Source organism: Balaenoptera musculus, chromosome 14 (genome assembly GCF_009873245.2).
Source record: "Balaenoptera musculus isolate JJ_BM4_2016_0621 chromosome 14, mBalMus1.pri.v3, whole genome shotgun sequence".
Lineage (NCBI taxonomy): Eukaryota > Metazoa > Chordata > Mammalia > Artiodactyla > Balaenopteridae > Balaenoptera > Balaenoptera musculus.
The window spans coordinates 86,151,143-86,221,671 of NC_045798.1; the positions used below are offsets into that span (position 1 = coordinate 86,151,143).

The 70,529-nt window shown below is 46.9% G+C and overlaps 3 protein-coding genes across 9 annotated transcripts in view; all 3 read left to right on the top strand.

The window, feature by feature from the left end:
• The window catches only part of CNDP2 (carnosine dipeptidase 2), a 17,259-nt gene extending 13,741 nt beyond the window's left edge, over positions 1-3,518 (top strand). For all 5 annotated transcript variants that reach the window (XM_036823089.1, XM_036823087.1, XM_036823088.1 and 2 more), the window contains 4 exons: positions 858-1,022; positions 1,992-2,133; positions 2,346-2,493; positions 2,883-3,518. In XM_036823089.1, the coding sequence (XP_036678984.1) occupies positions 858-1,022; positions 1,992-2,133; positions 2,346-2,493; positions 2,883-2,952 (525 nt within the window). In that variant the 3' untranslated portion in view covers positions 2,953-3,518. The remainder of the gene's footprint in view (positions 1-857; positions 1,023-1,991; positions 2,134-2,345; positions 2,494-2,882) is intronic.
• A 10,349-nt stretch (positions 3,519-13,867) lies between these two features.
• On the top strand, positions 13,868-40,827 carry CNDP1 (carnosine dipeptidase 1). Of its 3 annotated transcripts, XM_036823224.1 has the most exons (14): positions 14,005-14,082; positions 15,390-15,453; positions 15,622-15,734; positions 19,269-19,398; positions 21,974-22,123; positions 22,677-22,839; positions 23,512-23,600; positions 27,544-27,744; positions 30,135-30,219; positions 34,234-34,394; positions 35,509-35,673; positions 37,118-37,259; positions 40,357-40,504; positions 40,692-40,827. In XM_036823224.1, the coding sequence occupies exons 3-14, from the start codon at positions 15,652-15,654 to the stop codon at positions 40,756-40,758; spliced, it is 1,584 nt and encodes a 527-aa protein (XP_036679119.1). In that variant the 5' UTR covers positions 14,005-14,082; positions 15,390-15,453; positions 15,622-15,651; the 3' UTR covers positions 40,759-40,827. The 3 variants fall into 3 exon arrangements, with proteins under 3 accessions (XP_036679120.1, XP_036679119.1, XP_036679118.1); XM_036823223.1 differs by lacking the exon at positions 14,005-14,082 and having other exon boundaries at positions 14,982-15,453; XM_036823225.1 differs by lacking the exons at positions 15,390-15,453; positions 15,622-15,734 and having other exon boundaries at positions 13,868-14,082.
• Positions 40,828-47,718: 6,891 nt separating this feature from the next.
• Positions 47,719-70,529, top strand: part of ZNF407 (zinc finger protein 407) — a 417,355-nt gene continuing 394,544 nt past the window's right edge. The window contains exon 1 of the mRNA XM_036823222.1: positions 47,719-47,786. The gene's annotated coding sequence lies outside the window, so the exon portion shown is untranslated. The remainder of the gene's footprint in view (positions 47,787-70,529) is intronic.

Genomic DNA, 70,529 nt, shown 5'->3' on the forward strand with positions numbered 1-70,529 from the left:
GCCGAGACGGGGTCCTCGTGGGCGGCAGTCAGTTGGGTCCTGACGCCGTGACCAAGAGAGACTAGTCCCAGGGGAGAGACGAGTCTGGGGAAGGTTGGGCTCTGGACACATTTGTATTTCCTCCTGCCCCGCTGCCTTCCGGTAACGTTTGCCTTTACGTGAGGTGTCTGCTTAAGGGCTGTGTCTGCTCCTTCCGGCCGTCACTGGGCTCTTTGGTTCACAAACACGTCCAGAGTTACGTGCTGAGTCGCCGAGGAAGCCCAGGGGTTCGGGCGACAGCGTGTCCTCTCCTGATACGTCGCGTGCCACCGCTGGGACGAGAGGGGCATGAGAGGCGGCCGTGTCAAGTAGACGCTCGCGAGACGGGGGGCTGCCTTGTGCCCATCCCCGCAGCAGAGGCTGCCGGGCTTGTCCGTGGGCACCGGCCTAGGACGTGATGCACGGCCTGGCTTCCCCTCCTCGGGGAGCTCGCCCCACACTCGGTGTCCTGTAAGCCCAGGACCTAGGATGGCCGGGGTCATGCCTCCCTCCCCTTCCTGGTGCCCCTGGCTCTGCAACAGCCCTCATATGGGTGGGGCTGGCCAGAACGCCGTGGCTCCTGTGTGGTCAGTTTTGTTGGCCCGGGCAGTGCGGACTCACTGGGAGGCGCGGAGAGGACACGCTTGCGGCCGTCCTGGGCGCGCAGAGCCCCCTTGGGGGGCTGTTGTAGCGGCTGCCGGAGCGCCTTTGGGGCCGGCTCATCTACCGGCCCTGCCGGGTCGCTCCTGCCTTCCTGACGGTGTGTGGACCCCAGGCCGGCCGGGCTCCTCCGTGAGCAGGCGGTGCCGTCTCCGACCCACTTTGTCGTTTTTCTGCAGAAAGACATCCTGATGCACAGGTGGCGGTACCCGTCCCTCTCCCTCCACGGGATCGAAGGTGCCTTCTCTGGGTCGGGGGTCAAGACCGTGATTCCCCGCAAAGTGATCGGCAAGTTCTCCATCAGGCTCGTGCCAGACATGACTCCTGAGGTGGTCACCGAGCAGGCACGTGGGGTGCTGGGGCGTGGGCGGGGCGTGCTGCGCACCCGGGGCCTGTCAGCGGGGCTCTGGGCAGCGGGAGGGCGCGCCTCCGCCTGCACAGCCCTGTCCTCGGCTCTCGCCAGCTCAGCGGCTGCTGGAAGAAGCAGTTCAGAGCTAATCAGGGATCAAGGTCCCATAAAAGGGCATCCCGTGCGAGTGGCCTCTGTCACTGCTGAGGCGTGCTGAAATCTCATCTCTGACCTCGTCCCGAGGCTCAAGGCAGTTGCTGACTTCGGGCTGCCTGTGTTATGGTGGGAGTCCGCGGGCCTTTGGTCCCTGGTGAGCAGCAGAGGGGGAAGCGTCCAGGATTGGGGGGCAGCTTCCAGAGGGGGTGGATCCAGAGTGGGGCAGCGTCTGGTACCTGAGAGTCAGCCAGGCTTGCGGGGGAGCAGTCCCTCGTCCTCCCCCGGGGGGTTTCATGGAGAGACGGAGTCAAGACCTTCCCTGTTGGGAGGGGAAACTGAGGGCCGCTCTCCAAGCCTAGGACTGAGATGTTCTCATCACGAGGTGACCCTGGGTCAGCACCTGGCTCTGTTTTTGCTTTAGCCGTAATCGTTTTTGTAAAGCAAGTCAAGGGGCGTTTTCTTTAAACTTGATTTAAGTGTTACCGTCATATGGGATTTAAATATTAACATCATATGGGAATATCTACGTAAAGGGTGAATTGCTTGAAATTAAAACATTACCTTTTACCTTAAATAACTGAAGTTTGTTTCATGATAAAATCCCTTTTTCTGTTATCGTAGTTATGCAGATCAGTGTTTAGCAGCAGCAGATGAGACTCATTGTAGACCCATAGACTCACTGTAGACCCCTTATAGACCCGTTGTAGACGACTGTGGACTCACCCCCAGAGACTGTTGTGGAGTAGATCCCCAGCACTAGGTCAGAGGCCAGGCTTGTAAGACACTGTCTCTCCTGCCTGTGCTTCAGGTTACGAGCTACTTGACCAAGAAGTTTGCTGAACTGCACAGTCCCAACAAGTTCAAGGTGTACCTGAGCCACGGCGGGAAGCCCTGGGTATCCGACTTCAACCACCCTCATTACTTGGCTGGGAGAAGAGCCCTGAAGACAGGTCAGACGTCCTCTTTGGGGGCGGATAGGCGCTGGCGGAGCGTGGGCGTGTGGCTGTGTCGGCTCTGTCTCTGTGCGGGCTGGGCTGTGCCACCTCCGACCTTGAGAGCAGGGCTGCTGACCTGGACTTGGGGTTGCGGGCCAGTAGAGCTGTGGCGGATCCCTGGCCTCGCAGCCCTAAAGCTCAGTGTCTTTTATTCCATTCTCCCTCAGTGTTTGGTGTTGAGCCGGACTTGACCAGGGAAGGCGGCAGTATTCCTGTGACTTTGACGTTTCAGGAGGCCACAGGGAAGAATGTCATGCTGTTGCCCGTGGGGTCAGCAGATGACGGAGCCCACTCCCAGAATGAAAAGCTCAACAGGTGAGGGCAGAAAAGAGGGGCCGTCTTGGGGTGACTGGGGTGGGCCAATCAGGGACTGAGGCAAAGAAAGGCCCTGCTTGGAGGGCAGGGGGAGAGCACAGAGCCCTGGGTGTTAGGACACAAGGTGGAGACCTCGCATCCGGACAGGGAGGAGCTGTGGTCCGGGTAAGGCCCTTCACACTAAGTACCGGCTGAGAGCCACGCGTTCCGTTAGACCAGGACCAGGGCTGGTCCCTGGTGGGGCAGTCGGACTGGACTTGAGAACCAAGGCAAGCAGCACTCAGGGCCAGCACGCCAGGCCGGTGGGATGTCCGCTTCCGGAAGGAACGCAGTATTTGTGCCCGGCCCTCGGGACACCAGCCAGCGTGATGACTGTTCCTCCCTGTCAGGCACAACTACATTGAAGGCACCAAGATGCTGGCTGCATACCTGTACGAAGTGTCCCAGCTGAAGAACTGAGCACCGCCCTCCTCCCATCACCTTGCGCTCTTCCCGTCGCTCAGGAACGCGGAAGCCCGTCTCTCTCCTTTCCCTCTCGTCAGATTCTCCAGGCCTCCAGGAGTGGACGCGAGACCACCCACCTGTCTCAGGATGGAGTTAACCTATCCCGGCAGCGATAAATGTTCAGCCCTGGGGGCTTGTAAACGACCCTGGGTGACAGCTGAATTCTCAGTGGTGTCTCCAGAAAATAGCCAAGGCCTAAAAGCACAAGTTCTTCTGTAGAAAGTTCTGGTCGATGTCCACTGGGCTAAAGAGAGGCCTTGGTGCTTCCTGGTCCCACCTCTGCCCCCAGAGTCAGGGTCACACACACTTGGAACATTGAGTCGCGGGCACCTGGTGCCTCGAGGGCCATCCTTTCTGTCCTTTGCTGTCTTGGGCACATTCTGTCCTTTTCTCAAGACCTTAACTGTTACTGGTGTTCCACATCTTCTGTTTATTACGATCCCTCAAAACCTCAACCTACTGGGAGGGTTATTTGATCTCAACCTGAGTTGCTAAATAAAAAAAGCTGAGCTTCTGGAGGAGCTGCCGCCTGTGCGCCTTTCTCTGCGCAGCCGCGTGCCTGCGCGCGGTGAGGTACGCGGAGCGGGCTGGCGGGGCTGGGGCCGGGCTCAGGACGCCGGTGCCCGTCTCGCTCGTCCTCTCCTGTCCCCGCTCCCGGTGCTGCCGAGCCGCAGGAGAGCCCATCCGACCAGTTTAAACAGCACAGTCCCCCGGCCCGGCCGACGGAGGAGGCCACACTAAACTCCCCCGAAGGAACCGGGCCCTTGTTGATCACGAATGAAATCCGTGTTTTGTCTCCTTTGCTGACCCCCCTGACTCGTAGGCCGGGACTGGGATGGGGGACGGGGGTGCTGGTTACGGGGCCCTGTCACACCTGACACCTAACGGGACGGAGTGGAGCCACGCTTTCCACCCCTGGATCTCTCCTTCACTGCCCGGGTCCCCCTCCTTGCCCCTGGCGTCACCTCCACAGCGTCCTCCCGGCGTCGGGAGCTGCAGCCTCCTTGTCTCCACCCTCACCACTCATCCTGCTGGTCCTCGGGGAGGCTCACCCAGGAGAACAGTCTGGTACCAGGCACCCTGCACCCTGCGGGGCCCGAGTCCTTGGAGCTACCTGCTCAGGCTCTGTGCACTTTAGTTTCCAGTTAGGGGAAGAAGCTTTACTCAGTGCTCGTGAAATGCATTCATCCCACTGTTCTGTGGGAGGAGAGGCGTTCCCCAATTGTGAAATCCCAAACTTGCCCTGAATGGTGTTACTCCACGGCAGGAAGCTGACTGCTAACAAGAATCCCCTGCCTGGTCTTATTTAGAAAAAGAGAACTTACTGGGCTGCATTCTTGACCCAGAAGAGAGGGAGCCGAGAGGAGTCCCGGCCTGAAGGAAAGCTGAGCGTCTCCGCGCGACCAAGGGAAAATCGAAGTTGCTTTTGCTCTTGCTTTTTGGCCACGGCATCAGGAAAGGGTGGTAGACGTGTCAGGATCCTTAAACCACATGTGTTAGTGAGGCCGCTGTGACCACGACGACACAGTCTTCAAGGTGATGACAGTTTTCTCGGGCAGGCGGGGCTCCCCGGCTTCAACGTCAAGGTCGTGGCCTCTGCTCCAGCCTGCAGCCCCAGCCTGTGGGAAGGAGGGATGGGGGAAGGCAGGCTTCCTCGCTTCTGGGCACCATCCAGAGTTTGCATCTTTCTCAGGTAGTCACACAGCCACTCCTAACTGCACAAGAGGCAGGAATCATGCATGGATGACATTTCTATCGCTGCAGGAGAGGAAAGACATACTGGGGAGTCAACCTTTATGTGCCTCTGTTGCCCCGTGGTTATACCGTGACCTTTGTCCCAAGGAAAGCAGAGAAAAAAATGAGTATCTAGCATTAGAAAGAGGAAGGACTCCAGGAGCACTTTGTCATCCACTTTTCAGAGAATTTTAACATCTGCATCGGCCTCTGGGGCTCTAGGGAGTAGCTGAGTGGAGGTCAGGATGGTGTTCCCAGCCTGCCTGCCTTTTCCTTTGCACCTTTTCACATCAAAATGTGACTATGGGCCGTCTCGGGCTCACAGTGGAGCCAAGTGCAGTCTGTTCCTTTCAGGTCGACGTTGGGCATCATAAATCTGCTGTATTTAGTAGAACCCATTCCCCCACGTCGTAAGGGAATGGCCCTGAAGCGGACTGCTGTGTGAAGGTACTGTTTGCAGAACTCCTTTGACGTGTGTTCCCTGAAATGGCCTTGCAGGAGAGGCTGGTTCAATGCACAGCTTGAAAGGAACAGTCATTTAGTAGGAGCTGAAGTGCCTCAGGACAGCAGACAGTCCAGGTCAAACCCACCCAGGAGGGAACAGTGTGGACCAGGACCCAGACGTTGGATGGATTTGGTCCTGTGGCCCCAGCCGTTCATGTGGGAGAGACCAGGGACTAACCCCGCCCAGGGATAACTCTGACTCCCAGGCCTGGGGTGATTTGAAAGGTCTCTCTAAGTGCTTTGGAGACTCACAGCCTGTTAGTGGTTGAATTGCATCCCCTCAAAATCCGTATTAAAATCCTAACCCCCAGTACCTCAGAGTGGGACCGGATTTGGAGACGGGGTCTTTGCAGAGGTCATGTGGGCGGGCCCTAGTCCAGTATGACTGGTGTCCTTATGAAGGGGGACGTGTGGACAGGAATGTACCCAGGGAGAGGGCCACGTGAGGGCGAAGGCAGAGGCTGGGCCATGCGTTTGCAAGACAGGGAACATGGACAATCGCCTGCAGCCCCTGGAAGCTGAGAGAGGCCAGGCAGAGATCCCCCTGCCCTTAGGGAGGAACCAACCCTGCCAACGTCTTGATCTTGGACTTCCCGGCCCAGAACTAGGGGAGAATAGATTTCTGTTGTTTAAGCCACCCGTTCTGCCGCCCTTCACTGTGGCAGCCGGAGCAGACTGATGCCCAGCCTGTCATGCTGACACGTTCTAGGGTCACAGTGACAGCACAGGGCCGAGGTGTCACCTGCCAAAGGTAACAGCGTGTGTTCACGTGGCCTCCCTCAGGTCTGCCAGCCTTGGGCACGTGCGCCTGCTCCCTGCCAAAGGTGACACCCTCCACACACGCCAGGCAAAGCCCCTGGGCTGTCATCCACGGCCTGGGCTGGCCTCGATGGCCTTCAGTAACATCAGATGACTTCCAGGCCGCTGCCTCATCCCGTGTCTGTGCACGCGAGATGCATTGTCTCTCCCTCTGCTGGCGAGTTGAACGCATGTCTCTGAAGCAGCTTTGTTTTCCGAATGTGAATAGGTCCACTATTCCAGCCTTGTCTTCCCTCTGGGGGAGTGGGGAGGGCGCAGGCAGGCCCTTCGTGGGGGGATGTTTAATGTGACCAGCTGAGGGCCTTGGTGAGACCTCCTCTTCCACTTTCCTTCGAGGTCCGGGGGAATTGCTGAGACCACAGAACTGCCGCCCAGTGGATCCCAAAGTAGGAAGGATGGTGAGTAGACCCTCCAGCGCTCAGAGTCTAGGGGAGCAGAGTGCTAGCCTTCCGCTTGCCTGACGGTGCGTGTGCACGCCGGTGAGGCAGGTCACGGAGCGGATCCCCACCTGCACTTAGACACGTTCTCAGGTGCTCCCTTTCTCAGCCTGAGCGACGCGGCATTTGGAAGTAGTTTATCGGCACGCTTTGGGTGGCTGTACGTTCCAACAAATAATTAAATGGCATTATTTTCAAGCATCTTATACAGTGCCTGGAAGGCAGTTCCCCTCAGTGAATGCTGGGGTCCGGGGTGCTGACGCAAGGCCCAGGCAGGTGGGGTGAACTAGACGTTCAACAGCACACTTCTCCATACTCGTCTTTTCTTCCCACGGAAAGCAACATTCTTATCAAAACCACGGAGCACAACTTCCAACTGCTGAACGCAACAGTCCAGGTACCACTTAGAGGGTGATATGGAGAGCTCTACACACCCAGGTACAGTTCGCCGCCCTTTCTCACTGAACTCTGAACCCTGCTCTGCTTCCTGCTGCGCCCCCCCGCCCCGCACGCACACACACAGAACATTAGTGTGAACAGTTTTGAGGTGGAGGTCTAGGAATCTGCATTTTTAAAGCATGGAATTCAATAATTTTTAGTATATTCACAGATATATGTGACCATCACCACAGTTCATTTTAGGATGTTTTCGTCACCTCAAAAAGAAGTCCTATACTCCTTAGCGATTACTTTCCTATTCCCCTATTCCTGCCCCAACCCTAAGCAGCCACTGATCTACTTGTATCTCATTTAGGGCTCTCTATGGTGCAAGCAATGACCTATTTAATAAGAAGCATTTCTAAGGAAACAAAAATAAAGGTTAATGATTAAAACAAACTACAAATTCTGTTTTTGAGTCCAGAGGGCAGTCGGTCAAGAAAACCTCTGGCTGTTGGGCTCAAAGCATCTTTAGATGGTGGAGTGAGGGCAATTCTGGCAAATTTCCTGGTTTGTAGCTTGAATGACTCTGGGATGGTGTTGGGCATTCTGGTGAACTTTCCGAGTGGCCCACCCAGCAGCAGTCAAGCAAGTTGTCCATACGTGATTCATCATGGTGATTTCTCTGTAGTTTATATCAGCTCCAGTTTGTAGGGCTTCAGGAAAAGGGCAGCTTTAGTTCTTAGTGACTCCAAGTTAGAAGGGTAGGAGAAAATTGGAAATGTTAGTTTAAAGAGTTGTAGCCAGATATTGGAGGAAACTGGCAGAATTCAGGGTCCAGTTTACGAATAGATAACAAAACCTCAAAGAGAGTGAATAGGGCTTAGATCTGATAATGGATGTACTATAGTTTTTTATTGTAACATAATGTTCTCTCGACAGTGACCTCCATTCCTATCAAATATAATCAGAGCAGGACTAATTGGTAAACAGTCTAGTCTCATTACACTTGGCCTGATTATTTGCAGAAGTGCTGCAAGAGTAGTGTTTGATCATGTCAGCTCTTAAGTCCACTTTACTGGAACTTTCAAAAGGAATCTCAGATTAGACTTGTAAAAGCTTCTCAAGGCCAGGAAGCCAAGCCAAGTGTCACCATCAGACTTGACCTGCAATAACCAAGATTTGGGTGAATTCCCTTCTTCTTGAGGGCTCCAGTATACCTAAAGATTCCTGGGTCTGCCAGAAAGTGACCTGTCTTACTCACCTGTAAGAGTAGGAACTCTGTAACAAGGCACCAGGCTGTCTTTTCAGGAGGCTTTATTGGCTCAGTAAAGTCAAGTTTAGTTCCTTAAAACTTCCGTTCACATCTGATTCTATGCCTATCATTCTCAAATATGGCATCTCAGCCAAGGCCCTGGTAATAAACCAATGTTTTCAATTTAGTCCTGTTATACAGAGAAAAGATTCTTATTTAACTTATGCATTTGCATATATATATATATATATATATATATATATATATATATATATATATATATATATATATATATTTATATATATGAACTACAGTGTCATGAAAATAAGAGCACTCAGTAAAAGTTTATAAATACTGGAGGTATGAGGGAGAAAAACATAAATGTTTCAATTCTGTTTACAAAGATACAATTTATCAGATTACTATAAGTTACAGATAGCTTAAGAGAAAAAACGTTTTCCTTAAACCTGGAAACAAAACATTAAAGAACTAGCAATATTTCAAACAAAAAGTCACAAAAATTGCAATCATTCTCATCAGTTCATTCAGTCCCATGTAATGATTTTTGTTTTGCTAAATCTTGGGTTACAAGTTTTATGAATCCGTCAGCTTTTCCATTAGTTCTGGAAATCCTTGCTCAGTCCAGTGGCATGGTCTCAAAGTTAATTCAAGTGATGTCATCGTGGTGCTTCTTGCCTGTAGCTGATTATAAATGTTTTCAGAGAAGAATCAGAATAAAACTATAACTCCTTGTGAATGACAAAAGACTTTAAATAGCCATGGTTAAAGATATGGTGAGAGTTCATTTTAAAAAATGACTCAGTGGACAAGGAAATTTGATTATTTCTAAGGCATACAACATTTTAAGATAAAAATTGGAATTATGATGATTAATTGGACAGTAAGGACACTGACAAATTTCCAGGAATTTTTGCACAATTTTGAAATACTTATATTAGTAGCATACACCCATACAAATATAACCTGTTAAACATCGCTTTTATTTGACAATGCTTCTCATGTAACTTAACATATCAAATAAGCCTAATTAGTTTCATATCACTGTTTTTATAAGGAGAGAGAACAAATCTTTGATATTTTCTGGGGGCCCTCTGGAAAAATCCCAAAGTTGGTTCTAGGTCAAAAAAGATTTCATTTAAAATTTGACTTTGGGAGGTTCTCAAATATGTCAACAGGTTTAAGACACTTGATTCAATGTGATCACAAGTCACCATGAAACAATACTTATTTATCTCTTTTTTTTTTTTAGTTATCTCTAACTAAAGTGACTTAAAAGATTTCAAAGGCATGTTCAGAAAGTTGCATAGTTATAAAAAGACTTTAGTTCTTTTAATATTGAGAAGACTCAGTTTTCTTAAGTAATCAAAGAGCTGATTAAAACAACATGAAATACAGGAAATTATTTTGATAAGTGCAGAATCTTTGTTTTCTAGGCAGATTATTCAACAGGTGAAGAAAAATCTTTTGCAATAATCCAAGAAAACCTTGTCCTTTTAACAGAGTAAGAATGTTGAATTCTAGTTTTGCATAGGCACACTGTTGATATTAAAGATCTTTTTTTAAAAAACAAAAATCTTAGAATAAATTCATTTAGTTTTAGCCAGCTTGACCACACAACGTAAGATTTTTTTTTTCTCACTCTCTCTTCTCCAACTTTTTATACCTATTTATTTTTTTGTCCTTTATTCTCCTTAAAAAAAATGAAACAACCATTAAATAACCTATACACTAGGACAAAATTATTCTCCTTTTCCCTTAACGAAAACACATCTTCATACCTTATACTTTTTTTTTTTTTTTACCAAAATCACATTTTGCATCCTTGCATACTTTGTATATAGAGATTTTTTTCTTTACCCTTTTTATTTCTAGTAGTTTCACTTACATATAAGACTAGAATTCTTAACCCTTAGTAATTAACATCTAGTGAAAACTAGGAGGTAGGCAATCGTGAACTGTTTGTCACATACAACATTCTGTAGTAGGTGAGCAAATTTACATACATATCATGTCATAATTTCTAGGGGCATATGCTCCCTCATAGTACAGGTTATTTTCAGTTTGGCGAAAGAACATATTTACTAACAGACTCAAATACCTTTAGTCTCTCGGTAATAAGCCAAAAGTATATAAATTTAAACTTATGTTTAGAAATGTCAGTGTTTTATCTTACTTAGAAATGATCTGGATATTTAATGATCACCCATCATTTAACTTAATGTAAATTAAAGGTTTAAGTTACCAAAAAGATTTCGGAACCTATTTTTGAGCAGACGTATTTTATAAAACCTAATTCTCACTTGGGTTGCTGCGGAGGAGTTTGTTGACTGGTGCTGGGAGCCGGGCCCTTGGAGATGTCGTGGGAGAGAGAAGAGGTGGTGTGAGTCCAGCCTCGGTCCTCTGACCCCATCAGGGCAGCCAGCACAGAGCTCCTGCCTGAAGGGAAGTATGGGCACATCGTCCGTGTGGTGGAGCCCAGACAAGCTGTTATACGTTTAGTCTCACTGTCTTGGGGCAGATGGAGAAACACTGGAGCCAGGGAATTGAAGCCTAAGGACACCCCTGTCCCAGCCCAGTGCACAGGACAGTAGGTAACTCCTACACACCAGGATGCGAGGGGTTCCTGTCCCCAGAGGGGATGCGTTTCTGATGGGTCTTCATGTTGAGACTGTTTACTGAGGCTGGCACAGGGCCAGGCTATAGAGATGAATTCGTGGTAGGGTCTTCTGATCAAGATTCAGTATGAGTTCACTCTTACTCTCTGCCATCCTCTTCAAACAGCGCAATTACATGTACTTTAAATGTTTTAATTAAAAAGACATAGACTCAAAAACAGAATAAATATCCCTACTGAACAGAAATAAAACAAAACACACAGTGGTGAGTAGGGGCTGAAGCTGTGGCTTTGCTGGACTCTGGGTCCAAACGGACCATGGCACCTGGGAACGAGATGCCTGCAGGGTCACAGGGACCAAAAGCCCCCCAGGCACAGAGGGCAGCCAGAGCCAGCGCCGCTGCTCGGAACCCAGGGGTGGGGTGGGTCTCCGCGCTGAAGACACAGTGCCGCCCCCATCACACATGGGGAGTGCCAAGCCTCCAGCCTGGGACCTGGCCCCGGGCTGGGCGTCCTGCAGCACCAGGGGGAGGTAACCCCAGATTTCTAGGCACAAACCATTGCAGAGAGAAGGAGAATAAACCAATTGTCGTCGTTCAAGTTGAGCCCGCAGGTTAAATTTCTGAAGTATGCTAGAAACACTAACAATAAGAAAGATAATCCACAAAATTAACTGGGAAGTGAATTACTGCCACTGAAATGCAAACAGTAGAACATGCTTCAAAATGGATACAAAGTACGTTTAAAATCTTCAAGAGATAAATGAAGGACTAAGAATAAGAAATTATAAAACAAGTGGGCACATATGAGTCAAGAACAGATGGATAGGAAACACAACCAATTAGCAACGCTGCAAATGGAAACTAGTCACTGCAGTAACTCCGTAGAGGATGTTAATGGCAACTGGCCACAGCCGAAGAGAGAATGCATGAGCCGGACAGCAGGACTGAGGAATTCACCCAGGAAGTGGAGCGCAGAGAGAAAAGGAAAAAAAGACGGAAAAGAGAAGAGAGCTGGAGGACATATGAGAGACTGAAAGCCAGCTGTAGTAGCAGTCCTAGAAAAGAGAGTAAAGGAAGTGGTGGAGAAGTAATGTGAGCACATAGGGTAGGGGGTCCCTGGAGGAAAAGAACCAGATGCAGCTTTTTGACAGAAGAGAAGCCATTTTAGCCTAAGCCATTTTGGGATCTAAGCCTGGCCACCATGCTTGCCCTTGAACAGGTCTCCGTAATTAATGATCTTAAGGGAACGAAAGGAGGTGGGAACAAATGACTGTTATCAGGCAAGAGAAGTAAAAAGAGTGAAGATAATAAATCAGTTGTAGAGACTCCCAGTTCCGTTTCAGTGATAAAGATTAGCCTGAAGGCTCAACCCCGAGACCAACTGGAACCTCAGGGGTGATAATGTTGACCTTTTCTGACCCTCGTGACCTCAGTCAACTAAAACTTGGACTCTGGTGACCTTTGCCCCAATTCTGTGCTGAAGCCCCTTCATGAATATGCATATTCCCTTAGCTTAAAACTTTCCCAATTTTGCTGTTTGGGGGGACACTGCTTTGGGAAATATCCCTGATGTTCTCCTTACTCGCTGCAAGTGATAAATCCTTCCTTCTCCCACTCTCTGTCTTGGTTGTGTCCTTTGGCTCGACACCCACCAAGAGGTGAACCCAGTTTTCAGGTAACAGTGATATTAGAGAATTACTAGGCATTTTACAGAATAAAAAAAGACAGAAATGAGTCTTCAGTTTGAAAACAGACAGTGATGATTGAGCAAGATGTGTAAATATGTCAGTCAGACCCATCACAGTGAGGTTGAGGGCATCAGGGAACAAGAGCAAGTCTGCAGTCACTCAGGGAGGAAGGGGAGCGGCACTTGGCGAGGTGCAGGCTCTGGGCTCCGTGGGATGCAGAGGGGGGTCCCCGTGAGCCTGGAGCAGCTGGCATGGCTTTGCTGATGGAGAGCTGGGAGGCTGGAGGGGACTCCCGGCAGGCAGATCAGTGAACAGAGGTGCACATGTGGGTGTTTGGGGGTCTGCCGGGAGGGAAAAGTCTGCCCAAACTTGACATGCACTTTTTCCCTTATTCAGGTTTACAGCTGGAATAGTTTTATTAGTAGACAGATTCTGCATTTTCTACACAGTGTTGAAGTAGAACTAGTTACATTAGTGAAAATCAACTACTCTTGGTGTCCTTCAAGGCTATGCATGTAATTATTCAGTAAATACTGGCTGGACTTGGTCTTGTTCTGTGACAGGCACAGCTTAGGCTCTTGGGGACCTGGGACATAGGAAGACCAGGTCCCAGTTGTCATGCAGCTTATGTTCAAGTGAGTCAAATGATAATTATTAAATAAGCAAATAAGAGAATATTAGTGACAAGAGACTAACAGAGTGTACTGGGTCAGATAATGGCCCCAAATCCATGTCCTCCTGGAACCTCGGAATGTGACCTTACTTGGAAGGAGGACCTTTGCAGATGTAATTAGTTAAAATCAGGTCCTACTGGATGGGGTGGTCCCCAAAGCCACTGCCTAGTCCTTCTTAGAAGAGGCAGGGATATGCCCAGGAGAAGGGCAGGTAAAGACAGAGGCACAGGTGACAGGGATGCCGCTACGAGCCAAGGAACACGAGGATTGCCAGCCACGCCCGAGGGAAGAGCAGGAGGGACCCTCCCCTGGAGCCTTCGGAGGGGGTGCGGCCCTGCTGGCACCTTGAGTTCTAACTCCAGAACCGTGAGCGTTTGAACTCCTGTTGTCCTAAGCCACCCAGCCCGTGGCACTTGGTTCTGGCAGCTACAGGAGCGTAGTACACAGGGATTGAAAAGTTCCTGCCCTGTCCTTGACATGGCCCTCGTTCTTGACTATTCACGTGTTGAACTTTCGTCCCCAGCTGCACAGTAGCCTGTGGCACTGATTCAGGAGGAGGCCAAGCCTGGAATTCTTCCTTCCCTTTATCGTTGGGACCTTGCTTCCCAGTGTTGAAGGTCATAAAGCCCCATGTTTTGAAATCAAAACAAGTTTGTGCTGTGAACTTCAACTTTAGAAGATAAGATTTAAAGGCGTATCTAGGTAAAAAGCAGGCATGCTCTCTGGTGACAGTTCCGTTTGGCCCGTCCTGCCAGCACCCTGTCCTCGTCTCCCGACTCCCGGAGGCGTCGCTGCGCCTCCCCGGTCACCCTCCTGCTGCTCTGAGTCTGGGTCTCCCTGCCTCTCGGGTCCCACTGACCTCAGCCCCGCCATCCCGTTCCCCTACTCCCTCTCGTTATGCCGCCGGAACGCCCCGAGTTCACCTCTTGTGCCCTGAGATCATTCGGTCACTCCTACAGGTATTTTAGATTTATTCTGTTAACACTCTTATGCAAAAATGCCTCAAACGAGATCTAGAAGAAGGAAAAGGGGGCAGCGGCTGTGGTGCAGCCTCAGCCAGGAGCTCTGGAGGTCTCAGCCTCACCCCAGGTTTGGGCTCCAGGCCGGGCCCAGCACCGCTGATGCCCGGGGGGGACACCCTCCCCTCTTGGTGCGGGCGCCGTGGGCTCCGGTGCGGGATCAGAGCCCCAGGCTCGCCTCTGAAGGAGCTCAGCGTCCAGCTCTAAGTGGTGGCAGCGCCCTCACCGTTTCCTGCCCTCTGTCCCGACCTGGGGGACGCGGCTGCCTGTCTGGGGGAGAAGCAGCAGGGGTCTCTGGGAGCTCCGGCCCTCCTTTGCTCCGCGTATTTGCCTCTGTGCTGCCGATGTTTCCAGAAGACAGAGGCTCCAGAGGCAGTGAGCCCGGGCGGTCCCTCAGGCTGATGTCAGGAGAGGCCCAGGTCCCTGGCCAGACGGGGAGGGTAACACGGACGGAAGAGGTGGCCTCGCTTGCTGACAGGCCAGCTTCCTCCTTCCCGCGGCCTGTGCAGGCAGCCGGCTCCCCGCTGGCAAAGACCCCAGGCGGTGAAGAAACGCGCCCCCCGCCATCAGGAGCCGGTCTTTGGCCGCCTGCCGCCCCGGATGGAGCATTCCGGAGCCCCGGGCCTCGAAGGGCCAGCCGCTGTGGGAACCGACCTCGGGCCCTTCCTGGTGGCACGTGGTGGTGCTTTGTGCCTGTTTCACAGCCTGTGCCCCCTGCCCGCAGCCGGCTGTCGGCCATCGGGAGGGGCAGAGCCTGTTCTCAGCTCCACGTGCGCCCCGGGCTGGCGCCCAGGGCCTCCTCGGTCCCCGCTTCTGGTGACCTCTGCCCTCCGCGGCCCTGCGGAGCCTGTGCTGGCATCCCAGCCGCCTGTGTGCGGCGTGCGGGTCACCTCTGGGTCTGGGAGTGAGGCTCGGCCACTGACCCCTCCTCTGGGGGTCAGACTCGCCCGGCAGACCCCATGAGAGGATGGTGGACACACTGCAGTTCTTGGGACTTTCTGGGGTGTTCTGCTCCTTGAAACTGCCTCCTTGGCCCTGGCGTGAGTCCAGGCTGCCCTGTGAAAGCCACGCCCTCACCAGCCTGCAGGACTGGTTAGCCTCAGCAGGAATCGCTGGGCTCCGTTCAGAGCCGGCAAGGGAATGAACGCAAGCCGGAAAAGCCTGTGTTTTGGTTTGGAACTTTTGTTTTTAATCCTCTCATGGTGAGATAAACTAGGCTAACAAAGCATTTTTCCTGTATTATAAAGTTCATCAAAGCAGACACCAGCAGAGCGACCTCTGTAAAAGTCACACCAGACTCTAAAGGACTTGGTAAGTAGAATTCTTGGCATCCAGGTTGACGCCGGCACTAAAGTTTCTTACGGGCGGAAAAGGGCTTGGCTGATGGGCCATTGTGTGTACCCGGGGAGACACCCTTGGCCCAGGCTGTGTGCGGTGAGAGCGCTTTCATTTTCTATTCTTTATTCTGTTCAACATCAGAAACTAACCACCACCCAGACTCCTTCGGAGATGCCTGCTGTTTTCGTGGCAGGAGATAGAGAAGTGTCATCGGTTGAGGCAGCCCATGGGATCTCAAGGCCACTGTCAGCTAGGTACACAGCTCCTCTAACTGTCTCCAGTTGTTGGCTGGGGCTGGGAGAGAGCAGAGTGGCCACTGAGGCCTGCGTCCAGTGGGAGGCGAGGCTTTGAGGAAGTGAAGCTCTTTGGATTAGGGGAAGGACGGGGTGGGGGATGGTTACACCGCAGAGGTGTGGCCTGACTTTGAGAAGTCAGGAAGTCCTTACATTTAAATGTAAGTACTCAGCACAGGGGCACGTGGAACTTCAGTTCCCAGTGTGAGAACAACCAGCTGGAATTAACAGGAGCCTCTGGGGCAAAGGGGTTTCCTCTGCGAGGCCCTGCAGCCCAGGCTGGGCCGCCGGGCCCCCAGGAGGACGCTAAGACCTGGGCTTCCGTCTCTGCTCCCTGACCCTCGCCCTCACCTTGCCTTCTCCAGCAACTGCTCCTTCCTGCGAAGGCCAAGGCCAGGAATACCCTTTCTAAGTCCCCAGGGTTTTGTTGGGTGATTCGTTCAGGTCAAGCATGACTGTAACCCAAGAAAACAAACAGAAAGGTGAGGAACACAAGAGACTCAGGAGGAGACCGAAGGATGCCCAGGGGTCCCACCTGGGATCCTAAGAGCAGGATGAGCGCCCACAGCCGGTCTCTGCAGGCCTGACGGCGAATGGAGAGGGGAGACAGACAGGGGGGAAGGCTCTGGGGCTGAGGGGTGCGGTGGCGCAGGCCCTGTGGGCAGGACCGCGTCTCCAGGAACAAGCCTGATGGAAACTCAGTCCTCAGGAGGGACTCTCGGTCCTCTCAATCGAGGTTTTTCCTTCCTATCCTTTTCCTTTGGCTTCCTTTCCTCTTCACGTTTTCCTTTCATATTTCACTGGAGAGGAGCACCAAATAATTTTTCTAATTAATTAATTTTATTTATTTTGGCTGTACTGGGTCTTCGCTGCTGCGCGCGGGCTTTCTCTAGTTGCGGCGAGCGGGGGCCACTCTTCGTTGTGGTGCGTGGGCTTCTCATTGCGGTGGCTTCTCTTGTTGTGGAGCACGGGCTCTAGGTGCGTGGGCTTCAGTAGTTGTGGCACACGGACTCAGCGGTTGTGGCTCACGGGCTCTAGAGTGCAGGCTCAGTAGCTGTGGCACACGGGCTTAGTTGCTCCGCAGCATGTGGGATCTTCCTGGACCAGGGCTTGAACCCATGTCCTCTGCATTGGCAGGCGGATTCTTAACCACTGCACCATCAGGGAAGCCCCCAAACAATTTTTTAATGCAAATTGAATGAATGAAGAATAAAAATAACAGTTCAAATATTAATTTAGATGGATCGGCTGCAAAAAATTTCCTCCTCCACTTGCACAAACCTCATGGTCCTGCCACTGTGGGTCTGCAGGGGCCTTTTCCTCCTGGGTCCTCGCAGCCCCTGGCTCTAGGCTCTGCCCACGGGACTTAGCTGCCCTCAGAAGGGGAACTGGGAGCCGCGGAGGAGGACGGGGGAGATGCTTCACAGCTCACTGGCGCCATCTGCTGGGCCAAGTGCTTCGTCCACTCACGGAGGAGCGTGGCTCGCTTTGACCCTGATTTCACCCTCACCTTAGCTTCCTTTATAGACATTTCTCATACGCAGTAATATATTTGTATTGTTGAATGAGTGCTTACATTTATTATTATTATTTTTATAACTACTGTATTGCAATACAATTCATTTTCCCTACAATCCACCCGCTTACAGAGTGCATTGCAATTCAGTGGTTTTTAGTGCATTCAGAATTGCACCATGACTGCCACGATCAACTTTAGCACATTCTCATCACTGAAAATGAATCCCCAACTCATTAGCAGTCATAGCCCACTTTCCCCCAACCCTCCCAGCCCTAAGCAACCACCAATCTACTTTTGTTTCTTAGGATTTACCTATTCCGGACATTTCACATAATTGGACTGATCCAATTTGTAGTCTTTTGTTTCTGGTTTCTTTCACTTAACATGTGTTCGGGTTCTTTTGTACTGTAGCACGTGTCAATACTTCAGTTCTTTTTATGGCTGAGCAATATTCCATTGTGCTTCTGTACCACATTTTGTTCATTCAGTCGTTCATTACTGGTCATTTGGATCGTCTCCAGCTTTGGCTATTACAAATAATGCTGCTGTAAACATACAAGCACAAGTTGTTGTGTGGACGTATGCTATCATTTCTCTTGGGCACACACCTCGGAGTGGGATTGCTGGGCCGTAAGATACGCTGCGTTTAATCGTCCGAGGACCTGCCAGGCTGTCTCCAAAGCAGCCGCACCATTTTACATCCCCAGCAATAGTGCGCGAGGGTTCCAATCCCTCCACGTCCTCACCAGCTCTCGTTGTCATGTGGCATTTTGATTGTAACCATCCTGAGTGTGGTGTGAACTGTTGTCGCGTCGCGGTTAGATTTGCGTTTCCCTGGTGCTAACGATGTTGAGCATCTCTTCATGTGCTTGTTGGGATTTGTATGTTTTCTCTGGAGAAATGTCTATTCAAATCTTTTGCCCGTTTTTAATTGGGTGAATTTGTCTTTTATTATTGAGTTGTAGTAGTTCTTGATATTCTAGACCCAAGTCCTCACCTTGGCTCTGTTGGTGCCTGGAACTGGAGGCCAAGGGAAGAAGCAGCCTGAACCTAAGATGTCTCTAAAAACTAAAGTCTATTTCAAAAATGAACAGAGCCAATCCAGAAGGAAGAGTTGGTTTGGAAGAAGATAATTAGTTTAGTCTGCAACCTGGAAGTCCTACTGTCTTCTGGACCCAGTTTTTCTGCTCTGCACCCAGCCTGGAGCCTGCTGTGGGAGTCCGGAGGAGACTAGGAAGGGATCACAGGGAGAGGGAGGAGGGAGGAAATGGGGTCTTGGGCAAAGGAAGGAAGGGACCCGTCAGGGATGGAAGCAGAGAGGCCAGATTGGTGGGAGGGAAAGAGGAGAAAGCCACGGACCAGGGGCTCCCAGGCAGAGACTGTGGCCAACAGTGTCCACATGATCGCCCGTCCTGCGATGTTATTTATCACAGCGTGGCTTGTAAGTTTATTCTCAAAGTATTCTAACCTCAGGAGCTGATGGAAAGAAACCCTACAACACTGCACAGGATTTTAGTCTTTCCTTACTTTTCTAATATTACATAAAGTGGTTAATCACACAAAGAAGTCTTGTTGCTGTTCTTTCTGTTTGTTTTTTGTTTTTAATTATCTGACATTTTTCTCTCTTATAAATATTACCCTTAACACCTGGGATGTAGGGAGCCGACTTAGCTTTATAGGAAGTGAACCCATAGGAAAATTGTATCATAGGAAAAAACCAAACAACAGCATTGCTTAAATACAAGCTTGTTAACTTGGTTTCTATCTTATTAAAATTCTTTAGCATTGCAAATGAAGGGTTTGGGTGAAGATATAGCAAAAAATATATTTCCCATTCTACTACCTTGTGTTATTTTAGTTCAAAAGACTGGAATCAGCTCTGTTGGATAACATTAACTTTCTTGAAGTATTTGAAAGGTGGAAAGTCCAAAACCTGGTCCTTATTTTAAAATATCCCCCCTGTCACATGCTCACAGGCACCATCTCTCCTTCCTTGCTTTCCTGCTGCTGCTGGACGGAGGCATGTTCTCACCGTCCTCCCCGCCCACCGGGCTGCTAGAGAAAGTCTTCCAATACATCGATCTCCATCAGGATGAATTTGTACAGGTGAGAGACACGGCACACACAAAATGCTTGGATGTGCCCTTTGGGAGTCTGGGAGAATGGTTATTTGCTGGGAGATGTGGATTTTTTTTTTTTTTTTTTTTTGCCTGACAACTCCATTTAAAATGCCTGTGACTCCTCATTGACTTAGAATAATAAATGTTGGTTAGATTCAGGTAAGAGATCCCTTCCGGCCATTCCTTCCAAAAAGGGCATTCCCAGCACGTTTGATCTAGGGATGGCTGTTTAGCAATGACCACCGAGCTCCGTTGAGCTCACCTTTACTCTGGACCGTCATCAGGTGGCCCATCCTCCCTCCCCTTCAGAGACCCTCTCCACCTGCAGAACTAGCTGAAATGCATCCTCCCCGTTCCGTCACCCCCTGGCACGTCCCCCTCCTCCTGCTGGCTCTCCTGTGCCCCCGGCATGCCTGGCCCGCCTCCACCGTCCGGGAACTCCCTGAGGCCGCCCTGGACCCCGAGCCCCCGACACCGTGTCTGGCACACGATGTGTGTTCAGTGTACATTTACTGGGTCAACCAACCCAAGTCAGGAATATTACTGTGCAAACAGACGTGAATCCCCCATGATTCATACTAAAGCACAAAGCTCAGTGCCCAGGCTGCGGTGCCTAGGCTTGACCTTCATGGAAGCCTTCCTCGTGTGGGCGTGTTGACTTGCTGTAAGTGCCTGTTGGGATGTTGAGACCTGACTGGGGCTCGCAGCGCAGGCCGGAGCTCACAGCGGGGAGAGAAGAGGCGTGCGGTGGGAGCACGCGCCAACGTGGGCCTTTCAGCCCGAACGCTGCTCTGTGCGGCGTCCTCGGATACTCCCGGTGCATTACGTTTAGCGCTAACGTGGCGGCGTCCGCCCTATAAGTTCCAGTTTAAAAATGTAAAACACAATATTCCTTCAGATCAAACACATTTCTTTACAATAAAAATAGAAGTGCTACAACCAGGATAGAAATCAAACTAAAATAAGTTAGGAAGTAGAGTCCAAAATCACAGGTATGGTTTCTAATAAACACTGCGGCTGTCCCAGTGTAAGCAGCTCAGGTGCAGACCCCGGAATGGGAAGGATCGCTCTTAACGCTGAGAATCAGCAGCGGTTACGGAGCACCCGCGGGGCGAGGCTGTGGCCTGGGCCTCCGGTGTACACGTTCTCACTCCGTCCTCACCTAGAAAGACGTGTTTCCTCTTCTGTCCCCAGAGTGTGGGTTTCCTGCACAACAAGCAGGTCTCCAGTTGTCTGTGGGCCCCCCCGGTGTCCTGCGACGTGGCTCACCTCTGACACTGTCTTCCTGGAGGTAGTGTCGCCCCTACCCCAATGCCGACCTCAGACGCCAGTAGCTGGTGGTGGGTCCCCAGGTTGCCCACACTCTGCCTGACTCGGCTACAGATCAGGGCCTCTGGTGGCCCCGCCTCCGGCTCATCGTTTGCTAGAAGAGCTCGCAGAACTCAGGGACACGCTTCCACACGTTTGCCCGGGGCGGGAGCTTCTGTCCTGTGGGTTGCGGGGCGCCCCTTCCCAGCCGGAAGTTCTCTGAACCCTGAGCCTCAGGGATGTTTATGGGGGCTTCGTCACGTAGGCATCAGCGACTCTTAGCTCCATCTCCAGCCCGTCGTCCTTCCCCCGAGGTGGGGAGCTGGGGCTGGAGGCTCTGAGCGTCTGATCGCGGCTCGGTCTTTCTGGGGACCGGCCCACACGCCCAGGAGCCCCCAGAGTTCCTCGCTAGAACAAAAGTGCGCTCCTGTTCACCCGGGAAATCCCAAGGGCATTAGGAGCTCTGTGTCAGGACCCGGCGTCGAAGACCAAATATTAGAACAAGAGATGCTCCTAGTACCTTACCGCTTAGGAAATTGTAAAAGTTTTAGGAGCGCTGGCCGGGAACCGGGGAGAAAGACCGAAATGTGTACGTGTCACTGTCCCACAGCATTACATCCACCGTAACCCGCCGCGAGGGGGCCTCACGCCCCCCGGCGGCGGAGAAAGCCGAGGCTAAGAGAGCTTCAGGGGTGTCCTCGAAGTCCCCCACCTGCAGTGCGCAGAACCAGGACCAGGGACTCCGGATGTCTGCCTGCGCAGCCCTGACTTCAGACCCGGGGTTACACCCCCTCCCGGATCCTGCAGGTGCAGCGGGGGGACCTCAGAACTGAAACGCACGGGATGGTCACGGGGGCTCCTGCAGCCTAGCTGAGGCCACCGTGGGGTGGATCAGAGTGACCTGCGAGGGACGTTTGTGGGAAGCCGAGCCCTCGAGGGGTGGCTGCTCTCAGTTCTTAGAGGCCACGAGGGGGGCGGGGACCCGCGCCTTCTGTATGAGCCTGGTGGCGCCGCGGGGCCGGCCAGCCTTCAGAGGCGGCCTTCCGCCAACCGTCCCGCCCTGCGTTGACCCGACGTCGCTGGCCTCTGGGCTCCTGATCACACCTCCCGCTGTCTGCCACTTGCTGTGAGTGTCGTGTGTCTGCCAGCTCGGTCTCCAGGTCAGATGAGGGCGCCGGGGACCCGGCGAGGTGCGCCCCCAAGAGTGGACGCGGATGAGCCGCGTGCTGACCACCTGTCGCCTTTCCCCCCAGACGCTGAAGGAGTGGGTGGCGGTCGAGAGCGACTCGGTTCAGCCCGTGCTGCGCCTCCGACGAGAGCTGCTCAGAATGATGGGCCTGGCTGCAGAGCGGCTCCGGCTCCTGGGAGCCCGCGTGGACTCGGTGGACGCGGGGCTTCAGCAGGTGCTGGCATCCCCCCCGCCTCCGAGCTGCCGCCTCCCTGGGCATCAGCCAGGCTTCCCTTCGTGGCGGCAGGACGGGCTTTGCTTGCCCCGGTGCTCAGAAGCAGCACCGCGACTCCCAGTAAGGGCGAACATCGCCGCCTCATCCCACCGGAGGCTGCAGCATCGACCTCTCGTCCTGGCGGGACCGGGGGGGACGGGGGGAAGGTGGAGGGGGCGCGCGAAGGCCCCCACCTGTGCTGTTCGTGTCCTTCACGTGCTTCACGTTTCTCCCAGATGGCCCTTTCCCTTAAGTTCAAGTGCCTCTTTCTCGAAGGACCCAATCCCTCATCAGAATCAAGGCTTATTACTGCCCCTCGGGAGTAGATGGATCTTTAATCTACCCTCCCGGTGTCGCCTGCTTTAGCACTGACGAGTCTGAATAGTCTGTTTCCAGGACTGTGTCCACCTGATTGGAGCTAGTAACAGACTCCTAACGCCATCCATGTCTTTGAATTTTCTGGAAGAACCAAATGGCTTTTTTTCGAAAAAAGTTATCCGTTTTCCGTCTGCAGCTGCCTGATGGTCAGAGCCTCCCGATACCTCCCATCATCCTGGCCGAACTGGGGGATGATCCCAAGAAGCCCACTGTGTGCTTCTACGGCCACTTAGACGTGCAGCCTGCCAGACAGGAGGACGGGTGGGTCACAGACCCTCACACGCTGACGGAGGTGGACGGTCAGTGACACCTCGTGCTGGGCTCTTCTGTGGGTGAAGGACGGCTCATAGGGCTTAAGAATTCGAGATGTGACTGCCCCGGGCTCCAGGCCTTACCTGTTGTTAGGAGTGCAGAGAACGCTGCCCTCATGGTCCACCGGTTGGTCCAATGAGGCTGATTTTCTTTCAGTTGTGAAAGAAACCATGAACCTTTGTGCCCCTGGGCAAATTAAGTCCCCACGAGGAGAGTTCTTGGGTTTTGAGGAAAATAGTTGTGTAGGTCACATATTTTCTTTTTAAAAAACACCAAATGTAATTATATTTTATAAAGACAAGAAAAAGAAAGGTTAATGGAGACACACATACACCCGTTTTCATTGTCCTGCTAATTGTAAAATCTCAGAGTGAGAGGCTATATTACCTGACATTCTGCAACAAACCCGCGGGTCTTCTTCCATGAACTTGGATAAAAGGCCAAAGGGATCTGTATATTTCAAATTAGCTTATGTTTGCTGGCTAGCATACTATTTGTACATAAGAAACAATACTTTGTGATTTCAGACCAAGACGTCTGCCTAGAAAAATAGAAAGCACCATTAGAACAATTACCCGTAAAACTACCTTTAGTTTTGGCTCACTCAACTTGGCAGAGGTGTCCATGCTTTTCTGAAAATTCTTCGCCCATTTTTAAAGGAAAACTGTACGGCCGAGGAACGACAGACAACAAAGGCCCTGTTTTAGCGTGGATCAACGCTGTGAGCACATTCAGAGCCCTGGACGAGGTAGGTGCCGGCTGTGCTTGGGAGCGAGGATGATGATGGTGATGGTGATGATGATGATGATGATGGTGATGATGACGATGATGATGATGATGGTGATGATGACGATGATCATGATGATGGTGATGGTGATGATGGTGATGGTGATGATGGTGATGGTGATGGTGATGATGGTGATGGTGATGATGGTGATGGTGATGATGATGGTGATGGTGATGGTGATGATGGTGATGATGGTGATGGTGATGATGGTGGTGGTGATGATGGTGATGGTGATGATGATGGTGATGGTGATGGTGATGATGGTGATGATGGTGGTGATGGTGATGATGGTGATGGTGATGGTGATGGTGATGATGGTAATGGTGATGGTGATGGTGATGATGGTGATGGTGATGATGGTGATGGTGATGATGATGGTGATGGTGATGGTGATGATGGTGATGATGGTGATGGTGATGATGGTGGTGGTGATGATGGTGATGGTGATGATGATGGTGATGGTGATGGTGATGATGGTGATGATGGTGGTGATGGTGATGATGGTGATGGTGATGGTGATGGTGATGATGGTAATGGTGATGGTGATGGTGATGATGGTGATGGTGATGGCGATGATGGTGATGATGGTGATGATGGTGATGATGATGGTGATGGTGGTGATGGTGATGATGGTGATGGAGGCAGCTGGCTTTGAGCTGCATGGTGTCCTTTACTCTTCCCAGCAATCTGCAGAGGAATGTGTTACAATCACACGCATTTTACAGATAAAGAAAGAGAGGCTTGGGAAAGGAAGGGAACATACTCAAAGCCACCCAGCTGGTCCGGGGCAGGGTGATACCTTGATCCCGTGCTGTTGACATGCAACAATGAGACACAACAAAAAACATGATGAGCCTGTGGCTACATCACCATCTGCTGGGACTTGTCTTTTTTATCTTCAACTTACTCAGCTTGTCTTTTTTATCTGCAACCCGTCCTTCTTATCACAAAGTATGGTTTTGTTAATAGAGACAGACATACGCTTTAAGAAATATATTAGGTGCTTTGCAGATTATCAGGATAGCGATCTCTGGGGGTGACGTTCTGTCTGAATCCTTGAGTTCTTTGCATTCTTGTGGGAAGTGGTTTTAATCCGTCCAAGGAGGGGTTATGGTGGGGTGCAGCTTTGAGGGGAGGGCTACTCTCTCAGACCACCAACTAAAACTGTGTTGTTTGCTGTGCTCACGAGGATGGTTTCATCTCGCACTGCTCTTTTCTCTTCTGGTAGTGAGCGTGCTTACACTCCAAACAGGATCCAATCTAGCTATGTGGCCATGGGTGGGAGACTTAACCTCTCTGGGCTTCAGATTCTGTTCTGTAAAAGTGAGGGTGTTGATATGGGCGCCGGCCCTCTAACACTGGGTGGATTTGATGGTGTGATTCCATCCCTTTCATACAGAAATGGCTCCGCTAGTTGGTGAGCTTGAGCCTGTGCCAGGGAGACCAGGCCCAAGGATGAGACCCAGCCCATTCCAGTCTGGGCTCCACAGAGTATGGGCTCTGCAACCTGGGGGTGCAGAAGGAGTTTGTGGGGTCACCTTAAAAATGTGCAGCCTTGCTACCTTTCCCTCATCTCACTTGTGTAGCTGAATTGAATTAAGCACTCGGAACACTGGAAATTTAAGAGGAAGTGGGGCCCATTTGTTGGGTTCATGGACAGAAAGGGACGTGTCGGCAGTCACAGGGCAAACCCCTGCCAACCATCCCCACCCCGTCCCCAAAGAGGCTCTGGGAGCAGCACACTCCTTCCGAGACAGAGGGGTGCGAGGTCGGGCTGGGATGTGCCTGTCTCGGGAGGACTGGGGGGGTCCACCTCCGGGCAGCGTGTCCACTTGTCCACAAGACAAGTGGAGCGGCCCAGCTGTTGCCCGAGGTTTAGGTCCCTGATGCTGCTTCTTCCAAATCCTGTCCTTCGAGCAGGTCCTGACGTTGCGTTTTTTCTTTCCCGGAGGTGATTTCATCAGACCCCAGGGGCTTCTCTCATGAGTCTGTTGTCTCCTGAGACATAAGCGGAAGAGAGGGTTTAACTGCTCTGACTTGACTGCTTTATCTCATTGAGGAAGACAGGCTTAGTGAATCAGGACGTTTTTCTGGCTGGGCCCTGCTGACCACTGCAAGGTTGTCCTCTTGTTCATGGCACTCCCCTAAATAAGCCCTTGGTTTCTCTCTCTCTCTCTCTTTTCTTTCTTCCTTCCTCCCTCCCTCCCTCCCTCCCTCCCTCCCTTCCTTCCTTCCGTCCTTCCTCTCTGTCTCTCCCCCTCCCTCCCTCCCTCCCCACGTCCCACCTTTCTCTCTCGTTTTCTGTCCTTCTTTCTTAAGAAGAGGAAAGCAATATTTATAAGACAGGTCCTATATAAAGGTCAAAATCTGCTTTGCTTTTTAAATTTCAACTCTGAAACATATAATCGCAAACAAAACCTAAGGAATCCCCACTGCCCTTAGAAAAACCAGCTGATCTCCCTGAGGCTCACTCTCCTCATCCGTGATCTAGGAATGATCATATCTGTCTCCAGGCTTGTCGAGTAGATTCAGTGAATATGGAAAGGTTCCCTGGAGCCTGCGAGTACTAGGCCCTTTATGAGTTCTGGTTTCTTCCTTCCTCGTTCCCTTCTGCCCTCCATCCCCTCTTTCTGTCTTGCTTACAGAGCACTTAAATGTACATCACCTCACTGCATCATCTTACCAAGAGGCAGAGCAAGTATTAACAGAGAAGTGGGCTGCTGAGAGGTGAAATGGCTGGTCCTGGGTCCCTGGGTGTCAAGGGACAGAGCAGAGACCAAAGCCCAGGCTTGGCTGCCAGCCCCACGTCCTCCTCCAACACTTAATAGCTATTGACTTGTATTTTATTAATCACATTTTGCCAGAAAATTCTTAGGCTTTCCAGCTACTTCTTGGGAATTGTTTTCTAGTTAAACGTTAATAAAGCGCTTTCAAACATTAAGATTTCAGAACTTTAGCTTAACTTCCTAAGACACGTAGAAGTGTATTCAAGGAATGCATTGAAAAACTTGTCATCCCCAAATGCCCTTAAGCAGCTGAATGACTGAAGGTCACATTTTCTAATACATAATCCTCCACCCGTCCTGCTTTTGTTAATCTGGGGCTGGGCAATGCCACTCATTAGAGCTAATGAGTGTGTCTGCACTGCCTCGTCTGCATAGAATAACTTTTCACCACCCTCCCCACCCCCCCACCCCCCCCCTGCACGCGCCTTATGCTCTAGGAAAAGCCATCGGCCTCTCTTCTCCACACGGCTCTCAAAGATATGAAGTTATAAATTATACAGATACAAAAAGATCAAAACCAAATGGGGTAAAGGCACATTGTAAGAATTGTAAAGGCGCTATTCCATGTCCTAATATTAGAGAAAAACTCAAGGTCCGTTTTGCTGCAAGATCAAAGCCTTTGAATAAGTTAAAAGGCAGATTGAACTCGTAGCTGAAAAATAACAGATACTTGAAATGAAAATTATCCTGAGGCTTAAACATTAGACAGCCTTTCAAAGGAAAGAGTTCTCATTTATCATGCTCAGAATTATGAGGACAGAAAAGAGATTTGTAACTGAGTAACCTTTCTGGAAAAATTCCTTCTGGGGAGAAGGAGGAACGGGCTTCTCCGCAGGGGCCCAGTGGAACCCCATATGGTGGACGCAGCCTTTTCTTTAGGGATGCCCTGCCCAGATCCTCTGTCATCAGTATTAGGTTGATGGCTCCCTGGCCATTACCTTGAATTCTCTGTCACAACCTGAGTTAAAACTCCTTCGTTATAAACAGAGCGTTGGGGAATGTATATAATAATTCAGTGTGTTTAAGTTACATGCAAACAAATCTGGATTTTAAAAGGTGAAAGGGCAAAAAGGTGTCCACTTTTTTTGACAGCGTGGTTTGCTCCACTGTTCATTCAGGATCTGCCCGTGAACGTCAAATTTGTCATCGAGGGGATGGAGGAGGCTGGTTCTCCTGCCCTGGAGGAACTTGTCCAGAAAGAGAAGGCCGGGTTCTTCTCAAGCGTAGACTACATCGTGATTTCAGACAATCTGTGGATCAGCCGGAGGACGCCCGCGCTCACGTATGGGACGCGAGGCAACAGCTACTTCATGGTGGAGGTACTTGCCGACGGCAGCCGCCTGGAGGTGGATCCGTGCTGGGGTCCCAGAGGGGAGGAAGGAGAGCAGACACCGCCCCGGGGGCATGGCCCCGGGGATCACGGGGTCTTGGGACTGGGGGAGTTCATGAAGCCCCCAGCCATGAACACATGTGCTGTGTACGTTTTTCTGGAGAGAAGATTCAGAGGGGTTTGTGACTCACCATGTTTTAGGAACTCCAGCTGTGAAATTTGGAGGCAGGCACGGGGGCACTGGGGTAAGGAGACTGACCGCCTGATCGGGTTCTGGGGATGCTGTGAGCGGGCGTTACCTGCTCTGCCCACCACGTCTTGGACAGAAAGAGAAGGGGTGCCGGCACTGACAGGGCCGGCACCCGAGGTCTGGCTCATCCGGCCAACAGCCTTGAGCGCACCTTAATCTCGGAGCCTTAACTCTGAAGTGAGCACAGTAATCCTCCCAGGGTCGCTGTGATCACTAAAAGCGACCTCGAGTTCCGCCCTGACACGTGGTCTGCTTGCTGCTCCTTTTCTGTCAATGCGGACGAGCTGTGATGGAACCTGCACGCTAGAAGCAGAAAGTCCTCCCTCGGAGAGCAGCGGGAAGCCCCAAAGGGGAGGGGTGTGTAGGAGAGCCGGAGGGCGGGTGTGGTCCTGAGCCCGGCAAGGGCTTCCGCTCTCCCGCGGGGGTCCCACGCAGCTGCAGAAGCAGGGCAGGGTCCGAGGCGTGAAGGCCGGGGAACATCTCGCTGTCGTTGGCCTCTTTCTACTGCTGAGTCAGAAGGAAGTTTCTCTGCAGAGACATGTGCTGGAAGTGGTCTCTGTGGGGAACAGGTGGGCACGAAGAAGTGGCTGGCGGGCAGGTTAGGGTGTTTAGTCCCCTGTCCGAGCAGTGGGATATCGTTTGCAGCCGTGCTCAGGAGCCAGTGGTGGAGACTCCCCAGTGGGCAGGGTTGATCCAGGGCTTAGGCTGTGCCCGATGGTGTGATGGAGAAGGAGGCGAAGTCAGTCAAGACATCGCCCACGGAGAGGCTGAACGGATGGATGCACAGAGGCATTCAGGTTGATTGGGGAGAAAAGAAGGACAGGAGGACGAGAGGTGGGGAGGTCTTGGATGGGTCAAGGGACTGGACGTCTTGCTGTGGCCAAGAACGGGGGAGGGCAGGCTCGTGACGAGGGGGCCAGGAGGAGGGAAGCTGTGAGCAGAGGTGGGATAAAGCGGCAAAGGTTTCAGAGGTGGGGCTCTGCAACCCCACAGGGCTTCGTTAGCATCACTGCCTGATGAGATAGAGGTCTTAAGCTACGGTGACTAAATGGAAGATTCACCGGGCAGGGCTTTAAAGATGGCGCTAGAGGCAGAGAAGGGCCAGCCGGGCAGGAAAGGTGAGAGGGAATGGGTCAAAGAGAATTAAAAAACCCAGACTCATTAGAACTTGGGAACCGATTGGACGTAGTGTGCCTGGGAGAAATCCAAGATCATTTTTTTTCAAAGATTTTTTTTTGATGGGGACCATTTTTAGAGTCTTTGTTGAATTTGTTACAATATTGCTTCTGTTTTATGTTTTGGTTTCTTGGCCACGAGGCATGTGGGATCTTAGCTCCCCGACCAGGGATCGAACCTGCACCCCCTGCCCTGGAAGGCGAAGTCTTAACCACTGGACCACCAGGGAAGTCCCCAACATCATTTTAAGGGGATAGATTTATAGGACTGGCATCTCTCCTTGTTTTGGAAACGGCAAGCTAGGAGGAAGTAATTGTAGAAGATGTTCCCTTCTAGACCTCCTCAAGTTCAGAAGCTGGGAGTGCACCAAAGTGTTATGTACCATAGGCGACTAGAAGCTTTAGGTCTCGTGAGTAGGTCAAAGGTCAGACCTAGGGAAGGAGCGTTGAGAGTCTGGAGGTTGTAAAGGAAGTCCCGTGGGCCTTGAAGCTCTGTGTGTAGAGTAATCCCAGGATTAAGCTGGCGGGCGAAAAGACAGAAAAGAAGTTATCAGAGGAGACGTAAGTAGAATGGTCCTGCAGGCAGGAAAGGAACAAGGAGAAGAAAGTTTCTTGGAGAATTTTTCTGGAAGGAGCGCTGAGCAAGAGATGGCGTGAAACCAAGAGGAAGGCAGCTGCGTTACACGTCAGTCGTTAGGCCGAGGAGGGGCTGGTGGTCTGGGATTCGGCGCTGTTGGTGGCAAGGTCGGGGCTGAGGTCGGTTTCGGGGAAATCAGTGGGACCTGAAGACGTGGGGGGCAGACGCTCCACATCGTGTGACAGAAGCACGGCGGTGACAACGTCAGCGGACCCCTGAGCCCTGAGGGCCACCCGGGGCGGGTCGGCCGCCCGGTGAAAGGTGTCTCTGAGCAGCCGCGGTGGAAAGCAGCTGCCTTCCCGCTCCCTGTCTTGCAGGTGAAGTGCAGAGATCAGGATTTCCACTCGGGGACCTTTGGTGGGATCCTTAACGAACCTATGGCGGATCTGGTCGCTCTTCTTGGTAATGTCTTCTTTCGTTTCACTTTTTAAGCATCAAGGAGTCTGCTAACATAGTTCTGTTGGACTCAGCTGTCTCCCCCTTGGTTTCCAGGCCAGCCCTGAATAAGGGCGGAGCGGAGGAAGACCAAGGTCTTAGCTTCCCCCTTGGCTAAACGTTTCTTAGGCTTGTTACGTCCACGTTGTTTCTCTTCATGGACTGACACCCTTCCTCAGTCCACCCCCTTTCCTTTCACCGGGTGTTGTGACACATCTGGCTGTACTTGAGGGTAGTGGCAGAGAGACCTTTCTGGAGAAGCATCCAGAGTTGGTGCCCAATCTACCCACGCCTCTTGGCTTCCTTCCTGTGAGTCCCCGCGGTCCCACGTGGCTCAGCGACGCCAGTGAGTTTGCCAGCTTGCCCACCTGACTCACCTGGAGCTCTTGCCTACATTCGGACAGCCCAGCTTCCGGGTGGATCCCGGAATGGAAGGAGGCTTCATCTCCAGGGCCTCGCTTGCACAGTCCTGGCAGGGACACTGCGCGTTCATAGTCACAATTTGGTTCTTTTTAAAAAAGAGGTTTTCAGGTTACATAAGCCTCAGACCTCGCAATACCTGGATCTTTCTCACCGTTAAAGAACAAAGAATATTTGTTCTTTAACGGTAGTTGCATTACGGTTTTTACCTTATGAGCCATGGAGCATTTGGTGAAGCAGATAAACAAACCAGAAATGATCACGTACATCCTAAGACGTTCTTCCAGCAGGTCTGCTGATTAGCTGTGTCCCACAGCCAGGTGTGATGTCCCAAGGGCGACTTTATGCAAATTTTACAACATGCCCCTTTTGGGCAAACTGCCAAAAAGCACTCCCTCTTTGGGGATCAATTAGGAAAAATCTCTCTTTTTTCCATATTGACACAGCTCTGCCTTAGCCACGCCCTCCCGAAGCCCCGTGGCCTTGGCGCCTACGGGGCGACCTGTTGGGAGGTTGCCTCTGGGTCTTCAGTATCACCTTTATTCTAGAGCTTCCTGCTCCTTCATTGTCCAACTAAATCCATCTGTCTATCTGTCTACCTATCTATCTCTCTATCCATCCATCCATCCATCCATCTATCTATCCTCTCCATCATCTATTTATCTGTCATCTACCTATTTGATTTATCATCTATCATCTGTCTATTCTTTATGGCCTTCTAGTTTTCCTAAAATACAACTCTTGGACAATATTTTCCATGCTTGACACTTTTAGACAGAAAACAACAAGCCATTTTTCTTTAAAGTGTTTAAATTGTTTCCAAAGAATTCAGATAGCATGCAAGTTAACATTCTTTTGCCGGGGGTGGGGAGAGAGATAAAATAATCTCTAGTTTACCGGAACTCATTTTCTCCTCCCTGGGAATGGCATCACCACTTCTTTGGGACTGCATCTCGATTCTCCCCTGAGCGTGATTGCCGCACGGCATCCTGGTAGACTGATGGTTTCACCCAGGCATAGAATCCCATTTAGCCCCGCAAGCGCATATTGCTCTGCTAGGAAAAGTCAGACCGGGCTCATGCGCAGAATGAAAAGCACATGGTTTCACTTTCTTTGATTTTTGAAACAAATCAAATAATCACTCCTCCAGCCCACGCTGGGAAGGCTGCCTCCATCCTGAGAAAACAGCGATTTAAAGCCACTTCGAGGGCTGGGCCCTGGGGCAGTTCTGCTGGCGAGAGTGAGCTGCTCAGATCACAGGCTCATTTGCTTAGGACGTCTGTTTGAATCACCCCTGCCCCCGTTACGGGGTGATGTCTGGCAACACCAGCGAAACCGGCACCCTAACACGGACACTGAGCGTCCCGGCTGCTGGAGTAGCTCAGGTCTCTCCTGTTGTTCACCTTGACGTTTCAAACACACACCTCTGTTCTCACCACCGAGCCTCGGCTGGCTCAGGGCTCGTCTGCCCACGTGGGCCCACAGCTGACTCTTCACCTGTGTCTTTCCGGCTGGATTAGGAGCAGGGTCTGCTCCCATTCACCTCTGCGGCTCTGTCCTTGCAGATGAGCCCGGCAGCAGAAGCTTAGGGGTGCGTACTAAAGGGAAGACTCAGTGATGTGTCACTGGCGGGGCTTTTACGTTTTGCTTTCGTGAGGGTGACAGGGTGACCTGTGACTCAGGGACAGCCAGTCCCGGTCATCTGGTGCCCAACTTAGTTTTTGACTTGAAGTTTCCTAATGAGTTTGTATCATGTATTTGATATATGATACACTTTATTGGGCTAAATGAGGGCAATTCATAACTCAGGACCCGCAGGGAGGCCGATACGCACACAGCACCTGCAAGTACTGTCCCCGGAGTGCGGTTAGAGTTTTGTTCAGAGTTTATAATGAATGTATATTATATAATATAGTCTTTAATTTGTTCTTTATAATGAATATTTATTCTTTAATGGTAGTTGCGTTGCGGTTTTTACCTTACGAGCTATGGAGCATTTGGTGAAGCAGATGAACGAACCAGAAATGATCACGTACATCCTAAGACGTTCTTCCAGCAGGTCCGCTGATTGACGTTATGCGTCGAGTTGGGTGTCGGCGGTGTCATCCTGCTGTTCTGTGTGTGTTACACCCCGTGAAGAGGGTCCCTGTCTGCTTCCCACAGGGTCATGTTCATCTTATTACTTAGAAGGCTCGGAGAAGTGCTGGGGGAGCTGGAGGGGGGCCGAGGGGGCTGAGGCTGAGAACCAGGCGGGGAAGCTTCTCCTCGTGCTTTGCTGCCTTGACGTCCTCACGCCTCAGGGCTTCGCCGTCTGTGATCGGCTCAAAGCGCCGGGAAGCCCCTTACGTTCCACACGACTGCCACCCTGCGGATTTTGGTGGGATGTTTACTTTGTCTTTAGTTCTGTCTACACAGGCCGAAGCACCTGCCGTCCACTCATGGGGTCACGCTTGTTATTCAGCCCCGTGTGGTCAGAGACGTGCCCTCGTGCTGGAAGGCGGGGTCTTCAGTGCGGGTGGGTGCCCTGCGTTCATGTGGCGTCCAGAACATGGCAGGTGTCGCACAGCCAGGTGTGACGCCCTGGGTCTCACAGGGCCCTCCGCCCCGTGCTTTGCGGTTGTCGACTTTAACAGAAAGATTTGAAAATACAGTGCTTCACAGTAATTTTCTGACACTGTCAGGTTATAATCACATGAAGCATGTGGCACATATTTTTATGAAGTGCCTTCACTTGAATAAAAGGCCCGATCTGGACTAAAGATGAATTTAGCTGCCTTGGAGACATTTCCGTCATTTTATTTTTAGTCTACTTTCTGGTTGCATTGGGCCTTTACTGTAAGTCCTTTCTCAAGACAGCAAGCCGTGTTTACCCAATCTCAGCATCTGCTTCTTTTATAGATGCTCATTGACGATTTTTCACTCATTGCTGTTAATCCCCAAACTTTTTCACAAATAACATAGCAGTGTATCTGCTTCGCCACTATGAAAGCTTTCATGGTTATGACGTGTAGCTCGTAGACTAGACCTCAAGGCTGTTACGTTTTTGATTAAAGATGAGTATTTATTATATTATTGTGGTGTGTGTAGGAGAGAGGTTGAGAAGGAACGATGACTTTCAGTTTCTCAGGTTTGTACGTATATTCACATACATATATATTAAAAATTTTTTTCTAATGAACACATTACTTTTTAACTCAGGATAAGATAAAACTAAAAAAGGAACCTTGTTTATGATGTAAGAGTGTAGCTGAGAACTTGCATGGAACACAGGTAAGTCACTCCAAATGTAACTGACTGCAGAGCCGTGTGTTTCCATCCCTCTGTCGACGAGGTGGACATTAAAACGGGTCTGACGCAGGCCGAGCCTTCCTGGTGACCGGCTGCTTCCTCCCACCGTCACATCTGGGACGTGAGCTACTGACAAGTGGCTCTGCTGTAGGGCCCAGGGCCGGTCGCAGGCCCGCTGCAGCCCCAGGAGGGTCCCTGAGGCTCTGCTCCAGGGCCAGGACCCCACGCACCCGTAGCTTCCACCTGCCTTTGTCTCCTGTGTGTCTCTCATAGGCAGCCTGGTGGACTCTTCTGGCCGAATTCTGATCCCTGGAATCTATGACCACGTGGCTCCTGTTACAGAGGAGGAGAAGAGAACATACGAAGCCATCAATCTGGACCTCGAGGAGTACCGGAAGAGCAGCCAGGTTAAGAAGTTTCTGTTTGACACCAAGGTAGGTCACACGTTGACGGGTAACCTGGAAGAGGAGCGATGAAAACCCCTATTTCCCCAGTGCCTAGTTTGCTACGTGCTGCTGTTCCGCACATCTCAGAGCTGAGAGCACATGCTAATCAGGGGCAGGTTTCCCTTCACGAAACCTCGTGGTGCTCGTGGTCTAGATCAACTGGTCCTTTTCTTGGGGTCCGTCTGGCACTGGCCTCAGGCGCCTAACCACAGGGCAGTGATTCACTTCACAGCCGTGCGTTTCCAAACTGGCTTATGAGGCTCAACCTCACGCCAGCCCTCAGCCAGTGAGCTGGGCTTCCTATTTGTTTAAAGGTTGAGAATAGTCTGAGATCATTTCAGCTCCAAGACCCCTAATTATTCATTTTTTAAAAGACAAAACCAAGAGCTTTACGGGCTAATGTGTAAATTGCTACGTTGCTGTTTGAGTGTAGTAAGTAAACCCAGAGCCCAAAGCTTTGGCTACTGGTAAATTTAGATTTCGTTCTTTTCGCTTCTACTTCTCCTCCTCCTTAAAATAACAACAACAACAACAAAAACCAAACCAAACAAACAAACAAAACCCTTGCCTGCTGTGGTGTTTGGTAGCTCTGGCTGGCTCCTGGGCAGACGCTCCAGGAGAGGGAAAAATGCCGAATACAAGTGGGGAGTTTACTATTATGAAGTATGTCTCTTGCCTCAGACTAGCTCTCTGGTGGCCACTGACTCAAATGTCTGTAGATTTCTTTGAAACCTTCTGGAAAATAAAATGCATTTAGCATATAAATTGCCGTCACGGCAATGACGGGATAGAAATTTACAATTGAACCCCAGTTTTGGAAAGGGCCCCTTTGCCATCTATTAACTGCAAACTTCAGAGCTGGCGTGGTGAGGGGCTCTTGTCAGTGGAAGCAGCTAGGGCAGCTGAAGGCAGCAGAGGGTCTCAGGTCCTGAGGGAAAAGCCCACCTGTACTATTAGTGCAGACATATCTAAGTACAGTGGTCACTAACTCGTCATGAATGGTGTCACAGATGTACAGAAATTGGTGATACAAGCGATATAATTCAACTGGGTTTTAACTAAACACTCCTCTATATAGTAAAATGATTTTATTTTACTTTAGGAGGAACTTCTAATGCACCTGTGGCGATACCCATCTCTTTCTATTCATGGGATTGAGGGCGCGTTTCATGAGCCTGGAGCCAAGACAGTCATCCCTGGCCGAGTGATAGGAAAATTTTCAATCCGTCTAGTCCCTCACATGAACATGTCTGTGGTGGAGAAGCAGGTAACCAGCGTGCGTTGTTCTCCCGCCCAGTGGCAGTGCCATTCTGAGCGCCGCACATCACAGTTTAGCGGGCAGTTCAGCTGTTCGCGTTGAAGTATCATTTTTTTTTCTTTTTTCCAATACAAAAGGGACTGGAACAAATGTCAAGAAACTGATAAATTTTTGTTCGGTAAAAATCTCTTTGCTCAATTATACGCAATTATAGTAGTCAGATAAGTAACCGTTTGGAGTTGGAGTGATGGGAAATTTTTAAAAATTAAATGGTAGCTATGAAGGCAAGATTGGTTTTACTCCCAGATGGAGAAGCTAACTGCCTACGGCTGGGCTGAGCTGGGAAATCTCAAGCTGCAGTCATCAGTTTGTCTGTGATGTCTGAAATCTACACTCTGAGAGCAGCCCTTTTAATGAAAACGTTCGTTGTCTGGAGGGAGTGCGTGTCTCAGTTACCCACCAGTCATCGGTTCACCTCAAGTTTAACAGAAAGTAGACTCTGAACAGATAAGCTCAGGAAGCACCTCATCCCACCCCCGTCTACCCCACTGTCCCTTTCACTGTCTCCTCAGTGCTGATTACATCCTAAAAGACTCTCCATCCTTCCTCCCTCCCTCCCTTTTTGTCCCTCTGTCTACAACATACAAATTCCACGAGGGCAGGACCGTCCTGGTCTTGCTCACAGCTGTGACCCCAGCACCCAGAACAGTTCCTGCCACTTGACAGGTGTCCATTAATATTGGTTGAAGCAAACATTGGAAGGATTTTTTTTTCTTTTCTTTTTGCCACACCACACGGCCTGTGGGATCCCAGTTCCCCGACCAGGGATTGAAACTGGGCCCTTGGCAGTGAGAGGGAGGAGTCCCAACCGCTGGACTGCCAGGGAATTCCCTGGAAGGACTATTTTAGAGTATGGAGTTGTTCTCGGAGGATTTCCCTAGTAGCGGATGGAACAGAGCCAAGGAAGAGAAGGGCGCTGATGACAAGGGTCCTTCACAGCTTAGCTTGGAACTGGCTCCCACTTCTCAGAAAGTTCCAAATGCATGGTATTCCCCATAAGAGTCATTAAGGTACTGGTAAGTCCAAAAAGAGTGATCAATTGTCAGATGGAGAAGTTGTACTTGTATTGTGTTTCATAATTACCAAAATTCATAATAACCAAACGTTAACAGTCAGACACCCTGGTGAGGATGGGGGGGAGGTCAGAGCTGGGATTGGAGGGTCTGGGGACGGAAGGGGCGTGAGAGCTAGTGTTCCTCCCACTGGCGAAGCTCCCAGTCCTGGAGACCCTGCTCACTCCACGCCACCCCTCCAGAAGAACTAAGGTAAAACCAAAATACTTGAATTTGTTGGGTTGAGATTTCATCAGTTTCTTGATGAAAGACGACTGTATGTTCATGGTATGAGAGAATAACTTGAAATTTTCTCTTCCACCTGAAAATGTTCCTTTTAGGTGAAGCAGCATCTTGACTATATATTCTCCAAAAGAAATAGCTCCAACCAGATGACTGTATCTATGACGCTAGGACTACACCCGTGGACTGCAAATACTAGAGATAATCAGTATCTTGCGGCAAAAAGAGCCATCAAAACAGGTTGGACTTCAGATATTCTTTTTATTTAAAAAAATTTTTTTAACATCTTTATTGGAGTATAATTGCTTTACAATGGTGTGTTAGTTGCTGCCGTATAACAAAGTGCATCAGCTATACATATACATATATCCCCATATCTCCTCCCTCTTGCGCCTCCCTCCCACCCTCCCTATCCCACCCCTCTAGGTGGTCACAAAGCACCGAGCTGATCTCCCTGTGCTATGCAGCTGCTTCCCACTAGCTATCTATTTTACACTTGGTAGTGTATATATGTCCATGCCACTCTCTCACTTCGTCCCAGCTTACCCTTCCCCCTCCCCGTGTCCTCAAGTCCATTCTCTATGTCTGCGTCTTTATCCCTGTCCTGCCCCTAGGTTCTTCAGAACCATTTTTTTTTTTCAGATTCCATGTATATGTGTTAGCACGCGGTGTGTGTTTCTCTCTTTCTGACTTCCTCCACTCTGTGCGACAGTCTCCAGATTACAGAGGGGGTGGTGCCTGGTGGAGCAGTGGATACGGCAGACGAGTTTAAAACTTCAGTATCGACTCTCCTTTTTATACGGGCTGTATTACCGTGCACAGCGCTCTAACTCATGAGTCTTCCCAGCAGCCTTTTCCCATTTCACGGGTTAAGGCTTGAGGAGATTAAGTAATTTGCTGAAGGGCACCCAGCTATTAGTGGCAAAGCCAGGGTTTAAGCTTACACCAGGAGATTTGAATTTGGAGCAAAATGATGGACTTGAAAACCTCCAGTACTCCTGGAAATTATGACCAACATTTGAAAACATGCTTTTAAAAGCACAGCTGAACTTGCATGAAAGTAAAGGAAATCTTCTGGGATTAAAAATGAAGAAGGAGCTAAAATTTAGTGGACTGAGCAAGCTGACACGGGGCCGCCCTGTGGGGACTTGTTCTTCCTGGTCACAAGGGGGTGTGGGTTTTAATGGTCTCGGGTCAGCGTGAAGCAGAAAACGAGACCCACTACATAAAGGCCTCGCTCCAAGAGCCACGCTCACCCTGGACGGGGTGTGTGTGTGTAAGCTTGACCGTCCTTGCTTGGGTTTTCGGTGAACACAGAGTCTCCCCTGAGAGTTTTTAACCATGGACCTATCTTGGCATGGGTTTGGGTCTTTAATTACTGTGTGTGGTCCTGTTCTTCCCAAGCCCATGCTGGACTGCGTGGCTGGTGCAGACAGCCCCACGGCAGGCCATGTGAGCTTTCCGCTGAAGAAGCTTCCTTGATATGAGCTCCTTGTCTAAAATTACAGAACACACGAGAAACTCAATTCCAGCCTATCCGACTCTAAAACCAGCGGTCTTTTCACACTCTGCTTCTCCAGAGGCAGGGAATAGCTTTATTTGTAATTTCCTCAGCGGTGCCTGTTTTGACTTCACGTATTTCAAAGTCCCGGACAGGATACCTGGCTGGGGAGCAGGGACACAGGCCTGGACTTCTGGCTGCCTGGGGAGAAGGAACAGCCAGTCTTTTTTGCAGCAGGAATGGGACACTGCCAACAGTTGAAAAGTGGGGAGCTCTCCTAAAAGCAGGGGGAGTTTTGGGGTCTCTCCAAACGTTAGGCGGGCAGACACTGGCAAGTGTTTAGATAGACCATGCACTCTGTTACAGCTGGGCCCTGGGCCACACCCCCAGAGATGCTGGAGCTGGAACTGGGGGTGCAACCTCCTTGGAGCCCTCACTCCCTGTCCGGATTATCACTACAGGGACACAGACATGAATAATCGCAGGACAAGTCCAAGACTTAGAGGCGTGCTTCTCTGCATAATCATTCCCACTGTCCCAACTGTAACAGCATTTTGCCAATTTTGGAGTGATGAAAAGAGGAAGAAGGGTTAGGAAGATAAATGTAATGCCACTGAAGAGAGGCGTGTGGTTGAAATGTCAAGGCCTGACGTACTCTTGCAGGAAAGCATGGGCACCTTTGGGCCTGTTTGTGTGCTGGACCAGTTCTGCTAACAAAGTCCATCATCTTTATTCTCATTCACGCCTTGCTCTGTGGATAAAGAAGGTCGGGCACGCTCTCTCTTGCGACTGTTTCATTTTTCATTCCTGCTCCGTCACCAGCAACTTGTCCTCTAGCCTAGAAGGTTTGAACTCATCTCTTTCCAGACCCTAGGATATCCGTTAAAACTATTTCTTGGGATACCTTGAAAGCTGAGCACAAACGCTGAGACATTCAGGTGACAGTTGAGTACAGCTATTTATTTGTATATTGGTTACAAACAAAAAAACCAAATTGTCCCACCTTCGCAATATTTAATTCATGAAGCAACCGTACAAGTGGGTATACCATCCTGTGGTGCTCCTGCCAAAAATGCATGACTTCTTCCAATCATGAGAAAGCATCAGACAAACCGAAACTGAGAGACATTTTACAAAACAACTGATCAGTACTCTACAAGAGGGTCAAGTTCATGAAAGTCAAAGAGAGGCTGAGAACCTGTCACAGACTAGAAGAGACTTAGAAGCAATGACAAAATGCAGTGTGGGATTCTGGATTCAATCCTAGTATAGAAAAAGGGAAAAAGTGGTAAAATTCCAATCAGGTCTGAGTCTACTTAATATTATTCCAATGTTAATTTCCTATTCTTGATAATTGTACAATAGTTATATGTTAACATTAGGGAAAGTAAAGGATATGTGGGAACTCTGTACTGTTTTTGCAACTTTTCTGTAAGTATAAAATTAGTTTCAAAATACAAATTTAAAATATTTAAAAAGTAGATAATTGTGCTTCCCTGGCGGTCCAGTGGTTAAGACTCTGTACTTCCACTGCAGGGGCCGCAGGTTCGATCCCTGGTTGGGGAACTAAGATCCCACATGCTGCGTGACCAAAATAAATTAAAAAAGTTTAAAAGTAGATAATTGTAAAAAAGGCAACCACAGTTTTCTTCTTGACTCTATTGATGATTTTAGAATATAAATTATGTGAAATCAAGAAGCTTACCGAACCCAAGTATAAAATTAAATGATTAAAAAAAAAGAAGAAAAAGACAAAGCAAACACTACATTTGAGGAGATTACTGGGGGTAGTCTTGTCATTATTTTATTCAAATGCCTTCTTTTCCTGTGTTTCAGTGTTTGGGACAGAGCCAGACATGATCCGAGATGGATCAACCATACCCATTGCCAAAATATTCCAGGATACCATCCAGAAGAGTGTGATGATGCTTCCGCTGGGCGCTGTTGACGATGGAGAGCATTCTCAGAATGAGAAAATGAACAGGTTAGTGTGTCCTGTGGGCGCGCACCCCTCCCTGCACAGGCCTGGGTCCTCACACCGGGAACCTCCACACAGGCTGCACACTTCAGATGCCATTTCTGTCATCACGTCTTCCTGTTTAAACTGTAGACTACTTACCCTCTGTCATCTGAATGGGAATAACAGTGTCTCTCTCTGTTTCTTTTGTTAGGTGGAATTACATAGAGGGATCCAAATTATTTGCTGCCTTTTTCCTGGAGATGGCTAAGCTGCATTAATCATGGTAGAAACCTTCCAGCCTAAGTCTGACCTACTGACAGATCCCCTTTCACACAACCCTGGGCAGGAACAAAATCTAACCATCCAGAGGAATTTGGTCCCCAAAATAATGTTTTCCCTTGGACATTTGGACCAGTAATAAAATATTTCCAAGGCGCAGACATCAGACGTGGTTTCGTGTCACCGTGCACACCTTTCTAAAGCCACAGCCATCTTCAACAACCTGATTTCCCCGAGTCCTGCTGCGGCTGCCCCAGGCCTGGACTCACGGTACCCTTCAGGATGAGGACAAGTCTCTGATGAGAGTCTCCGCTTGCAATTTGATTGACGTGATCACTGCAGTTTGCGTTCTAGGCCTCTAAGTGCTTGACACACTGTCATCCCAGCCGGTGACTGTCCATCCTACATCACCCTTGCTTTTACCACTTGTGCCGTTTATCTGATTGACAAACGTGTTGCTCTCCAGCACTGCCTGCTGTAATTTCCCTGTGGGCTCATTTTTAGAGGAGTTACTAAAGCATGATACCGCATTAACCTCTTGCTTCCCCTTCATTTATTTTTCCTGCTTCTTCAAAAGTGTTGAAATGGAAATGATCTCTATTCATATCCTTATGCCATCTGGGATTCCTTGTGAGAAAATGAGTACTTTTTAAGTTCCAAGCCTCTTTACCTTTGCTGCAATTGATGCCAACCAACCGCCCCTCCTGCAGCCTCTTCTTTCTTCCTGCCCCATCAGTAAAGGCCTGCTCGCTCTCCAACATCTGTGCACATGTCAGTTCGCCACCGCAGAATTAATCCTGATAGAACTCCTCTCACCCTGCTGGAATTGTACTCGGTGACTACATCTAATAAATTGCTCAAAGCTTTTAATAGCATGGTTTTAGATAGAGAGCTAATCAACCCTGACATCAGTAACACATTCTAAATTTAAAGCCATCAGCTAATGCTGCGTTCATTAATCAATTTAGTTAACCATCTTGTTTGGCTTGATTGGATTTGACAGTGTAAACAAACAAAAAAATGCAATTTTTCTACAGTTGAGTATATTTAAACAAACTGATTTAATCTTTATAAATTCATTATTTAAATCACATTAATGGAGAAGAATTTAAAGGCTTGTTAAAAATGTTTCTCTTAGGATTCTAAATAAAAAACAAGCATAACACATTCCATTGCTTCATGGGTTCTTGAAATGTCAGTTTTAAAACTTGCTGCACCTCATCTAAAATGGCTGGACCAGAGGGCCAGTAATTCGGCTTGTCCTGAACCGTGTCACAGAAATGGGACCCACCTGAGGCTTTAGCCACTGTTCCTCTGATGCTGGAGAACATTTAAATGCTGTCTGTTGAGTATGGGCAGGAATTTGATATTTTTTTGCTATTAAGCTTCGTTTGTGCTTGCCAGATTACATAGAATCTTTTGACATTTTGGATTTTGTGGGACCTAACTGGTGTATTTGGCAGACTTCTCAAGAACTAAATATACAGTAAGTTTATGATCCCCATTTATATTTTTAAAAGGGCGTTCACATTAGTCAATTAACAAGGCTGGTTAAAATGTATTGTAACCACTTCTGAGCAATGTAACATCAGTTTTACCAAGCAGCTAAATTATAAGCTTACTCATTCACTGATATACGTTCCTGCTGAATCTCTGAGACCTGCAACGTCTGGTTAATTATTCAGCTACCACCAGGCAAGAAAGGCAGGACAAAGGCTGAGGTCACTGAGTCTAGGAGATCCCAACCTTGGAATGTCTGGGTGCAGAGCCATGGTTTTCTGCCTCTAGGGGTCACGATGAGTGTCCCCAGCTCTCCCAGGTCCGTCAGGGTTTTCTACCCAGCCCCAAGCCAGGTGCTTACCTGGGTTCTGCTGTGATCTGGAGTCAGAAGGGAAGTATTTTCAGGGTGGTTACACACACACACACACACACGCGATAGAAATCTACCCGGTTATTGGCCAGGAGGCCAGGTAAAATTTTTAAATTTTCTCTATCTCCAATCTCTGTCTTCCATTTCCAACTCATCTCTGTACTTCAGGGGTCCAATGAAGTGCGCTGCACACAGTAGGTGCTCAACATTGCACGCTAAAATCCTCCTCTTGGTTCCGCAGCTGCATTTTTGGGCTTTCCCTGGCCTGGACTTCTATCCTTATGCTCTTTGCCACACATCGTTCCTAGTTGAAACTGTCTTGGGAGCAGCTAGTACTGGGAAAAAGCACATGAAACAAGTCATACTGAGGGGCCATTGACTGATAACAGCGCCTGTGTATCCTCCCAGGCAGCACGTGCTGTCTGCACAGGGGCCACAAACCAGCAGCCCGTGAGCCCCATACGGCTGCCTTCAGTGCGTTTCACGTGGCCTGCACGTTGTTCTAAGCACTTCTCAACTGGATGCCAGCATCTCAAAATCAGCAGGTCTCACCCAAATGATTTCTCTTGAGCAGCGAGAAGACTGGGTAACACCGATCTGCGGCTCCTGCAGGTTGACAGCCAGCTGAGCTGAGGCGAGGTGGTGCTGAGCATAGTGCCTGGCCCATAATATGTGCTCAATAAGTTTCTTAGACGCGGAATAAGAAGGAAGCTCACGAATAATGCAGTTGTATTTGGCTTCTCACTTCTACTGATAAGTTAGTCTCACTTAAAAAACAAGCCCCCAAACAAATACCATTTTATGATAGGTCCAAATGATTTTTAAATACTATACTATTTTAAATATCTAGTGTTATATGTATTCAATGCCATCTAGCTATTATTTTTAAATTTTATGTTTCAATTCAAGTTTGAATACTAACTGAACATGCAATAGATAAACAGTTAAATAATGAGTTGCGGACTTGATTATGTAAGATGAAATAAAATATTTGTTTCAGTGGTAATGTACCTATGGTTAAATCTAGCATAATTATATTATCTATCTGTAATACCACTGCTGTTCATGACAAGCAGCAAACTTAAACCAAGACCTAATACCTGCACATATCATTCTGTTCTTCCACTGACCAGCTCTGTAACATCTGCATTCTATATTGCAGGCCACTTAACTGGTAAGAAAGATAATCTCCCTCTTTACTATATCAAAACAACTTTCCTCTTTGGGAAGCAAGCTCTGGGAGGCCGAGGCTGGCTTGGGGGTGTTCTTTGTTCAGCTGTCCAAAGGCTCAATCAGTCGATGAAGTACAAAACCAGAAATACAGATTTTCTGAAGCAATGTGTTTTTTCTTTCCAGCATGATGTGGAAGAGAACGGATTAATGACTATAATTTCTTAACAGTTATGATAAGTAAATAAATGCTTCTGAGCTTTCTTCAACTAGGTGGATTGAAGAAAAAAAAATTGTCACTACGTGGAAAAATTTTATTTAAAAAATTATTCTAGTGTAATTTCTTATTGAGAATGAAAAAAGATGTCAGAAAAATTATGCCTTTGACTATAATAGAAAATATGAAGTTTTACATCATCTCACCTCCCACATTGAAATTCACCAAAACAGCATTCAAAGAGAACTTAGATTTAAAATTCTAGCGTGGGTGGTTAAGTGTTCCTAGAATACTTCTGTTGTTATCATAGGTAGGCATGTGAATGTAGTGGCAGAAATCGTTAACTTAAAGGAAATAAGAACTTTAAATGACACCGTTAAAAGTAAATTAGTCATTAAGAATGGTTAGTCACCAAAAATGACCAATGCTTCCTTTTCAAATTTTAAATAATTATAGTCAAATAAAGGCAGCTATCTAAATTTTATTTAAAACCCCACTTGAAAAACTGGAAGGCAGACTTCAGGGCTCCTACATCAGTACCGAGTGAGGGGAAGAGGTTTAGGAAAGGACAGCCACAGAGGGGAAGCAGCACATTCTGCATGCTCTGCCTAAGTCTCTGGATGACCTCTGAACCACGCCTGTGTGAGGCGGACGAAAGCCTCTCGGCTAAGGCTGAGGGAACTGAATGTGACTTCAGCTGCTACCATGACAGGAGAGACAAAGTTAAGGAGTAGGAGTACAGCCAGAACAACTGCCTGTTATAACGACAACAACCAACCTCTTCAGAAGAACAGAAGTGAATTCAGAGTCTCTACATTATATTACTCAAATATCTAGGATACAACCAAAATTACTGGGCATTTAGGAAAAAGGGAAACATGACTCACAATCAAGAGAAAAGAGCAAATTAATGAAGATTAACCCCAAGATGATTCATATGCTGGAATGAGCAGACAATATGTCAAAGCAGCTATTATAACTTTGCTCAAAGACACAGTGCAAAATATGCCTTTAGTAAGTGAACCAACAGGGAATCTCAGCAGAGAAATAGAAATGGTAAGATAGAACAAAATAGAAATTTTAGAACTAAAAGATACAATATCTGAATTAAGAACAAAAATATCACTAGCTTCTTTTAACAGATGATTGGAGATGACAGAAGAAAGAATCAGGGAACACAGAGAACAGATCAATAAAAATGCAATCTGAAGGTCTGAGAGAAAAAAAATGAAACCAAAACAAAAAAGGACAGAGCCTCAGTGAGTTATGTATAATATCAAGAGGTGTAATATATATTTAATTGAAATTCAAAAGAAAAAGAGAGAATGGTGAAAAGTAACAGTATTTGGAGAAATAATGGTCCCAAATTCTCCAAACTTGGTGAAATACATAAATTTACAGGTGTTCAAAGTTCAGAAAACCCCAAATAGAATAAATATGAAGAAAATCATGCCTAGGCACATCACAATCAGATTGCTGAAAGCCAAAAATCAGGGAAAATTTTGCAAGTAGCCTGAGAAAAGTGACAAATTACATATAGGGAAACATAAAAGGGAGAAAAACATCTGAATGACCTCTGCTCATCAGGAAAAAATGGAGGCCAGAAGCAATGGAAAGACATCATCTTTGGCAAACGTGTCTTAAAGAAGCTCCAAAGGAGCTTTATTTTATATAAAATCTGTATATATATAAAGGATATACATATTATATATAAATTTTCCTAGAGACACAGAAAAACAAATTTTTCCTATATTCTTGGATTCTCTTGAGCATTGCATGACACGTAGTAGGTGCTTAATAAACCACAGCTATCACCGCTGTTAGTATTATCTAATGGGACACAGTCTTTTAAATGTTTTAATGAGAGTAACAGTATTAGACACTATTACTGTGGCTTAGAAATTTTAGAACCTCTTCTATTTATATTAACAGAATGACAAAAGGCGGGAACTTTACCCTAAATGACTAATTTTATACACGAGGAAGTCAGGTTGACTTCCTTAAGGTCACTGTATGATGCAAAGGTCCTGTCTCAGTAAAATACTGCATGATGGGGAACTGAAAAATAAACTCAGATTTTATTTCGCTGCTCAAAGAAGGAAGATGAAATGTTAACTCAGTTCCCAGGGTAAGAAAGGTAGCAAGATCAATCTCCTACAAATCAACAGAATGCCTCTTCAACATGGAATACGGTGCTAGCTACTCTTAAGTGTTGAGAAATTCATCACCTTCTCATCCAAGACCAACACTCTTGAACTAGCTGTTCATTAAAAGATGCCCGGTGGACTGGAAAAGGTTGACTCTGGAGTTTGGAAAGTGAGTTCCACCTTTACTAGCTGTGTGATCTTGGAACAGTTATTTGACTCTTCTAAGTTACAACTTCCTGTTGTGGGTGACGGACATGAGAATTCATGTGGATTACAGTAAAAATTCGACCAGATAATGTCTACGAAAAGTACTCTGTAAACCAGTATTTAAAACGTGATTATCACCTGTATATTGACTTAAATAGCGTTGAGCTGGAACTGGCCTTGAGAGATGGGTTTGGTTTAGAAAGCCTACCATCATTATTATAGGACCATCCTTTAAAAACTCCGTTTACCTAAAATTATACAAATCCAATTATTTAAGAGCTTTCCCTATACCTACAAGATAAAGTCAAAACTGCTGAGCAAGCGGTGTCTCAATCTGATCGCAAGTGGGATGTCGCCGCTCATCTCTATATAGGTGTCCGTCAGAGCACTTTGCAAGCCGCGGTCTTCCTTCCTGGATCTCGAGTTTCCGGAGAAGGGCTGTAAGCTTCAGGTCCGCGGATGCTCCCGCAAGAGGGGCAGGAGGCGGCGGGGACGACCACGCCTCGGTCGTGCCTTACTTTCTTCCTAACAATTCTTGCGCTGCGTCGCTACCGTTATAAAAACGGTCCGGCGGGGGCTTTTTAAACACCCAGGGCGTTTTCGGCTTTTATTGCCAAACTGGCCGACCACCACACTCGGCTGCTCTGCCTCCCTTTTAGTATCGGAACTGGGCTCGTGGCTCCCTGCGGCCCGTGACTCCGAGGATCCTTTCTTGGAGTCCACCGACAGACTGTCCTCAACATCTGGGGTTGCGCACGCGCCTGGCCCAGCAGAGAAAGCGGGTCCCCGTAGACGGGCGCCTAGAGGCGCCGGGCACCGTTCGGGCCCCGGAAGGCCCAGGGCAGCGACCGCTCGCCCCGCGCCGCCCTCTGCGGTCCCGCGCCGCCCTCGGGGTCCTCTACGGCGGGCGGGCGGGGGACGGGGTAGGGTGAGGAGGCATGGGGCACGGAAGGGGCGGACTGTCCGGAGGAATCCGCTTGGGGACTCTCCTTAAACCCCACTCGGCCCTCCGCCTCAGACACCGCCAGCCTTCCAGCCGGACGCGTCTCCCCTTCTTTAGATTGACTTCTTCGGCTTTCCGTTTTCCTCTCTTTGGGGAGGGGCGGGACTTCCGGTTCCATCTCCTAGCAACTTCCGGCGAGAGCTGACAGACAAAATAAAACAAGAGGCACATAGGTGCCCCGGCCAGTCGGGACAGAACAAGGGAACTCGATGTGGGTTTTACTAATCCAGTTCCAGGATCCTGCTTTTTGGTCATGGTGTCCGGCGCGCAGTCCACGAAGGAGTCGTCCTGAGGACTGCCGGAAGTCGCTCAGCGGAGAGACAGGAAGTCCCTCCCCTTCCTCCCAGAGGGAAGACGGTGAGCCGGAGGAGTCAGTCAGAGGGGCGAGCAGGAGCGATTCCGTCGGCAAACAGGTAAGTTATTCTCTGGCCGGGGCGGGGGGTTTGGAGGCGGGGACCGTCCAGCGTCAGCGCGGGGCCTGGGGGCGGTGGCTTGAGGGCCCGGGCCCGGGTGGCTGGGCGCCGGGAGCCCCGCCAGGGCCCTTCGCTCTTCCTCCTCCCCCCTTCCCCCCGCCTCCGCCCCTCCCCGCTCGCCGGTCCCTCCCGACGCCGCCCAGACTCACCCGACACACGCCCGCCGCCAGCCGCTGCTCGCCCCGCGGCCCGGCTCACACGGGCCTGGCTGTCAGGGCGGAGGCGGCGATCCCGCGCGCCCCTGCCCGTCGGGCGCTTCTTACCGCCGGGCTTCCCCCGAGTGAAACGCACACGCCGAGCTGCCGCGTGTCGGTTTCCTCCGGCTGCCCGCCTGCCCGCGCGCCCCCTCGCCCCCTCCCGGTCTCCCGGAGCCGCGCCGGTGCCACCAGCGTCGGCTTCCGTTAAGGACGCCGGGCCGGCGGGCGGGCGGGCGGGCAGCGGTCTGGAGCGCTGGTGCCCGAGAGCGGTACGACCGGAAGGGTGGGTCCTGGCCGCTCGGGTTCAGCCGCTCCGCCCTGGACGGAGACCCCAGGCTGCCGCACACCACTTTTTGGAGCAGCGGGTACCCCTCTTCCCAGCTAGCGGGCACGTCCTGTGTGTGCTTGTCCGCTTTCTGGGGACCAGTCTGGTGGAGGCGGGTGGCAGGAGCGGCTGACCCCTGTCGGCTGCGTCGAGGTGGGAATAGCTTATTTTCAAGGGAGAATTCTGGAGTGGGATATCTTGGCAGGGCTGGCATCCAGGGACACACGAGTAGGATTTCTTTTTTTATAGGTAACCATAGCCCTAATGGTGACCGAGGTATATAACGTTACAGCTCGTGCCCGTGGAACTAATTACAGTGTGCACCTGTTCTGCGGTGAGGTGTTAGTCCAGCTGGAACACCGTACAGGGAAGGGCGCTGATTATCTGTTGACTAGAACATCATTAGGAGAGCTCATTTGATATATACTCTGTATACTTTATTTAGCACAGCAGTCTTGTAGAGCAGGAATTAACCCCTTTCCACCAACTGAGACCCAGATTAAATAACTTGACCAAAGTTAACGTCCGGATTCAAATCTCAAATGTTTGTTATTCATTCTTCTTCAAGTTTGCTACGTGTGAAATTACTAACTCCTAGTGTCACGTCTGGAAAACACTAAGGCGGGGACTTCCCTGGTGGTCCAGTGGGTAAGACTCTGCGCTCCCAATGCAGGGGACCCCGGGTTCGATCCCTGGTCCGGGAACTAGATCCCGCATGCATGCTGCAACTAAGAAGCTGGCAAGCCGCAACTAAGAAGCCGGCATGCCGCAACGAATGATCCCTAGTGCCGCAACGAAGACCCGGCGCAGCCAAATAAACAAATAAACAAACAAACAAAACCCGCCAAGGCAAGGCTCTGTAGTAGCTAATGTCTTCTTAAATGATGTGTAAGACAGTTGTGATGATTGCTGATAGCGCAGTTGCTATTGGTGCCTTTAAAAAAAAAAAAAAACCTGTGATTTTGGAATAATTTCAGATTTACACAAAAGCTGCAAGATAGGACAGAGTTCCACTGGTGTTTAACAAAGCAAAGTGGCTCCACTTAATAATCACTGGTTCCTGCTTCATGCCAGACACCATTTTAGTGCAGGAGAGAGTAACATATTGCCCTAGATGATTTCAGGGTCCGTTGGCGGAGACAGATACATAAACAAATGTAAAGCCTTTTGCCAAGTGCTGAAATGGAGATACGGGAGCACGGAGGAAATGATCACTGCTGGGGTAGGAGTGGTGAGAGCTTGCAGGATATATTTGAGTGGAGATCTTAAGGGTTAATGGGTATTCACTTGATTGATGGAACATTTTCCCCAACATTCATTCTAATTAGGTTTGTTTTATTAGAGGAGAACTCTCTTTTATAAAACACTCTTCTGTTTGATTCACCTCCCTCTCTCACAGCCCCTCTAAGAAGAGATTTGTTTCACAGGTATCACAGGTTGCGAGAAGCATCCCAGTTTATAAATCCATGAACAGGAGGATAAATGAAAACTGTGTAGTAATGGAAATATCTAGATCTATACATTTTAAAATTCTTTGATTTTGTTGCTTGTGAATACTTCCTGTGGTTCGATCACAGTCGTTATGAGAGGTCACGGAGCACAGTTCTGCACTGTAACTTGGCGTGTTAGATCCCCACACCAGAGGGGACATGTGAGTGTCTTAGTCAGCTCTTGCTGCTATAACAAAATACCATAGCCTGGGTAGCTGAAACAACAAACATTTATTTATCACAGTTCTGGAGGTTGAGAAGTCCCAGATCGAGGTGCCGATTCCTGCTGAGGGAATCTTCCTGGCTTGCGGATAGCCACCTTCTTGCTCTGTTGTCACATGGCAGAGAGCGAGAGAACTCTGGTCTCTCTTCCTCTTGTGAGGACACTGATCCCATCTTGGGGGCCTCACCCTCATGATCTCAGGTAAACCTACCTTCCAGAGGCCCCGTCTCTAAATACTGGCACATTGGGGAGTAGGGCTTCAACATACGAATTTGGGATGGGGGCTGGGGGCGGGAATTATAATTCAGTCTGTAGCGTAGGTTTCTTGGAAGTTTTGTTATTATGTGGAATTCCTCCAAAATAGACTTGATACAGAACTAAATAGGAAACTGTAAAATTAGAGTTTATATGGCTTTCACTAAAGCAAAGTTAATGCAGTTTTATTTAAAATAATAAGAAATATGATTCAGAGACCAGTTGATGAAAGGGAGAAATTTTAATTGTTTCATTTGGATGAAAGAGAAATATGTGAAATGCTGTGGTTCTCTTTTCACTTTTAGGCCTCATAGAGTTGTCCCATTTTAGAGGGCATAAGGACCGTGGCACTGATCTATTTTCATTCTCTCATTGTCTGATGAGGAGGCTGAGCCCCCCAGAAGCTAAGTGACAAACATGTCTCAGAAATTAGTGGCAGAACAAGGATTAGAATCAGGCCCCCTGATTTATAGGCTAGTCTTTCTGCTCTTGGAAGCATCATCAGTAGTTCTCAAATTTAAGGTGCATCAGAGTCACTGGGGGGCTTGTGAAAACACAGATGCGGGGCATCACCCAGGGGCTCCGATTCAGCAGGTCTGTGCTGGGCCTGGGAAGTTGCACTTCTGACAGGTGCCTGGGTGATGTTGAAGCTGCGGCCTCTGAGGCCACACTTCGGGAGCCCTGGCCTCACGTGATGTTGCCTTTGATCTCTCATAAGAGGAGAGTAAGTAAACCTCCGCAGGTTTTACCCGCCTCACCTTCTCCCTGGTACTCAGAGAATCAAGTTTTTAAGTTTTGTATCACAAACAGTAACGCATAAACAACATATGATTAGATGAAAAATAAGGACTGGAAATGGAGTATTTCTCAGAGTCATTTTGGCATATTCAAGGGTAATTTTTGGAGACAATTCTAGTGGTCAGAGCCACTTACTACTGAAGGGGCTACACATGAGCTGTGAGAGCCCCCAGTCTTACCAACATTCACACTGAAAAGCGTGTCCAGGTTGATTGCTAGGTTGTATGGGAGTAAAAAGTTACTTCCAGCTTTGTTTTTCTATGCTTTTCTGTGTTGTTTTGTGTACTAAAATGTTCTTTTCTTACATATCAAAATCTTGTCGGGCCCAAGCACAGATTACATGCCTGTAATAGATGTTGAAGAAATGTAAGTTGAATTAAATTAAAAAAGAGTAAGGGGGAAAGTAAGGTAGGTCGTTTACCTGGAAAGTTACTCTGCTCTCTAGATGATCCCAGTCATGGGCTTTTCTTGAATAATTGCCATTTATTCCAGTTTACGCCTTAGTTGCAATTATTGGGATTTTTTTAAAGCATAGTTATTGGAGGAGGTAGCTAGCATATTTTTATGTTAGAGTTAATGAGCGATCCCCATACCTTTTTATCTTGCATCTTAAATGATTTTTAAAAACTTTTTACTTTGAAATAATTGTGGAATTACAAAAAAATTTCAAAAATAGTCCAGAGAGTTCTATATATCTTCTAACCAGGTCTCTTTGTTAACACGTTATGTAACTGTAGTGCAGTTAACCAAAACCGGGCAGTTGATACAATTAATCTAAAGACTTGATTTGAGTTTCACCACTGATGTCCTTTTTCTGGTTCAGCATCCAACCCAGTATCCCACATTGCATTTAGTTATCATGCCTCTGTAGTCTCTTCCAATCTGTGACAGTTCCTTTTAGGTTTATATTCCATGACCTTGATACTTCTGAGGAGTACTGGTCAGTTATGTTGTAGAATGTTAGTGGGTTTGAATTTGCGTCGTGTTCTTTCAGGATTAAATTGAGGGTTAGGCATTTTTGGCAAGAATACCACAGCGGTGAAGTTTGCCCTCAGTGCATCGTATTGGAATGCACGTGATGTAGATATATTTTATCAGTGGTGAATATTAACTTTGACCTCTTGGTTGAGGTGGTGTCTGACATCTTTCTGTGCTCTAAGATTAAACATTTTCTCTTTGTAATTAATGACCCTCCTAATTTGCCTGATTTTGGTGCAAAAGTTTAAAATAAGTGAATATCTAATATCAGAATCCTTTGAACCTGACCCTAACTGTGGAATACTTCCTATCTTGGGAGGCTTCAGTACTATTTGTTGGACTCAAACATAGCTGGAAAGGGTAGAGGTTTCACTGCTGGAAGAACAGTTATTTGCTCAAGAACTTGTACTTGATCTCGGGCAGTATTCATCTTGAATTGGCAACAGTGGAAGCTGTTTGTCCGATTGTTTTGCTTTGGTTCTGTGACCTGTCTCACATGTGTCTTCCAGTGCACGACTTTCCATAATTGTGCTGCATTTCTTAAGAATTCTCCCTGGAGCATTTAGAAGATGGATGCACTTCAGTTCATCACGAGGCAGTTGCTCCTGGTATCCCACTGCTTACCCACTTGCCAGCCCATGGAGCTGGGGCACGTGCTTTCCTTGCTAATGGAATTGCTGGCTATATTACACATATAAATTATCTCTATTTCCGAAATGCGTGTGCCTTTAATATCGTAACCTGAGTCAGTTGGAGGATACATACCTGGTTTGTCTCCTCTCAGTGCCTGTAAGCTCCGTGGAGGCAGGGGACAGATCCCTCTTTCTGCTTACTCAGGAACTTGCTTGGTACCTAGCACATAGAGGCACTCAATAAATATTTATGAGTAAATGAATGTTGTATGTGCATCTTGTTAAGTGTTTTTATAAGCTACTGGAATACTGTGACCATTTCCCCCTGTCAGCACAGCTCTGTAATCTGCACAGTGTGCCAGTCTATGGGTGTGCCATGGCTTCTTCATCTTTGACTGGTACCTCATTGCTGGATATTAGGTTGTTCCCAGTTTTTTCTCGTGTAAAGAGTTCCTTGGTGCATATCCTTAAACACATATTTTGTCTGGTTATTTCTTTAAGGTAAATTCTGTAAAGAGTCACTGATAGCTCAAAGAAGATACACATTTTAAGGTTTCTGATATATAAATTGTAAAATTACCCTCTTGAAAGGTTGTATAGATTTATATCCTAACCAGTACTATTGAGAATGCCCATTTTCCCACACTTTCCCCAATGCTTTTTTTTTAAGAATAATCCAACATTTTTTTGGTATTTTTTAAAGATGCTTCTTGGAGTGTGCTGAGTGGGGATCATATTCTGACTAATTTGCTAAAACTTTCCAAGTTTTCATGTTGAAAATTTCCGGTTTTTTGTTTTCCTCAATGAGAGAGCAGAATAAACCTCAACAAAACAGTGATTAACATCTAACCAATATCTCACTTGGGGCACTTATTGTGTATAGTTATTGTTGGCTGTATCTGTGGCCCTTACCAAACAGGAAACTTCTTAGCAGTGGGATATGTTTCTAATTCACATCATTCACCAAAATCAACTACAGGTCAATTAAAGGCTTATATGTAGAAGGCAAAACTATGAAACTTTTAGAAGACAATGTAGGGCAATAGTTGTATTACTCTGTTAGAGGGAAAAGGTTCTTAAATTATAGAAGGTGCAAACCATAAAAGAAAGGATTGATGTGTTTGACAACCTTGATATTGACAACTTTTGTTTATTAAAAGAAACCATCAAGAAAGTGAACAGACAAGTCACAAGTGAGAATAGATCTTTTAGTACATATTACTGATAAAAGTTTAGTGTCCAGAAAGGTGAACAGCTGCAAATCTATAAGAACAATAGGCAAATGGGCAAAGGACCTGAATAGGCATTTCACAGAAGAGGAAACCTGAATGCAGAGATTCTCAACTTCATCAGTAATTAGAGAACTGCAAATTAGGACCAACATGGTATATAGTTTCATACATGCTAATTTGGCAACAGTGTAAAAATCTGACAATATCTGCTGTTCAGGAGGGTAGGAAGCATTCTAGTGAATGCTAAGAGGGAGTGTACATTGGTACAATAACTTTGGAATTAACTAGTAAAGTTAAAGAGGCGTGTACCCTTTGACCCAGTAATTCTACTCCTATGTCTTTATCCTAGAGTGTTGCTTCTGCGTTGTGTTCCCATCATCTCCTGGGAAGTTGTTAGAAACGCACATTTTGGGGCCCCACCCTAGACCTACTGAATCAGAAACCTTGGGGATGGGCCAGCTTTCTGTTTTAGCAAGCCCTCCAGGTGATTTGATGCATGCTAAAATGGGCACACCACTGCCCCAGAGAAACTCGGGTCCATGAATGACTGGAGACATGTACAGGAATGCTCACCCTTGCACTGTTTGTAAAAGACAAACCTTGGAAGCCACGCCCATCACAGGAGAATGAATAAATTGTACTATATTCCTGTAGTGAAGTACTGTGCAATTGTGAAACCCAATGGACTTCAGGCACATGCATCACCAAGGATAAGTATCAGGAACATTAACTTGAGGGAAAAAAAGCTACTTGCAGAAGAATGCATCTAGTATTTTTCCCTTTTTCTTTTTTAAGTTTAGAAACATGCAAAACAATTGCGTATTGTTAGGAATACAGGTATGGCAAAGTAGTAAAGAAAATAGGTAAATTATAAACAGAAAATACAAGTTAGTGGGTAGCTGTGTAACAAGAGGGAAGGTGATAGGCACACCAAGAGGGACTTCAAAGACAAGAATTTAATTTTCTTAAACTGTGATCTGTACTCAGGTTTTTGTTATATTATGCTTAATATCTTTGTACACATTAAAATTATTTTTATATCTACCAAATATTTTAAAAACAAACTTTCTTTTTTGCAGTGTCCATCTACTCAGGGACTATTCAGTTTGTATGAAAAAAATGATGGGGGTGATGGTGGTCAAGATACATTCTTGTTGGACTGTGATGTGACAGTGCTCTCCGGGGTAGAGGTACCAGGGAGGAGACTGGTTTCGAGGGCGAGGAGTGTGAACGCTTGCTGGGCGCTCACTCTGCATGCACACTCATTAGCTGAGGATGGAGCCACCCAGTGAACCCGGGGTGGGGGGGGTCAGGTCACTACCGCCCCGTGTCACAGAGGTGGGGAGGTCCTGTGGGCACACAGGGGGAAGAGGTGGAGGAAGTCTCTGACTCTGTCAGAGAAGGTCAGAGGAAGACAGTCGTAGACAAAGCAGAGTTGTGTCCCAGAGTGTTGTGAGTTACAGAAAAAAAGGCAAAGTCCAAGTAGGAATGGGAGTAGAGAGCAGGACTGGTGAAGGGTGTATTCACCCCCATTTTCCAAGTTACTTGATTTTGCTAGGTTTGTTTTTAAACCAGTGTACATGACTTTATTATTCTAGTAAATGGCAAGTCTAGAAAGCAGAAAAAGTAATTGTATTTTGTTGTTAGTTCTGAGGATTGCATCTTCCAGTTCATTAGGAAGTGGTAATATCGTGCCATAGGATTTAGGAAATCATACTTCTTTGCTTAGGCTGCTAAAAAAGTCACTTTTGGGAAATCTACCTTTGCCTCTTTTGCCTATTTTTTTTTTCCTAGCCTTTGATAAAATTTTTTGGAGTATCATATGTATCCCATATTACGAGGACTATTTTTAAATAAACATTACTTATGCCGTAAACCTTTTTAAGCCATCGTGGTATGACAGTCGCTCCTTGAAATGAGCAAGTATAGGAAAAATAAAAAGATGGTTATAGAAGCCGTAAGTCAAGTTACACGTCCTATGGAACCAAATAGTTGTACTATTTTTGTTTGATATTCGGAGTGCTAAATTTGTCTATACCAGAACTGTCAAGCATTTGTAATTATGTAATGTCATACTTTCTAACAGAGCCAGCCCCTCACTAAGAAGCTGACAGCCCGTGAGAGTCCTTCCATAGCAGGATGTCTGCATTTCAGACACATATAGTGCTTGTCGCAGATCCCTGATGGGCAAATGTAGAAAGTAGGCTTCTTCAAATGGGTTTTAGGTACTTCAGCTCTTCTAGTTTCAGCTGTATTTTGCTAAAGCTAGATAATCTCAGTCTTAGTTCTCAGTGTTTTTCAATGTGTTTGATGTTCATACTTTTGTTTTCTCTTATATGCTGTACTTTTTACTTTTTATTAAAAAATAAAATAGTTTTAAATAAAAACAAGTAAGCTAATAAGAAGCCTCCTTGGGAAAAGATTGCTTAACACAGTTGGAGTAGTACCAGGTTACATCATCCAATGTAACCAAAGCCTAGCTTGCTTGTCAGTTACTAAATGTAATGGAAACTTTGTGTTTTAAACCTAGAACAAGCAACAAACCACTTCTTTCCAAGGGTACAATTCATTTGTGAATTATTGTGAATTAGGGATCAAAATTTGATATATAATTATTGGATCAATTATTATAGAATGGGGAATCACAGTTATACGAGTGCATAAAATTATAAAACTGTTAGAATTTAAACTAAGGTGTAATGTACGTTTAAAAATAGCCTAGAAAATTTAGATCATTCACAAAGTGGTAGTAGAAATTATAGTCTTTCAGAAAATGAGATCAAACGATTTTCATTAAGAATCTTCAGGGTCCATAATCTGGTTTCCTGTAGGGGTAGTGTTTAAAACCCTAGAGTTTCAGGGTGGTAGATTGAGACAGTGTTTGCTGAAAGTCACACTCAGAATACTGTTGTGTGGCCAGTTGTTATATAGGCAAATGAGTTCGGAATCTGGTGTGATGGCCCTGTTTAGTGCAGTACATTTTTCTCCTTCCTGATTCACCTTTCTTCCTCCCCCTTTTTTCCCTCTCCTTCTCTGCACCTCACCTCTGTCTGGTAAATGTATGTTAAGTATATATTGGTTCTTTTTGAGGTTAGGAGGGACTTTTATCCAGTGCGTCCCAAATCTGGCTCATCAGAATCAAACAGGGAGCTCTTTAGAACTACAGGCTTTTGTCCCCACCCCAGACTTTCTTAATCGGAATCTGTCCACGTGTAGGTCCAAGGGATTCATGTTTTGATGATTAGCTAAATTTGTCAAATGACTGATATTGTCTATAATTCCCTTGTTTTACAAATGTGGAAGTGGTAGCTCTTAGTATGCTCTTCCAGGGGCAGTTGCATTTCTCAAAACAGGTCTTGGTAAGTCTTATAAAGATTAAAAGCCTTCATTAATGGTAGACTGACAAGTAGTGTGATAACTTTTGGATTGGTGTGTGGCAGAGATGGCTAGCTGTCCACCTAAATCAGTTCTTCCCTTCCACAAGGGACGGTTGCACAACTCTAGGTGACATTTTTCAGATTTCCTTGCAGCGAAGCAGGAATGAGTGGAAGTGGTAGGTGCCACTTTTGAGCCAAGGCTTTTAAAGAAGCAAATGCCCTGCCTCTTTCATGCTTGCTGTCGTGTTCTGTCAGCTGGATGCAGAGAATGAGGAAGCTCTGAGTCAGAGCATCAGGTTGGAAAGAGCCGGGATTTCTGAATCAGCTGGGAGCCGACTGCCTGCAGACCTGGAACACCTGCCTTGGGAGTTTGCAGGAGTGAGATAGGAACTTGTGTTGTGTCTGAGCCATTTTCAAGTCCACTTATTATAGCAGTTATGGAATTAGGGCATTAACTTCTTGTTAGGGTGAGTCTAGCCACTGTACCCACATCTGAAGGAAAGGCAGTTTATGAATATGTAGAAGATTAGTATTCTGCAGTTTTTCTTCTCCACATATATAATTCTCTTATCTATTCCTCAGGCTGCAGAAGCGTAATGTTACAGAGTTAGGACATTTTATTAGGCCGCAGTGTTTTCTTAAAGGTATAGTCTGAGGTAGCCAGTACTTGTGTGAAAATTAATAAGTGAAGACTTGTGATGCCAGCTATGAAGGGTTGCCTGCCATGGGGAAGGGAGGGATTTTCAGAACACTCTTATCTACAGACGAATTTAGAACTGAGAATCCTTATCTATTTTTATTGACTTCTTAGAATTTATACAAAAAATTAGTAAATAAATAAGGTATGAATGTAGAGTTTTCCACACTTTAGTCATTTATTTATTCCTTCATTGTTTTTGCTATATTTTACTCCACAGTATTTTACCTCACTTTTTATTTTTTAAATTTAGCCTTGTCATAAGAAGTAATGTATGTGGAGTCATAGGTTGGTATGTTATTTTTTTCCCCTAATATTCACGCTAATAATACACACTTATTTAAAAGTCCTTACTTGTGGTACATAACTTTATTTTAAATGCCTGTAGTGTATTTCTGTCATACTTGGGAAATACTGTTCACATGATGAATACTATTTTAGTGTCTTCAGTGCTTAATCCATAACATTCTTATTGATTGATTGATTGATTGCCACACTGAGCGGCTTGCGGGATCTCAGTTCCCCAGCCAGGGATTGAACCCGGGCCAGGGCAGTGAAACTGCCAAATCCTAACTGCTGGACCACCAGGGAACTCCCCATAACATTCTAGTAGAAGTAAATGCAGTCACCTGGAAACTAGCAGACCAGCTATGTCTAGTGGGACTGTGGGTACAGTGTTTTCCTATTCACACTATAGACTGTTATCAGTACTCTCTTTGCTACTGGAAAGAGTCATTAGCATCCTTAAATCTCATCACATTAGAGAGCCAATTCCAGAAACCTCAGTTCCAATTCAAGGGAAAATCCTATTCCTCTAGAACCACTCTCAGTATCAAAATCTGTATCAGTCAGGATTCTCTAGACAATCAATAGGATGTATACAAATATATGTAAGAGGGGATTTTTTTTTATAGGAGTTGGCTAATGTGGATATGGAGGCCTAGAAGTCCCACATTCTTCTTTCTGCAGGCTCGAGAAACAGGAAAGCTGGTGATATAATTCAGTCTGAGTTTGATGGCTCAAAAACCGGGAATGCTGATGTCTGAGGGCAGGAGAAAGTGGACGTCCCAACTCAAGGGAAAACAGCAAATTTGACCTTCCTCCACCTCTCCACCGTCTTGTTCTATTCAGGCCCTCAACAAATTGGGTGTTGCCAACCCACACTGGTGAGGGTGGATCTTTTTTATTCAGTCTACCGTTCAAATGCTTATCCCTTCCGGAAACGCCCTCACAGATGGACCCGGAAATAATATTTTACCGGCTGTCTCTGCATGCCTTAGCCCCACACGTGCAGTTAACCATCACAGTACTTTTGGTCAGCTGACCTAGCATGCCCTTAGTGGCACGTTTTCCTGCCACCATAGGATCCAGTCTCAGAACACATAGCACGTTTAGTTGTCATGTCTCCTTAGCCTCCTTTAATCTGGAACATGTCCATAGTCTGTCTTTGTCTTTTATGACATTGACATTTGTGAAGAATGCAGTCCTCCCCACATTTTTTTTTTGTCTTCAAATAAAACATTCCTCACTCTGTGTTGTGTGCTGTTTCCTCTTAATTAGCTGCAGGTTCGGCATTCTCAGCTGCAGTGATGCACAGGTGTCCTCTCCTCCTCAGGGTGTTATATCTGCAGGCATCCCATGTCCGCCTTCATTGAGGATGTTAATTTGATCCCCCCTGGCAAGGAGTAGCTGAGTTATCCACCGTATAATTACTGAATATTTTTTCTTCCCTTGCAGCAAATAAGCAGTTTGTAGGGAGATGGTTTAATGCCATTCAAACATTTTGCACATCACAATTGCCCCCCTAGAATTGGCATCCATTGATAGTTCTTGCCCGATACGGTCTCTGTCAGTATGATTTTCTATCCCCTCACTCCCTCCACATTTACCAGTTGGCCCTCAGCATTCTGCTGTAACCTTTGCCCTGTCAGCCCATCCATTTGTCTGTCTAATCAGTCTCTCTGTCTCTCTCCCAGCCATCAGTATGGACTTCTTCATACCTGCTTTTAATGGTTTACTGGCACTAACGACTCTGGCGCTCACGTTGTCCCAGATTTAGTCAGTAGGCACCTCTTCAAGCTGACTCCTGTGTCTTTGTCCCAACGTTTTCTAAAAACATTTCTCCCCACTTCGTGACATGATAAGATGCTCCAGGCTCATGGTGTACTGACCCTGCCCCCGGCCTAGAACCTGCCATTCCTTGAGGAGCCGGGTTCTGTTTAGTGAGGAGGTATCGGAGGCCGAGATGTGGGTGCCAGCTACTGGGCATATACCCTGAGAAAACCATAATTCAAAAAGAGTCATGTACCACAATGTTCATTGCAGCTCTATTTACAATAGCCAGGACATGGAAGCAACCTAAGTGTCCATCATCAGATGAATGGATAAAGAAGATGTGGCACATATATACAATGGAATATTGCTCAGCCATAAAAAGAAACGAAATGGAGTTATTTGTACTGAGGTGGATGGAGTTAGAGTCTGTCATACAGAGTGAAGTAAGTCAGAAAGAGAAAAACAAATACAGTATGCTAACACATATATATGGAATCTAAGGGAAAAAAAAAAGTCATGAAGAACCTAGTGGCAAGACGGGAATAAAGACACAGACTTACTAGAGAATGGACTTGAGGATATGGGGAGGGGGAAGGGTAAGCTGTGACAAAGTGAGAGAGTGGCATGGACATATATACACTACTAACCGTAAAATAGATAGCTAGTGGGAAGCAACCGCATAGCACAGGGAGATCAGCTCTGTGCTCTGTGACCACCTAGAGGGGTGGGATAGGGAGGGTGGGAGGGAGGGGGACACAAGAGGGAGGGGATATGGGGATATATGTATATGTATAACTGTGCTTGTTATTGGTCTTCCTCCTCCTCTCTTGAGTTTAGTGGGTGCTCTGATGGCCGTAGGGATATTTCTTGGTGTCCCTGGGTGTTTGACCAAAATTAGACCCCAAACATCTCCGACTTTTACAAGTCACCCCTTAAATTTACTTTTATTTGTAAGATTTTGATTCTCAGTTTATTCTTAGAACCACAATCATAAATGTATTTCTACCTGAGGGCTTGCTCTTCCCTTCTTGAGAGGAGTTATCATTTTCCGCTACTTACCATGTGTAGAGACTTTTTTTAAGCTGCCCCTTTAGTTTCCTCCCCCCCAAAGTAATATATTTAGGAAAGAGTATAGGAAAAAGCCAGGAAGAAGAAGAAAAAATTACCTATAATTTCATCACCCAGAGGAAAATAAAAACTATTAATCTTATTAGATAATTGGACTTGGTTAGAACTATATCCATTTTTAAAATTTAATACTGAAGTTTTCTCTTTTCTAAATATACTTTCTTAACATTCATATCTTTGACACCTAATAATTTATGTTCCAAAAATCTTGAAGCTTGATAGTTTTATATCATGTGTTAGCTTATCGACATTTGGAATTACAGTGTTTTCCAGATTTCTTCCAAAGTTAGTAGTTTTAGTCTGTTTTCCTTGCCGTTCTTTGATTAGCCATGGTATTAATCCATCTCTTCAGTGGACCTGAGGAATCTGTTTAAGCAAGAACAGTGTGGAACGTGTCTTTAGCTGTTTTTTTGTTATTTTTCCTCCATTTTTACGTTTTGGAAATAGCCTTTTTCTTCGTATTATTCCTGCTGGAATGAAAAACAGATCCATTCTTTTTTCTACTGGTTGAGTGTTCAACATTTTTTTTTATTGTGAGTGAGGGATTTTCTCATGGAATTTAGAAATCTTAGTCCTTCTCTCTCACTTTGCAAATGAGGAAACTGAGGCTCAGAAAAGTTAACTGTTTGCCATGTGTCCTGCAGTGTATTGTTAGAATAGTTGGGCCTCCTTATTTGTACATGAATGTTCCTTTTCACTAGTGTTTAACATTTGCAGTGTAAATGCATTGTGTTTTTTAAATTTTTTTCTCCTCGTTCTCTTCCCTTCCTCAGCATTCGTATGCTTTGTGCTTCATTTTCTTGCCTTTTAAAAAAGATGAAACTAAAATTTAAGGAAAGTATACTAACTTTTACTATGGAATGCTTTTTTTTTATGGCTGCATTATAAATTCTTGAAAATAAAGGGCCTAATGGAAACACTTAATGAGAAAGCAGGGGCTCTATCACATGTACCTCCCCCCCCCCCCTTTTAGTGAATAGACTGTTTAAACTAAATTAAGTAAAGGGTATAAATTCTGTTGTTTCAGTTTTAACATTTCATGACTGATTTTATAGATGAAATTATGTTTTACAATAAATAGGAAGAATTTATACAGCCTGTTCTATTTGATGTGAAACAGCAAATCCCATTTCTCTGTAGCTGTAAAGAAAATTCATTATAATGTCTTTAGTTGTAAGAGATGGTTTCATTGTGATTAGTTACACTGATAATAAAACAACCTTTTCATATGGCATAAGATACAAACGATCCTATGTGTCTGCTTTTAATGGCATTGAATTTTTTCATTTTCTACTTTACTCATAGAATCTTCATTCCTTTTATTATTTTTCTATTCCAGTAAGAATTTCCTTTCTTAAAAAAAATCAAAACAATTAGAAATACTAGCAAAAAGTTGATTTTAAAAATACTTTTTGAAAGGAGATATATTAAATACCATAAAAGGTACATTTGTCAGAGATGGTTGATATAAGATAGTCATAAAATTAACTTTATTATGGGATCGATTAACGTATTTGGAAAATAGTACTTGAAGTGTAGGAAGATTTTAAAAAAAGAAATAGCCAGGTAAGAAGGCTGAGCTAACTTTACAGTATATTTTTGTCCTGTGATTTGTTGTTTTTTATTGGTATTAATACATCTTCACAAGTAGTGTTGGAAAGGTGGCAATCTTTGATGAAGGGATGACGATTTACTTATTCTGTTTTGGTTACCATGGTTTGATCCCTTTTAGTATGACTTTTTAGTGATTGTTTTAGCTCTCACTTAGGCACTAAAGAAATATTCTAAATTTTAACTTGCACACAGAATCAAATTGGATATTTGAAATAGACCATGGGTACCCCTGGAATAGAAACAATATTCTATTCTGACTTGAGTGAGAATTTTTTTTTCTCCATCTGATAGTTTTACTTTACTCTGACCATTTGGGCTTAGGAGCACATAGTTCTAGCCTGCTTGTCTTCAGTGTGTCCTTGGACTGGCTGGGGAAGGTTCTTTTTAGGATTAAGCTGGACATGGCACGTGAGATGCTTTGGAGGTGAAGCTTAACCAGGTACAGGTCCTGTGGCCGGAGACCCCTGCATCTCCTGAGCTTGGATGCCTCCTGCCAGGGGAAGGTGGGGGAGTTAACGCCGTCTGGGGGCCAGGATTGCGGCCTGTTCAGCCCCGATGACCTGTGGCTGTTCATGCGTTTACTGCATGGGCCGCCTTCTCAGGTTTGGGGAATGTTAGGTTGTAAGCTGCTACCAACCCGACTCTAGCTGGAAAGGAACTCATGGCTACCGTTAGCTCTGAGGCAGGTCGCTTGCTATCAGTGAATCTGGGGGCCTATAAGAAGGAAAAGCCTCCTCCAAAATGATCAGGTCTTTCAGAAATATTAAGACTTTTCTTTTATTCCATATAGATCTAAGTTTAAAATTCCACCTCATCTCTTTAATAACTCTTGATTTCATTACACCACTTTTTCACTGTAAGCTATATCAGATCTGATTTTGATAGTGGGAGAGGCATCAATGTAAATGTCAGTTTCTTTTTTTTTTTAAACGTTTCTTTAATTAATTTATTTATTTATATTTTTATTTTTGGCTGTGTTGGGTCTTCATTTCTGTGCGAGGGCTTTCTCCAGTTGCGGCGAGCGGGGGCCACTCTTCATCGCGGTGCGCGGGCCTCTCACTGTTGCGGCCTCTCTTGTTGCGGAGCACAGGCTCCAGACGCGCAGGCTCAGTAGTTGTGGCTCACGGGCCCAGTTGCTCCGCATCATGTGGGATCTTCCCGGACCAGGGCTTGAACCCGTGTCCCCTGCATTGGCAGGCAGATTCTCAACCACTGCGCCACCAGGGAAGCCCAATGTCAGTTTCTTAAGTTCTAAAATCTTACGGAAGTTTGATAGGAATTCTGCCCTCGATATGCATTTCGGAGTATACTTCACTTAACATTTATTGACCTCCTCCTGTGTAGCTTAATACTGTTTTGCTAGTACAGAAGATTCCTGTTAAAGGTTGGAGCATATAGGAAAGGAAATTATGTATAAACTACATATAAAGGAGGGGTGAACTTGAGCCGATCTATTCCTGACAAGGTGTAAAGGGAGAGAACGGGCATTATATTAGTAGTCCAGTGCTATATAACAAATTACGTCAAAACATGGGGCTTCAAGCCAGTTTCTGCGGTCAGGGATTTGGGAGTGGGCTCACCTGGGTGGCTGTGCGCCAGGTCTCTCGTGGGCCGCGTCCCTGAAGTGCCTGAAGGCTCGCCTGGGGCTGGAGGAGCTGCTCCCTCGTCGCTGGCGGCAGAGTTCCTCTGGCTCTTGGTGGTGAAGCTTCAGTCCCTGGCCACCTCCTGGAGCCCGCCTCGTAGGCTGCAGGGGTGACCTCCCGCTTCCCCGGACAGGGTGTGGCAAGGGAAGGGGGCAGGCCCGAAGCGTGGTGGAGCTCCCTCACCTCCGCTATTTCTGTCCCTTCTAGGCAGGCCGGCAGGCCAGCCCACACCAAGGTGAGGGCTAGCCCCACCCTTTACCGGGAGTGCCAGAGAAGTCTGTGGACTCACTTTGAACCACCACAGGCTTTTTCCTGGGTGGGGAGAAGCACAGGTTTACACACGTAGCTGAGGAGAGCATTGCAGCCAGTTCTCGGGACAGTGAGGAGGTGGGTTTTAGTGGACCCAGGTGTTCATGTGCTGGTCCCATTGCAAATAAACCACAGCTATATTACACACCCATTTGTGGTAAACTGCCTCCAGTGTTATCTAGTAAATGGTTTTTAGGGTGTTAAATTATACTCTTTTGTCATGGAAGAAATTATTCAACTTGTGAGCATTTTCATGGAAAAGTGGTTTTCTTTTTTTTTTTGGGTAGGATCAGATGCTTTGTTTTGTGGTCTCTGTTAGGCATTGATGCTTCTGATGGGAGAGTTTGGTGAGAGGAGGATTACATAAAGTACCCTTTTAATTACCCTTATGTTATGCACTTGGTGTTTGTAACCACAACGGATGCTTCAGACTTTCTCATTAGCAGCCTCTCCATAGGGATGTGGTGGTACTGTACTAAGTTAGTGATAGTATAATGGTAAGAGACGTATTTTCAATAAAAAGTCCAGTTGAAATGGTAGGTTAAGAAAGAGATCTGAGTAGTCCACTAATTTCCCTTTATTCTCGTCTCAGCTGTCGCCACTGCACATCATAATAGGCTCGTAGGGCGTTTTACCTGTCCTACCTTGACCTCCCAGGCCCAAAGGGAAAGGGCGAAGACCGTCGGGAGTTTCTGTATATGCCTGTGTGTGCACACCTGCCCTGCCACACATGTGTCCCCTGCTGTGATTTTACTCTTGGCCTGGTGCCAACGCGTGCCGACTTCACAGCGTTTGCATCAGGAATTTGGGTCGGTCTAGGAGGGATGAGGGTGAGCTGGCCTGGGGTGGAGGCGGGGAGAGGTGTTTCCTGTGTGGGTGGCCTCGTCATACTCCTGGGCGAGTGTGTCCCTGCGTGTGTGAGAGACATAGCTCAGCCTCACTTACTGTACACTCAGCACAAAAGAGGGACGGGATGAAGAGAGACGCGGAGTCGAGATGCTGTGAGTGAGAGGTGGAGCGAAAGGGGAAAATTTCATCCGTGCTGCCCACAGTGAGGTTAGCATATGAAATGGTCGAATAACTGGTATGTTTCTCTACTAGTTCCTGAAATACTTTCTTAAAAATGCTGAAAAAAACTTCCTGTGAGAAATGGCCACCAGGTGTCATCAGAATGCTGCTATTGATTTGTTTTATTATTCTCTTTTTTAAATTTTTGAATTTTATTTTATTTATTTTTTTATACGGCAGGTCCTTGTTAGTCATCAGCTTTATACACCTCAGTGTCTACATGTCGATCCCAATCGCCCAGTTCATCCCACCACCACCACCATCCCCCGCCGCTTTCCCCCGTTGGTGTCCATACGTTTGTTCTCTACATCTGTGTCTCTATTTCTGCCCTGTAAACCGGTTCATCTGTACCATTTTTCTAGGTTCTTATTATTGTTCTTAAAAAGTATATGCGTGTTTTGATTTCTTTCTTGCACTTTTTTTTTCTCTTTTCTTTTTAAACTACAGCAGAGACTATTTCAGTTAGAGTAGGGACTTTCTTTTGGGACATCTTCTTGGTGAGCTAATAATTTTTTATAGGTAAAATTGAAGATCATTATATAAAACTTATTTATTTATTTATTTATTTATTTATTTATTTATAGTTGAGGAACAACTACTAGTTGAGGATTTGGATGAGAGTAGAAACTATAAATGGAATTGCATATTTGAAAATCTTTGGCACGGTGAGGATGTGTGTTGAATGGTAATTGATGAATTTGTGTAGGAACTGTATGCTTTAAGAAGATTTGGTTTAATAATATATCTCATTATTTTAGTCTAAATACCTACTAAGTCTTCTGAATTTTGAAACCTTGCTGTGGGAAGAAATCGGAGACTCACCGGCTTCTCCAATGGGTACAAGTACCAGGACTTTCAGAAAGAACAGGGATTCTGCCTTACTTACTTTGAGGGTTGACAGTGAGTCCCATGCCTGTTCTGTTGTATTGCTTTGTTCACAGAGAATTAAAGGTGCTTTCTGGTACATGGTACGCTTTCCATAAATGTTGAGTGAATGAATTAAATCTGCCTCCAGAAAAGAGTCCTTGAACTTTCCCAGTTGGGTGATTTTTGAATTCTGCTATAATAACCTAAAAAGCTTTCTGATGAAGGTTTTTCTTTAAAAAAAAAAAAAAAAAAAAAAATATATATATATATATATATATATATATATGTAAAAGGTTCCTCATTTCTGTTGAATCCCCTCTCGGTCACTTTAAGATACTTACTAAATCACCTTGCACTCCCGCTTACTGATGTCATTCTAGTTCAGGCCTTATAACTTAAACTATTATAATGCACTCTTTCTGCCTCTAGACTTTCTCTACCCATGATATGTCCTGCATACTGAAAAATGAATCTTCCTGAAGCAGTGCTGTGTTTTGGTGACCCCCCACTGACACTACTGAATAAGTCCCAGTTCTTAATTCGGAGCCTCCTATGATGTGGTGTTGGTCATCTGCCTGGGTTTTAAGTTGCCCTGCAGTAGAAAGCCAGGGCTGTAGCTGTCTGCACTGCTGACAGTCTCACGTGCTCATTGGGTGTGCTTTGCGGCTTTGCTAATCCCTTTTTTCTACTTGAAATGTTTAACTGTTCCTACCTGCCCCCTCAACAAAAGAAAAAAAACAGTTTTAGTGTCCTGGGGTTTAGCTCAAATGATATTTCTGCTCTTTTAGCCAAATAGTCTACTTGGCAGTATGGTCCCTTGCTCATTTATACTGCTGTAGTTCTTAGTTTATATCACACACATGATCATATGTGGCCTTGTATTAGAGTTCCTTTCCATATATGTCACATGGCTCCTAATAGAATATGAGCCTGCTGAAGGCAAAGGTTGTGTTTGTGTCATTATAGTTCCTTTCATTTCCTGGGCAACTCAATATATGTATTTGTTGAATGTTTGTTGTTCTTTCTTGGTATAATGAGATGTTGAGTTATTTCATTAATTTAAAAAGTCAGTTGGGAAATAACAAATGTAGAAGCATTTTCTCCTTTTGTTTTAGAACTTTTGGAGCCATTCTATAGAAGATAATGAAGAGCCTCATTATTTTGCTTCTGCATATTAATGTAGTCATTCTTTTGTCTCCAAAAATGTATGAGTCACGTGCCATCTATGGAGCATTGACTCTGAATAGACGTACGTGTGTGGGTCTTCCGTGGGTTGGTGTTTGTGTGTTCTGTGCATGTGCACCCGCTAGTGTCTGTAGTGAAGGTGGTGTAGCCGCAGGCCACAGCGGTGTCGGAAGAGGAGGAGATGAAAGGACTCATTATTGAAAGAAATTCTCACCGTTTTAGATTAAGCATTAAAAGGTTTTTAAAAGTAACTCCTGTTATGAATGTTTTCAAACATATATGTATGCAAACACATAGAAAATTGATAGGATGGAATACTGAATCCCCATGTAACTGTCACTCAGCTTTCAGCACTGTTGGTACCTAGCCTTCACTAGGCTCCTGGACCAAAGTGTATCTCAGACACTTTTCATTTCATCAATAAATACTTAGATAGGAGACATTCCTTATTTCACAGTGAGATGTTTGCTCATTCTAGTACCTGTTGTGTGCTTGGAATTGTTCTAGGCTCTTGGGACATGTGAGTGGATAAAATAAACCAGGCCCTTACGTTCTAGCTTGGGAGACAGAAAGCAAGCTAGACACATAAATAACCAGAACAAGGAAAAAATTGATTTCATCAAAATTTAAAACTTCTGCTTATCAAAAGACAACATTTATAAAATGGAAAGGGAGAAAATATTTGTAAAACATGTATCTGACAGAGGATTTATATCCAGAACACGTAGGCTCAATAATAAAACAGACAGGTGTTGTAAGAAACGGGCCAAAGGCTAACAAGGACTTCGCGAAGCATGTAGCGTCGTTTAGCACCGTCGCTAGTTACCGGGGACATGCAGAGTAACTTCACACACACCCACTAGAAAGACTAAAACTGAAAAGGCTGACAGTGTCAAATGTTGGTGAGGAAGTGGATCAGTCTCAATTCTTGACACTGCTGGTGGCCGTATAAAACAGTACAGCCACTTTGAACATCAGTCAGGCAATTTCTCATACAGTTAAGCACACACATCTGCCCTCCAGCCCAGCAAGGCCACCCCTAGGTGTTTACATAAAAGAAATGAAAATCTATGTTCATGAAAGACTTGTACAAGAATATTTATAGCAGCTTCATCATAATAGCCAAACAGGGAAGCAGCTCGGTGTCCATCAGCAGAATTGTAAACCTGTGCGCTGGAGTAGCGCTCAGCACTGAAGTGGAGCGCGTTGCTGACCTGTGCACCACAAGCACTGTGCTGAGCGGAAGCAGCCAGAGCCTGCTTCCCGCCAGAAGGGTGTGTGTCGTGTGATGTCGTGTACGCACCTCGGGAACGGGCACCACTAACCTGTTGTGGGAGAAGAACAGGCACCACTAACCTGTTGTGGGAGAAGAACAGGCACCACTAACCTGTTGTGGGAGAAGAACAGGCACCACTAATCTATTGTGGAAGAAGAACAGGCACCACTAATCTGTTGTGGAAGAAGAACAGGCACCACTAATCTATCGTGGAAGAAGAACAGGCACCACTAATCTATTGTGGAAGAAGAACACGCACCACTAATCTATCGTGGAAGAAGAACAGGCAACACTAATCTATTGTGGAAGAGTTCTGAGCAGCGGTTGCCTCCGGGTGCGGGGCGGGGGGGGGGGGGGGGGGGGGGGGGAGGGGAGTGGGTTACAGGGACTGAGCGTGAAGGGCTTGAGAGAGTTTCGGGGAGAAGGCAGTGTTCTCTGTCTTGAGAGGGGCAGTCCTGAGGGACCCTCGGCAGCTCTCTGGGCTTCTCCTTCTGCCATCTCTCCTCTCCTTTACTCTGCCCCGCAAGCTCTAGCTGCCCTCCTCTCTGCCGGGAGGTCCCTGGGCTCTGTCTGTGGCCTGCGTCCATTCTTCAGGCAGTAAGCTGGCGTTCACCTGGTTTGCTTCTCATCTCTCAGGATCACTATCTTTTGGTGCCCCATCTCCAGTGTCTTGTGCTGTTGTTTCATAGATTCTGTTTTTTTTCTTTTTTATTTGTTTCATGCATGAGGGTAAATCCAGTCCCTGTGACTCTTGACCAGAAGTCGATGTCCTGGACTGGACAATATATCTATTAAAAAAAAAAAAGTCTCACCCCTTAAAATGTAAGGCAGAGGTTTTGTGTTTTTTCTTTGCTTTAATTCCAGTATCTAGTACAACCAAAAATACTTGGCATACAGTAGGCCCAAAGTGAAGATTTTGGAACAGACACATGATTCATTCTTTCTTACTTTCTTTCCTCCTTTTGCTGTTGCATTACAAATGTTGAATAGCAAACCCAATGCTTTATCTAAAACAGCATTTTCTAAAAGGTCCTTTGGAACACTGGCCTCTTGATTCTTTATAAACAAAGGGCTCTGTAATGAAATTAGTTTGGGAAACACTTATGTACTGAGAAATTCTGTGATAAAGACACTTGTTTAAACCAGAGTTTTCTACACTTACTTGACCAGGGATATTTTTTCCCCTCAGAACACCTACTGACCTTTTATATAATTTATATTTTCTGGAACACATTCTGAAGAAATGGTGATCTGATGTTGTACATCTTGTTAAGTGTAATAAAACTATATACATTTATCTTTTTCACTCTTTTACAAGAGTGATGCAATATGTT

Excerpts from the sequence above, each read along its gene's own strand:
- CNDP1 (XM_036823224.1), top strand. The coding sequence starts at position 15,652 with ATGCCTGCTGTTTTCGTGGCAGGAGATAGAGAAGTGTCATCGGTTGAG. Across the intron at positions 22,840-23,511 it reads CACGCTGACGGAGGTGGACG|GAAAACTGTACGGCCGAGGA; the intron begins GTCAGTGACACC and ends CCATTTTTAAAG. Across the intron at positions 30,220-34,233 it reads GGATCTGGTCGCTCTTCTTG|GCAGCCTGGTGGACTCTTCT; the intron begins GTAATGTCTTCT and ends TGTCTCTCATAG.